The 72,089-nt window shown below is 41.3% G+C and overlaps 1 protein-coding gene across 1 annotated transcript; it reads left to right on the forward strand.

Annotated features, from left to right (window-relative positions):
* Positions 1-5,167: 5,167 nt before the first annotated feature.
* Positions 5,168-50,445, forward strand: zbbx (zinc finger, B-box domain containing). Its single transcript, XM_047339654.1, has 18 exons — positions 5,168-5,358; positions 7,404-7,537; positions 7,995-8,108; positions 15,433-15,532; positions 16,247-16,298; positions 16,833-16,942; positions 20,176-20,271; positions 27,095-27,295; positions 31,027-31,243; positions 32,809-32,968; positions 36,857-36,939; positions 39,929-40,050; positions 40,250-40,305; positions 41,227-41,435; positions 44,923-45,813; positions 47,369-47,598; positions 49,405-49,573; positions 50,429-50,445. The coding sequence occupies exons 2-18, from the start codon at positions 7,473-7,475 to the stop codon at positions 50,443-50,445; spliced, it is 2,892 nt and encodes a 963-aa protein (XP_047195610.1). The 5' UTR covers positions 5,168-5,358; positions 7,404-7,472.
* The last annotated feature ends 21,644 nt before the right edge of the window (positions 50,446-72,089 follow it).

Here is a 72,089-nt window from a genome sequence, read left to right on the forward strand (position 1 = left end):
CATTATGTAGTCAACAGCCAATGTCATATATTTTATAAATTTCCTATTTCTCAAAGTCAGCATCCATCTTTTTCTTGATATTCCCCTCTCATCTCATTTTTTCTTTATTTCTCCTCTTTATTCACTTCAATTTGTTTCATCTGTTCTTCTTCACTGATGTATAAAACACACACAATAACGTCCACATGCACACAACAGACACATACAGTATATGGCCATATACACAGCGGATAATCCCACACCCTGTGTCAGCAGGAAGTCAGAGGAGAGTCATTAAGAGTGAAAATATACTGGACTGTCTTCACGATGTCAAGGACCTGGACAAGTATTTCTTGTCCATGTTCTCGTCAGACTATTCTCTGCTCTTGTCTGTCCACCTCCTCATCCTCTGGCTCACATCTCGCAGACTGGCATGTCCACCGAGTACCTCTCATCACAGTCACGGCCTGAGAGGGTTTTAGTGATCAGAACCTCAAAGAAAATAAATCTCATTATTTTCAGAGGAGGCTGGACGCTCCACACAGTTGCAGCCTTTCAACATCAATTGGCAGAAATTAGGAGTATCTTGTTTTTTCATGAAGGGGCACTGTGATGGCACCAACAATATTTGAATCATCAGAAAACAGATGCTTTTGGCCTAATCATGTCGAACATTGGTGTATATTTTCAAACTGAAACATTGCATTTGTGACTGTAATTCAGTTTGAACTGTATATTGAATACATTTCATTTAATTATAAAAAAATAAATTAGAACCTGAAATTGGCAACAAAGGACCTCAGGGTAACTCATTTATCATTTCATAGCTTCATTTCACAGCTAAACACAACCCATTTTTGAATAGAGCTTCACTTCCTTCCAAAATGAGGTGACGGAGTACCAACAAAAATGTTTACCTACACAGTCCTGGATCACTTATTTTAGCTGGTTAGTCTCTTCTCGGGGCTGCATGTGATTAATATATTTATCTCTCTTTCCTGCTGCACATGTGAAGGTGGGACAACTCTCATATTTACAATTTTTTCGTGGTACATTGACTTTGGTGAATAGCTAAGCTATTTCGAGTGCTTTCTCTCCTATACCTTGTTGGGTTTGGACCTTCGGACTTCTCAGTTTAGTCTGAACCAAAATAACAGATGTGAAAGGTGCAGACCAACAGACCAAAATTTAGTCTGACCAAAAGAGGTGGCCTTGGTCTTCTATAGGGTGAGATAGATCATACTGAACCACTGCTTGGTTTCGTTTGCAGTGTGAAAACATTTATTTGGATGTGTAAAACTTTTGGACCAGTTGCAAGAAGTAGAGACAGCATTGAAAAATAGAAGAAGAAAAAGAAGGATTGCTTGCGGTCTTTGCTTAAGATGCAGAGGACGTTCATTTTTATCATATTGCAGTGGCAAAGATGGTAACAAAGTGAACCGGCCCATTCATTTTCCCCTCTAAAAAGAAACAGTACTTTTTTCTATGCCCTTATACAAAAAAGTTAGCAAATACAATAAAGGAATCGATACCATGCCAACATCGAACGCACGCCCATCCACAAACAAATCAATGACAAGTAGGTAAATGTAGCCTTTGTATGTGACGAGGACAGGACGCGCTTATGTCACACAAAGGTCTTTATTGCACTCCCTAAATTACAATGTGAAACTAAACTAACCGGATCACATGTTAACAAAGACACCACCTTGGTCTGGACTTTCAGGTGAAGACATCCTTAGTTTCCATGACAACTTCACCTTATTTCCATTAAAAGCATATGAAACAAAAATAACTGAAAACACCTCTAGTGTTGATAATGCAGCCCCACCCATTTTATTATCACTACTTAATCCATAAATTTCTCCGTAAAAAGTTATCTTATAAGTTTATAATGTAGATCTTTGATGCTGTAAGTACCACCAATTAAATTATATTCACTACTTCAGGTATTTTTTTATATATAATATATATATAAGTGTATATGTACAACCATGGAAAAGAAAATATTCTGTTATTTTCCATTGGGGTGCACACACAGGAGCTCAGTGGTTAACTCTGCTCCTTTACAGTTAAAGAAAGGTCGTGGATCATGGGCCAGCTGTTTGCCCATTAATGATCTTCCCTCGCTTGCTCTGGTTCACCCCTAACAGTCAAAAGCCATGCAGATCAGGAGAGCTAGGAGATTAAAAATTGTACATGTAAATGCAATCGCCCGGTGTTAATCCTATAATGGACAGGTGAGCTGCCTTTCCGCCATTTGTGCATGCAGGGTTAGTCTCCAGCCCCCTGTGACTCTGAATAGGAATAAGTAGGATGTTGGAGAGGGGTGGATGAAAGCTCCCAACCAGCCCTTTCAAAGTTATTTAACAGTCGCTCCATTATGCCGTTAACATACTCCTAGGATTATCTACAACACAACACAAAACTCCCCTATGAATATCAGTAGTTGCAAAAAAAAGGTTTAGATTCTGGCTGACTGACTTCTTTCTCTTTCCTTTTTTACTTGTCCGCCTGTTGCCACCACTCTGTCATCACTAAAAGGTTTTCCACCCATCGCCAAGCAGTCAATATATATATCCAGTGTGAAGCCACCGAGGAAGGTTTACCCGGCAGATGACATTCAGTGCAGCACCACAATCATTGCCTCCTAATTAATCAAATAGCCCTGACATTTCACAGCGCAACGCTTGTCCTTTTCCTGCAACTCCTCTGCTGTTGTACCCCTCCTTTCATGCATTCTGTCAATCCTCTTGTTCCCCCCATCCTTTGCTTTGCTTATCTACGAGTCTCCTGGCCTCCTGCTAAGTACCCCCTCCCTGCACCTCCAGCTTTTCATTCCTGCATCCCTCGCTCCCTCTCTTACTCCTTCTCTGTCTTCTTCTGACTCGTGCGCTCATCGGTATGCCGCTGCACGCCCTGCTGTCTATGCAGGCAGAGTTGAGAGGGAGAGAGAGGGAGGGAGGGAGTCACAGTTTAGCAGCGGAGACAGGATCCAGCTGGAGGGTCACGACCCAAAATGACCATCCGCGCTCGCACACACGCACGTACGCTCAATAAGTCATACACCCTCACTTCCCTGATGGCAGGAGCAATAGGTCATATGCCAACAACGCAGGAAGAGAGACACAGAGAGAGGCAGACAAAAGGAGAGAGAGAGCACAAGAGCGCTAGATTTAGGAATGAGGTGGAGGTGTGTTCAGTGCTTGCTGAGCCATAATTGCCCTGTGGTTTGGTAGGAAGCATAGAGACCACAAAAAAAGGAGGAGCTTCAGGGGCATGGCCTGCAGAAGAAGAGTGCTTTTGTACTAAAGGCATAAAGTTTCTTATGGATTCGACGGACATGGACACACACACAGACACACACACTGGCTTGTATAGTCTTTTCAGGCTCATATGTATTCAGAGCACCACAGAGAAATTTCACAATCCCTCCACTCATTGTTAATCTATAGTCCTTATCCTTTTATCCAAATTTGATAAGGTGCTAGACAGAAACCACGAATCCCAGAAGACGGAAGAATCTCCAAACTCCAGTTGAGGCTACTACAAACTTTTGAAATACCTCCCCGCTAACATTTCAGCCACAGGCCCTTCTTCCTATAGCTGACATTGGGCGAGAGGCAGAGTTAACCCTGGACAGGTGGCCAATCCAGCACAGGGCAAATTTTCATAATTATCACCAAAATTATGATGGGCTTTTAATATTGCACACTTGAAAAGACAAGAATCAGTATTTTGATAACAATGTTTTTGGTTTTCCACAAATTTTATTTCATGTCTGGGCTTAAAGTGCATTAAGCTATAGAAGGATTTGTATTAAAACTGCACAATAAAAAGATAAATAAAATGTCATGTAAGATACAACTGAACCTCTGAATAATGTACTTGACAGTCAGAGCTCTAACAGAAATGCATTGCTGGCTTGATCAGGGAAAGCATTTCGCATGAATTCCTTCCGTTGGTTTTATTTAGATGATGCGTTACACTGTTTTATACTTCAAATGTTTTTTTAAATCATCAACTGTATAGCAAAATGGTCAAATTCCGTGCAAATTATTATAATTTTTTTAGATTTGATCACTGTTTTATGTTACAGCTGTCTTTTATGTAAGTGAATACTGATTGTTAGGTGTTGCGTATGAACTCATATGCATTACTAATAACAAAACAGAGGGCAAAGGGGGAAGGGGGTGGCAGAGCTGAGCTGAATGGGGGCGAAGGAGCTGCATGGCAGGTGGAGCAAAGGATTGAGGGAGCCTGGAGGCTGGCGGAGGTGGACAGGGATGATGAGCTAAGTGAAGGTGGCAGGGGGACAGGTAAGCAGGAGGTGATCCTGACCTGAAGCACAAGGAGTCAAATGTCACCTCAAGCAAAAAACACAAGGATATTTGAAGGTTTGAGAGCTTGGTACCAAACTGTGAATGAGGTTTATGTGCTGCTGGACTGAGCTGATCATTGGTGCATGTGCAGATAATCATACAACAAGGAGCAGAGACAGTGAGAAGCACCAGACTCCCTCAGCACAGACACACACCGTGCACACAAACACAGAGACCGACGGGATACACTAGGGAGGAGGAATAACACTGGCAGACTGGAGCGTAGACCATGACACAAATACATCGGGGCTCAGTTTCCCTGTAAACAAACAAACACAAACACTCCTGCGGACACACACACACACACATAAACACACTACGTCCCTCTCATCAAGTACATCCCCACAAAAATGAATCTTATGGGACTAATGGGAAATTATTTTGCTTCTGATCTCCAATGTTTGTCAACATGAAAGATCTAAACAACATCCTCCCGGATAACTAAAGACAACTCGACAGTCTGTTGGAGGAAGAGAAAAAAAACATAAGCAGGGTTCAAAGCTCTAATCAAAGCTATAAAATTTATCTTGATGCTGTGAGGATTTTAATTAGAAGGAAATTCCCGCTGCCCGTGATTACTGAGGCAACAGGGGACTCCGTGTCTTTGAATCAGATGTTTATTCCTGCGAACAAACAAAAGGCAGATTATTACGACTCTTTTTTCTTTTTAAGTTGAAGATTAGTCAACAAATCCTGGAGCAGGGAAATGTTCCCGAAAAGCAAACCCAACACGTTTCCGGGTAAACTCGGCGGCTGCGGGGCTATCGCGAGAGCTGCGGGGGGAGGTTGGTTGGTTGTCACGGTAACGGCAGGTTGACACAGACGCTGCGGGCTCAGGGAGTGGAGCGTGCTGTCGGCTGGACATTATTATATACTCAACTATAAAGCGTTAAGTATTGACGTGTTTAGTCGAACGTGAAGACAGAAAAGTGGGTTGAAAAAGTGAGAGTTTGTCCGAACAAGCTGCGAAACCGAGGAGAGCCGCGGACAGTTCAAGGTGAGCGACACATTCTCAGCAGTGGGACGTTAGCAAGCTTTTAGCAAGTTAGCTTCACTAGCATCTTGTAGGAACTCTCCATGGGTGTTAGCGTCACTACACAGGTGCTGGAACCATAGAGGCGAGTTACCAGTAACTTTATCTGCTTCTTTACATCGACTTCTCCTGTTGGCATTAACCTCAGTGTTAGCTAACGTTAGCTAGCTGTGTAGCTCTTTTCTTGTTTAAATATACAAACAATATGGCACTTACATCCGAATACAGTATAACAGATAAAGGAGAGGTGCAGCTGTGTGGATGAATAAAGTTAAGAGACATTTTTTTTGCAACCCATATGAAAGAAATGAATCACAAGTAAAACAAATTATAAAGTTGCATTTAAAAGGGCTTGGGCTGGTTTCTAAATCATATTTCTCTGTAAAGCAAAGTGGTTCTTTTTCACGAGTTTCAGGGCGTTGATAAATAATAGAAGTTCATTATGAAACATAGAGAAGTTTAGATTTCGCTATCGTGTACTTGGATTTGTGAACCTAAAGTTTCCCAGTGAGGAGAATGACATTTCCCAGGAAGCTTTCTTTCAAATTGCCCATGACAAGTCCATAAATGATAATGTTCCTTTTCGGGGGGAAGGTTTCAAGTTTGACAATTTTGTAGGAAAGCCATTCATGCATATTTAGAGCCATAGAGCTTAAGAAATACATACTTTGGGAAAAAAGTGATCAGCAGTTTCAGTTTCATCACAAAAAACACAATTATATGTTTAAATTACAAATATCTATCATAACATGTCGGGGGATGGATGCACGCCATTTCTTTTTTCCGTTGGACCTCTTTTGCTTTGGGAAGTAAGGGGACATTTTAATTATCTGGTTCTCTTTTGTTGGATGGAGTTGTAAAATGTAATTGATGTAATGACGGTAGTTATGATAATGTTGCGTACAAAATTATAATTAAACATATTTCTACGTTGCTCAACTTCCAACATCTGTATGTAGTATGAAGTCTGAGCATAATATATATATATAAAAACCTGCCCTTAATGGTTATGAGGAGGTTTGTTCCCACATCTGGAGTCACTGTGTTGAAGCTATAACGTTTAAGATAAAGATTGAGGTGGTCAATAAAACAATAACAATGACTGTTGCAATATAATTTCCATCCATAGCAATATAACAAAAATCCAGTGAGATGGAATAACCAATTAAATAATATTTTTTAGAGTGTTTGTCATTCTCTGCCCACAAAGAAGAATTTAAAGACACAACTCTTTACACTTGAAATAAATAATAATGTTAAATTTATCATGATAATTATGGATATTGACCAATAGGAAATGATTTGTCATGACATCATTTTTGTCTATATCGCTCAGCCATAAATCAAAAACACTAAAACATTCAGTATATTCAGTATACCAGAGTGTGTCTGTCATCTGAATGTCTGCAATAAATGATTGAGGTCATGGCAGGAAAAGCAAAGATATACTTAATAACAATCAAAATGATCAAGGCTGCATCCTATCCACTGGTCTTGTGCGCAATGGCTCACGGATAGAGCTTCAATGGACACTTAAAGGTTACTTACATCAGTGGTTTTTCAGTTGTGACACAGTTAAAAAAATCTTCTGTGTAAAAAGGTCAGGTGGCTATCAGGAAACTTCTCATTTCATCAATGCTCTGATGCAGGTGCTGGTTCCTTGTTACCCACTTTGAGTGAAACCTTTTGTAGCCACTCACCCCGACCTAATGTCACTTTGCTATCGGCTGAGTTGCTAGGAGGTGTGGCTACCTCGCTGTATAAAATCCGTAATTGGCTTTTGCTGATTTAAAGAGGTTCCATCCTTTTTTCAAGCACATAAGTCTGCCAGACCCAATTTAAACACACCGGACGGCTTGTTTTAACTGCCTCTCGCACATTTGAGCAAATCTCTCGCTGTTATTTTACTCATTTCATTGCAGCAGTATTAATTTATAGCGTTGTGTGATTTAGCCAGGGCCCAGCGTGATAGCCTGTTTTATGTCATTACTGTTGGGTTTTTATTGCAGAAGAGACTCTTTGTAAAAGTCGCAGAGAAATACGCCGGAGGAATACCAGAGCCCACAGACAGAGGAGACATGAATTTAAATGACTTCGTGGTGCTTCATAACAGCAAGGCCAAATCCGTCAAACTCAATGCCAGGTAAGATGAGATAAGATCAATGATTTGATTTAAGGCAGTTGGTAGAAGCCCATTAGGGTTTCTTCGTTGCCACACTTTTACCATCTATACCTGAATGGCCATTTCACAAAGTGGAGTTCTGGGCAAGATAAACCTTGTGACCGGGATTCTGATAGTTTTCAGTGCTCTGTATTTGTTACCTTAATAACTGCCCAGTGCAAAATTGAGTCCAACCTCCCACTGTAGTTTCTCATTTGCCAACAGGTAATTGACTGAATTGATGGCTTGCTTGGTGGTATCCTGATCCAGTGACTAATTGATTAAAGTATGGATCAGTCATGGCAACAGGGATCTATCAGTGCAGCAGATGAATTGAACATATTGATAAAAGCCTGGACGTCCAATCTGGAAGAGCAGGTCATTTGTATGATTGATTGTTGTTGATTGATTGCATATATGTGTGTGTTTGTTGCCATAGGAACCTGCAAGAGCTACAGATGGAGACTGTGACTCTGTCCCTGGAGAGCCAAGACATGGAAGAGAAACTGCAACAGCTGAAACAGAGCATGAGGAAAGAGAAGGAGGAGAGAGGGTGCGTATCAGTATCACAGTCAGTGCACTGGAAAAGGAAGAGAAAGGAGAGGGAGAGGTGGAGAGGACGAGCCGGGGCAGACTTAAGTGGGTGGGTGAGAATGGAAGTAAGACAGCTGAAGACGGATATGAGGTGAGTGAAAAAGGGAGGGAGGAGAGAGAAAGAGAGGATAGTAAATTAGTATGTGCAGGATGAGCTGCAGCAGATGTAACAGAAATCACAGGGGGGGGGGGTCGATTCACTTTCCTAAATGAAGTTTCAACTTACTTCACCAGTTATTTTACTGCTCCATGTGTTGTCTGCTTTCCATCACGTGTTTGTTCCTAGTTTGTGGTGATGAAGGTTTCTTGTGTGGGATTTAATGTGAATCCAACTATGGGCATGAAAGGACGAAGCTGCCCATGTGTCTGACTGTCCAGGTCATTAACTGAGAGCACAATACATCAACAGCTACATAATTCATCCACATGAAATTGAGTAATATATTCAGGATTTGATTCAGTATGTGATGATATTAAAATTGCACCATTATCTTACCATTATCATACCGACTGTCAGTGTCTGCTTAAAAATCACATTAAATAGAAGTTGTAACAGAAATGTGAAACAAAGTTGGAAATAGATAAATTATAAGTTGGTTTTGTTAAGCTGACACTGTGATGAAAGATTTCCAACAGATAATAATAATTCACTGGCATATTTTTTACAAAACCTAAGGCTTAGCTTCAGAAATCACCTTCGTCCATTTGATGTCTAAGTTGTGTTGGTTGCAGAGTTTCCATGAGGAAAAATACATCAGAGAATCTCCGAATGCCACAGCTAATCACATAGTGAGGAGAGCTAGTGAGTAATGGAGAGACAGGGAGAGAGGTAGAGCAGGTGTGAAACAGACTGCATCAGCTGCAGCAGAGCAAAGAAAGTCGAGAGTTATAGAGATGGAGGAGGTGACTAGATGACAGATAGGGGGACGGTCGATGACTTCTCTTCCCATAAAGGTCATGGAAAGGTTGCGACTGAAGGGAAAAAAGGAGAAGTCAGAAAATCTGAAAAGCCACTCATAGATAAAGTAGGCTCTCACCCATCTAGTGGATTATTCTAAAGGTCAGTGGAGCCCTACAGACACTTGGTCCTGACAACTTGTATCAGATGTTCCTCATATTTTCCATTCGCTGGCATTAATGGACAGCAATGTTAACCGCAAGTGAAAGACAATAATGAGAGTGAATGTTGAGCATGGACGGATTTACTTAAAATGTAAGTAATAAAATACCAGAAGTATTTCATTCCTTTTAAATATTTCTCTTTCTTTTTTAATATGAGTAAGCAGGTTTGCAGTCCACAGAAACATGTATAATATTGGGCAGTATTCAGTTCAAGTGAAACTCATAAAAGAAATAATAACTTAAAACAGAGATAAAAAATAATGCACCATTTGGTAGAAGAATTAGATTAGCAGAATTAGCAGATTTAAAACTGAAATGGGGCCGAACAAAACTAATGATAGCAAGTTTGAACGGTGGAACTGGGTGGTTCATGCTGGGCGGGCATAGTAGAGGGCTGTTCCTTTTCTTTTTTCCCCCTACAGATATCCTAATGGTTTGTTTTTGGGAACAGGCTGTGTGCAATTCGAGTGTTTTAATACTTTCATGGTATTTATAGAGCACCCAGACCTGCTTTATAATCAAATATGACATTGGTAAGTCACTTTCTATGCGATGGGACCTTTAACATGGACCAGCTCATACTCAAACAAAAGGATGTAGTTAAAACCTGTTGTGGAATGGCTGAACTGCTGAAAACAAAACCCCATCAGATCAGAAAAGTCAGGATCCAGCAACAAAAGTGCCAAGTTGACAACACTGCCTCTAATCGCTCCTCTTAAGACTTCATAAAAATGAAGGCCAGTGGGGGAAACGCCAACAGTCAGCTGGGTGACCAGTGGTGTAACTTCATCGCTCAGTCAGTCAGGGACATTCACATTTATAGGGATGGCCCTGCAGTACACAGGCACATACACACAGCCACACACAAACACATGCTGCTACAAATTTATATCAGGCCATTACTGTTTTGTGTGTGTGAGACTATTCAAATTAAAAAATCTTACATGCACATCCTTAAATAAATTTTAATTGGATTTGACAGCTCACACATTCGCACACAAACAATAGCATTTATTTCCCCTCACCATTTTATTACAGCGTATGTACCTGGTCCAGTACTGTGACTATTATCCAGCAAATTCAGATTGAGGGGCATTCTTGCCTGTGTGAGCAGGAAATTAATTTGTGGGATGAAAACAAACTCCAGTTATTAATGTGATTGTTTTATTCTCCATTCCAAGTTCACCCCATTTCATCTAATTCCATTAATGACTCAGAGATGTGTTACCCAATGTGAAGTTATGGAGAAAAATGTAATAGGGGTGTATATCACAATATATGAGCACATAACTCAGAGACAGCTTTAGTGAGAAGCAGAGTCCGTATATTAGACACAGACACTTTCAGATAGTAACAGCCAGAAAACGATACACACAAACACACATTTACAGGCAGCGGCGCTCATTACAGCATCAGTGATTTAAAGCTGAGGTATGATGAGACGCTCTTTACACATTTTTAATGCTTGCTTCAGATTTATACAATATCCCAAAATATATTAGTATCGTAATGAATTAGGAAATGTGTTGTGTGTGTGTGTGTATATGTCCTACTCTATGAATACTCCTTTGTTTATCAGTAATTAAGAAGCCATACATCAGCATGGGGATAGGGCCATCTTGTCCAGGCAGCACAAACGATAAGCACATAAACACAGTGTTTCCTGTCACACTGAAATACGGCAACATTTAGCGCTCTGCCGACCCCAAAATACGACAACGCGTGTGTGTGTCTGCCTTTCGTGTGATTTTGATACTAGTCTCCAATAAATAATGGCCCTTGTGTTGCAGGCTACAGAGGGTACGACTACAAACTTTTTTCAGCTGTATCTATTTAGTGTTCCTTAATTTGTAAAGACACATTCATCTCGACAGGACAGGAGTCTTGCCTCATTCCCATGTCTTGACCGACCTGACAAAGATTTTACATTTGTGTGCGTCAGCTTGAAAGAAGTGGAGTGCAGTGGGGATTTGTGTATATGCGAGAGGGAGTGAAGGTGAAGGAGAAAGACTCGGCTGCCTCAGTTACTAAGTGTAAATAGAATACATACTCTGGATATGACGCGGCTGGGAGGTAACTGAAAAAGATTCATATTCCATTCAAATTATGAATGATACTTTAAAAAGGCTGCCTTATATTAATACTGCTCCAGTGATTTGTTTCGGCAGTGGTGTCACTAATCAGTCTGAACCGTAGACTGGATTGAATGGTCACGTGTCTCCATCGCCACCTGGGGGCCGGCTGCAGTATAGACCATAAACCCTGCCTCCTCCATGTTGGTGGATGAAACATGGGCATCTAAAAATTCAAAGTACACATCAATGTTTCTCAAAGATGGTTCCTTTCTTTATATGTTTGTTTTCTGGTAAATTGGATTTTAATTACTTATGTGATGCTATAAAAATGAGGTGAATCACCATGATTGATAGCTGAGACTGAATTGCAATTGGTCGAGCATGTGTATTGGGCAGGACCTCACTCCACTCCCCAATTGCTACTGCGCAAACTGTGGCTCTAAATGCGCAAGATGGCAATGCTCATATCCGGGACATGGTAGCTTAAGTTCTGGATAGCGATTTCTGTATACGGCCTGACTTGGAATGTGCAGAGCTGTTGTCAAGGAGAGTATAACTGTAATAGAACAGTTTAACACCTGTCTCTTCCTTCTAAAGGACTTAACTTATTAGCAGTGTTAAGAAAAGTACTATATAAAAAAGTTCATTATTCTAGAGGGGAATAAGGGGCTCTGTCATTTACAGCAAGTCTTTTAAATCAGGTGACATGAGTCAGATGATAAGTTGTGCTGCTGTCTTTCATGTGGACCCTCCTGCCATACTGTTTAATCAGTTTTTCCAAACACGGCTTGTTTTGTTGCTTGCTAGATTAAAATGGAAGGTAGAAGAAAAGTTTGTCGCACACATGATGAAGCTAAAAACCCCTGAACTAGAATTGAAGACGGGCAGTCAAGGATTAAATGACATTATCGAGTGCTAAAATAAAACAGATCCACATGTCCTGTCAGGCTTTTACAATTGACGCTCACGTTAATGTGGCTTCCCTTCCTCCTGTCTTTTATCGTAAGGCTTTGTAGCGATGCAGCAGTCCTTTAGATGTGAAATCCAGCTTAACACTTTGAATCAATTAATTTGTAAGCCTCTAATGAAAAAGAGGAAACAGTTCTTATCACTTCTCCTGTGACTGACATGGGAAAAAGCGGACGCGGAAGGAGGTCTGGCAGTTAATCAGGTGTTCTGGTGAATAATGTGAAGGTTACCTGGAATGTCCTCTGTTCCCCCTCAGAACATGTGGGTGTATGTTTGAAGTGCCTTTACTGTAGATCTTCAGGCTGTGATTTATTCTCAGACTGTGGAGTGTACCGTGTGTCTGTGTAATGCGCACCATGTGTTATGTTTTTCCTCTCTCGATTTATCTCTTAGATCTCGGTGCTGCCGGACTAGGTGAATTGTTCGTCTTTGTCTTAGTGTCGGGATACACTCGCACACACGCACACCCTCATGTAGGCATCCTAAAGGATAGGCGAACAAATTCACTTTGCTGAGAGGAGGTGCGGTATAATCAGTTTGTTGAAGAGCACACAGGCGATAATAAAGCCAGACCGGCAGCTTGGGGCGAGAGCAGTTCATCATTCTCTGTTTTGGCCTGCCGATTTAATGTAGCTTTGTCTTTAGTCCTGCATGGCTTACAGACACTAGCTCTTACCTTAAGTACAGTTGAGGTTTCCATTTTCTTGCTTCCTCTGCTGTCTCACTGCTGTGCTTTTTCTTTAGTCACATTTTTTAGTCTACGTGTGTGCTGGATTCATTAATTTCTTTGCTTTTAGCACCAGTTTCAGTCTGTAGCATTCATGTCTACCATGCATATGCATTGACCTGCGACCAGCATTGTTCATGCTGGACTAAAAAGTGATTATAGGATTCAATTAACTTTCTGTAAGTTTATTTCCTGACAAGTCTCCACATCCTCCACCATCCAGAGATGAAGCCAATAGTACTGATGATGCCATTTGTGCCAATGATGTCATTTGGAGCCAGATTTTGTACAGTAGCCATTTGGGGATTGAGTTATTGACGGGATTGAGGACCTGCCAATACGTGCCCACGACCAATCAAAGTCCCAGCTGTCAAACATGACTTTTCACCTTGTTTTTATAATCATCAGAAAATTTATTAAAACTAAACTTGAACATCAGTCTGATAAAAAACGTCTAAAATAACAGAAACCATCTTTGAGAAAAATGTATTACGCTTGCACTTTTGACTTACCCTCTCTGTTTATGACCTTTCCTCTCATCTCACACTGGGAGAGAGGGAATCCAGAGAAGACACAATTATTTTGGCACGAGACTTTAAAGTGTGTGTGCATTTGTGTGTGTGGGGGGGACAGATGTTCTTATTTCATCCTTTGGGTGAGAAGCCTGGGTGTGTTTATGTGTGTTGTCTTGTGTTTGCCAGGATTGAATGTGTCCAAGTATGACAGGTGGTGTTTGTTAAAACATTTGCTGTTTCCTCGCTTTCATTGCATTATATCTGTTTATCATTTAGAAATATAGAGTAGCTCTGAGCTGACGTAAAGAACTCTTCACTCTGTCTCCTCTTCCTTGACTTTAATATTTTTGACGAGGTTGCATTTGGTGTTGTGATGTTTGCTTCCAATATGCAAGTTGTGATCAAGATAGTGATAGTGTGTGAATAGGTGTGAGTGTGTGGGCGTGTGTTTTTTTTTTCATGAACAGGTTTAATCAGGTCACAGCATGACATTTTTTCCACACTGCTGGATCAGACTATCTCACACACACACACACACACACACACACACACACACACACACACACACACACACACACACACACACACACACACACACACACTCACAAACATAGGCTGTTATTGGTATTTAAAAGCATTGGAAAATAAGTAGGTGTGATCGAACTTTGTGTGTGTGGGAATATGTCTGTTTATTATAAATAAATAAACGTTCTTATTTTGAAGTGAGTGTTTACTCATACGTGTACAGTAGCTCAGTAAATGTAACTGAGCATGAGTCTGCGTGGATTAGATTGTGAGAGACACACAAACAGACACACACACACACACACACACACTTTATCTCTCCAGGTTGCCTGTCCTGAGGGGACACCCTGTCATCCCGCAGACAGGGGTTTGCCTCAACTGTCTCCCTATAGCGACAGTCCAGTTGCCAAGGTGATGTTGCCGGCGTGATTAGCTGACGCCCACCCTCAGTGTCAGCGCAGCACAGCAACGGTGTCAGGGGTGTTGGCAACTCTTGTCAACACACACACACACACACACACACACACACACACACACACACACACACACACACACACACACACACAGTCAGAGACACACTCTCACTCACACAAATCGAGTCTGACAGACTGCCAGCTCAATCCAAAATAAACTTCTTTCAAAGACAGCCAGACATCACAATAGCATAAATAGCATAAATAATTCAACAACATGAGCATGAATAACTCATGTCAAAATGAGGATTCCTCTCCACTTCTTCACTCTCTGCTGCTGACAGGAGCGTCCTGCATGTGTGTCGAATTGGTTCTTGTATTTGCATCTGCACCTATGTCTGTGTCTGTTGATGTTTAAGTAAGTTTATTTCTGCTAACCTCTTGTGTGATGTCTACAATTTATGTTGCCAAAGTCAGATTGTTGTGGAGGTAAAGGTGTGTGTCACTGTGCATATACTTAACACCTTAAGGACCACTTTTTCCTGGATTTTGGTTGAGGTAGTTTGGATTTAGTCATGTTATGCCTGTTTCATGCTGATATTTATTCTTCTTTGACATTGGTTTCTTTTCTATTCGAAGCCTGGCATTGTTATACAAATTCATTCTGTAGCAAAAGTGCTTTCATTGCAGTTGTTGCCAAATCTTCCAATTCTTTCACAGTTTGAGAATGTTTTTGTTGTGGCTTGCACAGTCGCTGCGGTCATGTTAAACTATTTATCCATCTACTACTATGATTTATTAATTATATAAACTCAATTTTGTGTAAACAGATATAACAAGAATATTTCCTAGAAAAGGATTGATCAGTTTTTCTGTGCCTGTGTTGCATTTTGTTGCTAATTACCGAATGAAAGTCATATATTTTCTCTGTCTGCAGGCATTCAGGAGGGTTTAGATGGACGTCTGGACAATGTGGTTCTTCAAACAACAATGTAACAAACAGCGCAAAGAAGTTCAAGGAGAACAGACTCCAGAAGGTACACCAGATGTTTTTATGATGTGTTAATTTTGTATATATGTATATATATATATATATAGTCATATACTTCCTGTTAAACCTGATTTCTAAGGGTTACCTGCACCATTATGGATGTCTTCAAATGTCCATATATATCCCATATGTGAATTAAACATATGTGCATCCATGAAAACACCAAGGACACCAAGCATGGCTTGAGATAAGATTGCACTTTGCACCCAGGAGCTTAATTTTAGAAATTATTACCATAGATCTAGATCTAGTTTAGTACTGCCTTAGAGTGAAGAAGACCGAGAATGATTTCATTCTCATCATTTTAATTTCAGCAGAGGCCAGCGCCTGCTATTAAATATCCCCTTGTAGAGAATACGGATTCTCATTGAGAGGCAATAACTGTCATGTCCAGCATAGTAATTTGTAACAAAATGTAAAATCTAAAATGAGAAGGTTAAATTTCTGTGGTACATTCAAGGATACTTTAAATTGTAGTATTTATAGTCACCAGATTGACAACATGTAAGGGCTGCAATCAAGAATAGATTGACTCATTTTATGATACAGACTCAATATATGTAAAAGAACCTCTTATGTAGCAAGTTTTTATTCATCAATTTGTTTGTTTGCACATTAAAGAAATGCTGCAAATTTAGGAATAGGTCACATACTTGCATACAAATTCAGGTCACTCCCACCCTCCCTGTCTCCTCCCCAGCTGTCAGCAGGCAAGATGAAGATCCGAATGCTGAAGACTGAACCGCTGACAGGTGAGCAGTTTGCACAACCTGGCCCAGACGTGTTTCCAAAAACCATTGGTCCTTTGATAGACTACCTTGTTCTGAAATCCTCTCTACCCTCCATGATGATGTTAGCATTCAAGAGCCGCTACAGGGCACCACCCTGCTAACTGGAACAGGTTCAGTGTCTCGCCCACACTTGACTTCAATAAGTTGGATACTTGCCCATAGCATAGGCCAGTCTGTACAATTCTCTTGTTAAAGATTGATCTCTAACCAGTAGCAAAACTTGGCAGTAGTAGTAATGTTTTGAACACGCACAAGCACAAAATTACACCTTTTAATTAGCATTTTTGAAAAAATGCACAGATGTAACTTATTAAATCTATATAGCAACAGCAAATGTAACTTTATAAGGATTGGTCTGGTTCTTGTCAAATATTCTTGTATAAACTGTGTTTCTGTGCTCGTCTCTACATTATTGTCAAACAAATATCTTTAAATGTCAGTGATATTAAATGAAATCCCCCTGGTCTAGTCTAACAGAATATTTGGTCTTTTTAGTCCAGCCTCAGCCGCCCCCTCTGCCTCCTACCATTGGTCCTCGGACGATAAGGAAAAACAGGCTGACGGGAACAATCTGTGGACAGTGTGAAGTCAAGACAGCTGGACTGGTAAATGCACACAAACACACCCAAACAACACTGTGTGGCTGAAATTCTTGTATATTTAATGTATGTGCTTTCTATCGGACCAAAACTCATCAGCCTCCTGTGTTCATACCTTTTAAAAAATGTCCAATGAGACAAACTAATTTTTTTTTAGGCATCAGGTGTCTAATTGACCTCTTATTTTTCCATAATTTCATGAGCCGAGCTAAGATAAAATGTTTTAAGTGAATTTGTAAATTAAAACCAGGAATCAAAAAACTTGACCTACACTCATAATTAAAAAGCTGAATCTGTCACTTGCCTGTTTATTTCTCTCTTTATTCTACTTGTCCATCATTTTCCATCTGTTTGTGCTTTACTGTCCCCTCTTCTGCCCTCTTTCTCTTTCTCCTTGCAATATGTGTTTATCCTTCTTTCTTTCTCTCTTACACACTCGCAAATTGTTGTCATCCCACCAACCTCCCCTTTCCCCCCCCTCACTTATATCCCTACCTGATTCTGTCTTTCTTTTTTCACCCCCTCTATCATGTTTGTCTGTCTGTTTCCTTCCTCTCCCTGCCGCTGCCTCGCCGTGCCCCTGCTGTCCAATCTGGCGGGTCTATCTGTGTGTTTGTGTTTGCACTGATAACAGTTTAGCTGGATCCATTCATCGATACCCGAGACCTCTGAGGGCATCATTGTTTATTCTTTCTCTCTCTTCATCCGCGGCTGCTCGAGAGGAGGGACTGTGGCCTGCAACTGTATGTGTGAACAAGAGGAAGGGAGAAAGCGAGAAATGAAAAGCCTTGGTGTATGTGTGTATAGCAGTCTGTGGCAGACTGAGCCGAGTAATGCATGCTTGATGACCAGTCACTCCCACATCCCCGCCTTCTAAATCCTCAGCTACTCATGTGTAATTCCTATCGTATTTCTGACTGCCAGCAGAGTTTAGTATTGAATAAATGATGCTTCTGAGAGACAGTGAGACAGAGAAGGAGAGAAATAGTTGTAGAAAGAGAGACTGAAAGAGGGAATGAAGGAAAGGGGAGGGACTGAACTGATTCCACTGACAGCCTCCATTTTTCTGCCACTTTGTTTTGGAGTAAGGTATTTTTAAGTGCAACACACACATTGTGGTAAAATGTAATGTGGTGATTTGCTTGATAGTGCATCTGATGGTGCTGAATCGTCCAATGAAGGCTCCAGTGCCCCCAGTGCCCCTTAGTGAGGGGCTTAATGGCAATGTTTGTAGTAGTGTGGGCTAAATGTACACACAGATACACACAGTCCACTGGTGTACAAATGCACACATTTCAGACAGCCCCTGTGCCCAATAATGACGGCAATATAGGAGAGTGTTATGACTCTGTTTCTGCCGTTATGTCTGAAACTGCACTTAACCACATAAATGCACACTCACAAACACATAGTCGTATACACATCTGGGCTTGTTTTCAACTATGACTCTACAAAAATCACATGTGCGCACACACACACACACACACACACACACACACACACACACACACACACACACACACACACACACACACACACACACTGGTGCAGTGTTCTAGAGTTATCCAAGCAAAAAAAGATCCTCGGTTCCTTAATGCGAAGCACACGAGAGCGCAGTGATGTGGCGCTCACTGCCTGAGAGGGATTCCGACTCCCTGGGGGACGTTCTGTAATTTATCCTCAGGCTGATAGAGGAAATCAGGCCTTTGTTTATGGGACCATTAAAGGGCTATATAGCAGCTGCACACTTGCATTTTCACATACACACACACACACACACACACACACACACACACACACACACACACACACACACACACACACACACACACACACACACACACACACACACACACACTGATATGTGTGCAACAGCAGAAACAGATCACCACAATGTAACAAATATACATGTATATATCCATTAATACATATTAAAGAGAATCTGCTGGTAAAACTTTGCACTGTAAGACCTCTGTTAATATACAACACATCTATTAACATCTATTAAAATAAGCATCTAAGTCATTTAAACCAGAAGTATATTATACTGTTACCAAAAACAGTTAAAGCTCGGGCTTGTAATCCTGGGAAAGCGTGCAGGCTGTACTTTCAAAAAATGCAACCTTTACATCCCACCCCCTCCCATTGTCCCTCTTGTGAAAGGTACGCCTCCAAAACACGTGACACACTGTAACCAACAGCAGCTAGAAACCTTGACTCACTTCTGGCTATTATCTCTGCATGCGCAATGCACGTCTCCTCGGCTGAGGGCTCCAGTCATGCACAATTAGAGCATCGGTGATGGCGCGCAGTCGGACAGGTTTTTTGTTATGTTTATCACAATTCTGCGAGGGCCACAGACACTGGCTTCTTTCTTTTTCTCCAACAACATAATTTATTATTGGCTATCAGGGGTTTGAGGCGGACTTCAACAAATACAATGAAAAGTTTTGCAGAAGCAAATAAACAACCCTACCTACCAACCCGACCTTAAAATCCCACTAAGTTTACATTCTGAATTGATGATGAAACCCTGGGCCATAAGGAAAAAAATACCTGCATGCCAAATAAAAAGGGCCAAAGAATGATCGTCTGTTTATTTACTGTTTGTTGTTTTTAAATTTTAAGGAGCCTTGGTCCTATGCTTGCTCCCACTTTCCCTTCCATGGATTTTCCCTTCTGATTCGCTGCCTCCACTCCTCGTGTTCTTGCCTGTGTTCTCCCTCCACCAGATCTAGGCCTATCTCCCAGAACTGCTGATGCAAGGACTTTCCCCCACTAATAAGACCAAATTCTCACAGATAGAAGTGATAATGACCTCCCTTAAGATGCTCACTCTCACTCACCCTCAAAACGCACACACACACACACACACACACACACACACACACACACACACACACACACACACACACACACACACACACACACACACACACACACACACACACACACACTCAAACACCTTGCAGCATCCTGCTAAAGATTCGATTTCAATATTCATCCCTAATGTCAAAGTTTGTTTGGAAAGGTAGGGAAAGGGAGAAGAGCTTAGGTTCAGGTTTAAATCTTTATGAGTCTTCTGGTCGTTACTGCAGATTGTGTGTGCATTGCGATCATGCACATACCGCACATGTACATTGAATTATCATTCTTTTTTAATTGTATGCTTGCCTCAGACATACGAACACACAAATCTTCACATCCGTTTATCTGCCTGGTGTGTCTCTGTTTTGCAGAGTTGCGTTGAATGCACGGAGCACTACTGTATCGGCTGCTTTGCCAGATTTCACCAGAAGGGGGCACTGAAGCTCCACAGAATGATCCCCATTCAGGTGAGGAAGCTACCATGTGCGTCAAGTTTATTTTCACCCTGATCTTTGTCTGTTTCTCTCCGTCTCTTTCCCTTTCATAGATACTTTCAATAATATCTCTGATGATCACATCCTGCTTTACTCATTCTTTATTTTACCTTTCTTGCATCCTTGGCTGTGGCATCTACTTCTTCTCAACCTCTAGTATTTTTTTCCGCCTCTCTCTGCTTCTGCACCCTATCTCACTTGGTATGCGTGCATGCACACATCCACACACTCACACACACACACACACACGCACAGTCTTGTCATCATTGCTTCAGGGGACATTGCATTGACTTAACATTAAATCCCCGGAGACCTACTCTAACCTTAACCACTGGCTTTATCCGCATCCCAACCTCAACTTAAACCCTAACCTCAAAACATATCTTCACCCTCAAATTCAATTATTAATGTTGTGGGGATTTGTTTTTGTGAACAGATTTAGGTCCCCACAACATGAGTAATACCTGGACAGCACATACACTATGAGAGTCAATGACACACTCACATTGAGACGGAGAACAGGCCTTGGGCAGCAGTCAACCCAAGACCAGCCACAGCAGTCTTCAGTCAGAGATAACACAGAGAGACAAGACAGCAGGTCAATGGCAGAGAGTTTAATTTAGCCAGCACACTTGTGTTGGATCCATAAAATGGAAAAACAAGATTCTGCTATCAATCAACTGAGAAAATGACTCTTAATTTGACTCTTGGTGACACATCTTCGGACATAAATCTACATAAATCATTCAGTTGTCAAACCCAGAGTTAACTTATGAACTTAACGAACATGTATACAGGTATCTATATGCAAAAAATGCACAGTGGACAAGGGAAAAACATATTTTTTATTATCTGGCCATATTCAGCTCTGGTGCTTTAGTAACTTGTGTAATGTGGGAGTCCCTTGTGTTGTTTTTCTCCACTGCGCGTGTGTGTGTGTGTGTGTGTGTGTGTGTGTGTGTGTGTGTGTGTGTGTGTGTGTGTGTGTGTGTGTGTGTGTGTGTGTGTGTGTGTGTGTGTGTGTGTGTGTGTGTGTGTGTGTGTGTATATGTATATGGTATCTGATTCATGTAGTTACTCCATGTACTTATGAATTATGTGTATCTTCTGTTTTCTGCTGGTTGCACTGTTTTTCCCCTCGCAGGATGTGTGTGATTTTGCCAGCTAATTTTCATGTTATTGTTTTCTTGGGCACAATAATTTCCATCTAGAAGCACACGCTATGATGTGCGCTTTATGGCTGTGTGAATTTCCATTTTGATGGTTTACCTGTCAAAATGTTCTTTGCATATTTCTGTGCACATTTGTGTGTGACAGTATGTGTGCCTATATGTTGTTTTGTGTGGCTCCATATGCTATTTTCTGTGCTTTTGCATTAAAGTAAGGCTTGGGCTGCATTTTTCTGTCTGAACCCATCCGACCTTGAGAGAAAACTAACTCAGCCTGACCAGAACACGACAGAGATTCTGTTTTTAGTTTCCAAACCTGACCAGAGCCTGATGCAGTTAATATGAGCTGCTCAGAGTTTGTGTAACCCTGCCACTGACATGCATGGTTACTGCTTCTTTTCACCAATAACACAAATGAGCATTCTAAAAAGCACAGCCAAAGCAATTGACTTAATCTTTTTCTCAAAACCTGGCCCAGCCCACACTCAGCCCATTATAAACTAACCCCTATGAAGTCTATGTGCTAATTTACTACGTAGTCAACACACTAGTATATACTGGGTAGCCAGCATGGTGGAACAAAGCTACACACACTGACAGCGACAAACAGTACACACATTGTACCAGCTCAGTGAAGACAAAACAACACTCTCTCTTCTGTCCTCGCTGCAGCACTCAGTGATGCATGGGTGGAAGTTCTCTCAAACACCAACTTGCATTCTGTTATTCTATCACACACACAAAACTGTGTATTTTGGCAGGACATAAGAACTGGGGATTATACACATGCAGCTGACGCAGCCATCTCTCTCTCTATGCTAATCCTGTTTCATTTGCCTTAGAAAGAATAAGTGGAGGGAGAATCATAGAAAGAGAGACAGAAAGACAAAAACAGAATATTAATTTCATCAGCATGCTGTGTTGGGGCTTTCATCAGTGCCTCATCGGCCCGTGTGTCCGGCCTCACACACACACACACGCGCACAGATAGATTTAGCCTAACCTGTGTGTGGTACATTACATTATTACATTACATATCATTTAGCTGATGCTTTTATCCAAAGCGACTTACAATAAGTGCATTCAGCCATGAGGGTACAAACCCAGAACAGCAAGAATCATGTAAGTACATTAGCTTCAAAAAAGCCAAACTACAAAGTGCTACATGTAAGTGGAATATAGAAGTGCAGTTTTTTTTTAAACATCAGAGTTGACGATGGCTATTAGACATCATTAGACATCATCTTCTTAACCAAGGTGTAGTCGGAAGAGATGTGTCTTTAGTCTGCGGGGGAAGATGTGTAGACTCTCTGCTGTCCTGATGTCAATGGGGAGCTTGTTCCACCATTTGGGAGCCAGGACAGCAAACAGAAGAAGGTCGGGAGCAATAGACTGGAGGATGTGAGAAGGGATGGGGTCAAGGGGGCAGGTGGTTGGGAGGATTGTATTTCTGTCTGGTACCAGATGAGTGTGGTCTGCTGTATCTAAGTAATGCAGTTATAATTAACATTATCACATATATTGAACAAATTTAAATGTTACAAAATCTCACTATCTTCTCTTTCTCTCTCTGTGTCCCCCCCCCCTCTCACACACACACACCAATCACTGCAGCCAAGACAAGCTATTGGGTGGCACTATCTAATCTTAATTTTTATACAGAATCTTTGTGATCTCATCCTATCTTAGTAATTGAAACCACAAGGAGCTGTAGCATTGTTAAATGACAGACAGGGGGTTGTGAGTCAGAGCATTTGCGATAGTGCTGAGACAAGCGTGATCACACGAGAAGCAAAAAAGTCAGCCCTGAATCCCTTGCATGCTGCGGAGTGAAATTGTATTTCTCCCTGTCCTCCTGAAATCAAGTCAAAAGTGCTGGTTCAACTGCTGAATATCATCAAGGAACTAGCATATGAGGGGTTGCCCCACTTAGATGTGGTGGAAACTAATATGCGGTGGCTTGAATCCGAGATTTACAAAATACAGGCAATTGATCCATGCACATATAAGAGCTGATGTGCATGCAGGCAGTGGGGATGCTACAATGAGTATGTTAGCCTTGGATAAGTGATGTTGCTGCCCATTTCTTCATAAAAATGAATCTAAAAAATCACAGGAGTTTGTGCCCACAAAATCAGATCAAACGATGCTAGTCTTATTATTTTTATGAGGTAACTCATTTGTATTCTGTCAAATTAATGTAGTTGTAATGCAGTCATTCCCGTTGAAAAGTAGAAAACAAAGTTAGTTTAGCAAACAGCAACCCAGTCAGTGTTCTTCCAGTAGGTCTGCATGTTGCTGCTACTACTCATGGACCTGAAGTGGTCAAATAAGTCACTGTTGGTGGAGCAGTGACCCCTCTGGTTTTTTTTAAGCTGAAGAAAAAGATCAAATTTGTTGTGTGCAATTTGAACACCTCAGACTTTCAACCAAACTTCGTTTTACATCAAAGATTCTATTAAAGCACACAACATACAAACATGTCAATTTGTCTGACCCTTCAGTGTCTGGATCAGTCTCTTGAGAGGCATTCACATAGTTGAAATTGGTTGTTGACATGATAAGCCGCTAAAAAAATCTTGAGAAAAGCTTGAGAGAAAAAAGTTGAAAGCCCTGTCTGCTATTAAACCTCAACTCTCTTGGCCATTGTGAGAAGTTGGTATGGCTGTGCACATGACACTGTTGGCTGGTGACAAAGAAGAGAAAGAGAGACAGAGTAAGAAGGATGGCTTCAACAGTTGTACTGTTTTAAAACTTCTTGCGATGTAATACTCATGTCATCATAGGGTGTTAAGATCAGGAACGGTTCGTTGCTTGTTTCCTGTAGCATCTTGTCAGACAGTGTGAATCTCTGTGAAGGTGTGACAGGGTTCATTTCAGGGGCTAACAACAGAGAAATGCTTATAATTCCCTTATATCTGCTGTTACAACACTAAGTCAATCTAGTCCACAAACCAGCAGTTAAAGGAAGGGTTAGTAATTTGTTCCCGACAGCCATTGATAAATAAAGTCACCTGGGAAAAACAATCCGGTATCTGTCGTCCTCGCAGGACTATAATAAATATGACCAAGAAATGATTGGTTGGCCTACCTGTCTGTCACGAACCAACTCTGCATGTGCTCTTTGTGCATGACCAGAGTCTTAAAGGGATAGTTCACCGAAAAATGAAAATTTACTAATTTTCTACTCACCACTATGCCGATGGAGGGGTGGGTGAAGTGTTTGAGTCCACACAACACTTCTGGAGTCTCAGTGGTTAACTTTGTTGCAGCAGAATCCATTAAGAAGAAGAAGTGTCGATAGCCAGAAGTTATTGGGTGAGTTACAGAAAAGTAATCTTCTAGCAGTTGTCAAGTAGTGCAATACCTGATTTAAAGGGGTACCTTTGACTAGAACGTGGTTTGGAAGAGAATGGGATGTATCGGTTGCATTTTTCTTAGTGTAGCCTGCCCTAGGGATGGTAAACCCTAGGTTTAAGCTACCTTACACACAACATATACAAACACAAGCTGATATAAAATATCGTTTTTTACTTAAAGCAGTACTTTAGGAAAGTATAAGCCTTTTATCTTTTCCACGACACACCTTTCTATTGGTTCCTAAACACCGTAAGCAAGTTCCCCACTGTTACTTATGTTAACCCCAGACAAAAAGGCCGATAGGCTTTGTTTGCCATATGCGTTTGTCAGTTGTCCACCAGCTTTTCTGCATGGCAGCCTGTCAATACAGTCCTCAGACTCCAATATTGCATATAATGACCACAATTGTTCTCTGTTCTCCTTTGGATGTCTATGAGAGATAGTAATTAACCAGCAGTGGAAACACAAATATAAAAAAGAAACAATCTTTTTCACTGAACTTAAGCAAAAACATCCTTCTAGTGTCATAATCAGTGAGTGGCAGCCAAGGTGACAAGAACAAAACAGCAATAAAGTGCGTCACAAAATGACAAAAATTATCATGTAGCCTTGTAACCTTGTTTGAACACTGCGTCTGTCCCTCTCAAGCTCTCACTGTCTCTTGTCATCCACATATTCATGGCTCCATTTTGTATTTGTGTGTCTGTTGCACACATTCAAGGACGGGATAACAGTCAACAGTCTGGTTAACCTCAGCAGCCTTCATGGTCAGTGGTGATTAATGGAACAGAATAATGAGTTCAGCCTATGGTACAGAGAAGCTCAATCAGCACTCATGCAGTGTGCTACCCATTTTCACTGGTTCATAATTATGGAGATACGACTAATTACAACCGGTTTACTGATCGTGAAGGATTTTTTTCTTCCTCAAATAAGAGAGAAGCAGGATTGGTGTATTTGTGATGTGCCATAGGATGAAGTTTGTTAATAGATCTGTATTACTGCTCGGCTGAATTAGTATGAGATTTAAAAGCAAACAAAGTGAGATGGGCTGTCAATATGGTCATGTGATATAGTGACTTCCTGTTTTTTTATTTCTGGACCCAAACCCAAACGCAGGTGGTTAGAAAAAGTGGATTTATTCAGGACGATGGGCAATGGTTGATGGAGCGGTGGTGGGGGGTGTGAGGCAGGCGGGCACAGAGGCCAGACAGGCAGATGAGTGAGGAAGCTGGCTCGAAAGGTAAAGTGGCATGGGGAGACGAGGGGACGCACAGGGAAAGATGGCGCAGGAGAACACTGTTAGAAACAAAGAGACTGGGGTTCTTGTCCTGTTGGTTTGAAGGACACACACACACACACACACACACACACACACACACACACACACACACACACACACACACACACACACACACACACACACACACACACACTGATGAGGCCAAGAAACATAGGAAAAAAGGAAAACAGACACTTTGGGAAAGACATGGTCACAGCCCTCACACTGGCTCCATGTGATTTCCTTTACATAAATCAAAGACACGCTTTTACTGTATAAAATTGAGTTTATCATTGTGACTTTCAAGGTTATGCCATTGATGTAGGGATAAGCACTTAAATTGATTAGGTTGTACCCTCTAAACGGGGTTCATGGCAGCTGAGTGGCCTTATTTCACTGCCGTCATGTCATCATTTCATTACCTCCATGTCATCAGTGTACATTAAGTGGGACTTGCTTGGTTAGAAACTTGTTATAGGTCCCAGAATTGATACCATAGCGACAGAAATCCCTGCAAGATACAGGTACAAGTTCAGCTGCTATGAAGATATACATAAATCAGGTTGGCTTCTATATTGCATCTTATTTTCCAGCTTTCAAACAAGTACTGAAATATATTTCTCCCATTGTGTACTCTATTAGTCTTTGTTTTAGTCCCTTACTGCATCTTTAATGTCCACCATTTTTACACTTTTCCACAAAATACATTCACATGTATCTTTTTCTGTAACAGCATTCACAGGTTTGACTGTCAAAATAAAAATTAAAAAAATGGAAGGTGGATTTTCCTGCCTAAACATTCAGCAGTTAATTGAGCTATTCACTAAGGGCCTGATTTATATGATGAAACATTCCAGAGGAATTTAGAGCAGCTGAGTAATTTCATTTTTTTCTTATTTTTATAACACAGAAAAAGTGGGGCTGCCATCTTATCCAGTAACAGCAATGTTGATCTAATCTCAGATACCATGGATTTCTTTTACAGACAGAACTACAGACCCGTGTGAGCACTCGAGATGTTGTCGATTACTATCCCAGCACCTTTACAAGTCCGGGTCCTTGTTCCAAACCCGGCATCAGTCACACACCCACGTCCAATGCAGGTACCAGGCAAGATGAACAGAGCCCAGAAAAGGGAAGAGAGGCTGTGACAAAACCAATGCAACTGCACCATGATACCAGCCAGGTATGTGGTCTACTGTTACTCTGCAACATTTATAAATGATCAAGGACCATAGGGTTAAATTATATAATTGTGTGGAGATTCTCTGACTCATCCCACACAAATCTGCATATTGGGTTTGTTAGGAAACAAGAAAGTGAGAAGAGTAAGAAATGTTGAAACAACAGTATAATAGGAGTTATGACTCTTTAATCTGGGCTTTTAGTAACATGGTTTTTGGTTAAGTGGCCTTTTTTTAACTTACTGTTCTTAGCTTCGAATAACACAAGTGATGTTAAGTGTGGAAAAAAACAAGCCTTGAATTAAAAAATGTGCTGGGTTAAATCAGTTCATCACAAGTCAAGAATATAGTAATACAGTCGGCTCATTCTTCACAGTTACCTCAATGTTATATAAACAATAACTTGAATCTTCTGAATCTGAGCAGAGCACTGTATTTTTAGACAAATATTATTTTATTCCCATGCGCTGAAATAAATTGCTTAAACTTTATGCACACATCTTTGTACACATTTTTAAGAAAAATCCATAAAAATCTGTATTCTAAAAAATAGGTGAATTTTTCCAGAATGCCTATTGATTCATTTAGAACTAGATGACCAGAATTCCTCTCCATTTATGAACTACTTGCTGTGACAATCACAGCAAGGTAAGTCAAACAAGCCTCTACGCCATGTGAGTTTTATCTCTGCGCCCTGTGAGTCAATTGAAAAGACCTCAAACAAACCCTAATTGATGTAATATCCACAGGCTGCATCTACAGTCAGGCGTGTGAACTGCATGTACCTGTGGACTAAAAACTGCCCGCCAACAGTTTGAGCCTGGCAGTCCGATTGACATTGCAGCTACCACAGAGCTCAGTTGACCTCATTCACACAGCACTCATTTCGAACAGCTGGGGTCAGAAGCTACTGAGAATGGGGAGACCTCTACCCTATTCTTAACTTCAACTGGTCAAGCACTGCTTGTCTTGCTGGTCCCAATGGCGCACTACTCTGCCATGTTGTATAAACGAGTGTTCAACTTACAAGTTCAGACTTCATAGAGCTAAGATGTTTAAATCCCACTCACCTCAGAAGCAACATCCACAACTGCCTGAGTGAGGAAAGTTACTGTGTTTTAAATCCTGGCAATAATGTGGCTGAATATGGAAAGTATGAACGCACAGTAAAACAATCCTAATTGTTTGACACTCAGCAGCCGTTAGCCAGTGGTAGGAAGCATTATTTACAGAATTTGGTGGCCACATGTCAGGGTCACAGTGACCTCATGCAAAAACTTTTTTCGCCTCATGGACGACGCAAGAGAATCCTTTCAAATTTGGTAAAAATGTTCACTATAGACTCACAGACTAACTAATTAGATTTGGGTGTTTAAAAGTCAAGGTCATAGGACTGAAACTGCACTGGTTGGTGGAGGCAGTTAGTCCAGTTGCTTGTTGTAATGCATGCAGTCAGGTGTACATCTCCTCACAGTGTTTACTAGAAGCTTGGGATAATAAAAAAAAATGTAACCTACTGACCTCTATAGTTGTTCAGTCTAACAAAATGTAAAATGGTAAATGTATTGCATTTTTGGATTTCCTATTCGTAATGACCACTTTACACTACAAGGTTACATGCAGTCACACACATATAGCACTTCTCTATCACTCATATATTTCCTTCACACACTGCTCACAGTACAAGCATCAGGGGCAATCTGTTGTTCAGTGACACTTAGACATGTTGACGAACCACTGACCTTCTAATTCGTGGACAACCTGCTCTATCTTCTGTGACACAGCCGCTAATATGAAGCGTGATGAATTATCTTTGAAATGCTGTACGTCTGATGAGCACTATCTAAAAAAAATATAATAAAATGCAATGTAATATAATTTTTGCTTTTATTTCAATCGCGATAGTAGTTGGGAGGTCTAACATGAAGATAAATGTCCCCATTAAATTTTAATGATGTAGCTACAAAAGTATAACCAAGGTCACAGCCAAACTTGCGTGCGTGTAAACTTTAAAGCCTTGTTTTTGCCTGTCCTTGCATGTGACATTGGCAGACAGTGGTGGGCCTGCAACATTTAAATTTTCATTCAATTAACTCACACATCAAGAAATGAATAGACAAACATAGACACAAGGCCGCTGCGTGTCTTGCTCGTGCCCGGGACAAGACGATCTCCAGAGCCCCGTCTCCTGCATCCCTGCCAAAGATGCACTGGCAGCGTCTGAAAAAACTCTCAGATTTTGTTTTAACCTTACTTTAAATGTGAGAGACCAAACCATTTTTTGCATGATAGGGAGGTGAAATAGGAAAGTGAAATTGTTTTCAGCCACTATGTCCAGGAAAACTAAGAAGATAATACAAATTACAAGCTTTCATGTGACTCACAAATAAAATATGTAGTTTTCGCAACTTTGTATTTTTCATAAATTATTTCAGCAGTTTATTTTATTGTTTTATTATTTTTCCATTCAAATTCTCTGTAGTTCATATGTTAAAAGGCTTTAGTTCAGCTACACACAACCCGACTTTGGTAAATATGATTCTGTGTTAAGAAACTGCATAGGCAGCACTAATAGCACTAAGCTTCTCTGAAAGGGTCATAGAAATACTATATGCTAAAACGTTTTAGCATGAAAGCTAACAGGCTATAGCGACCCTGACCCTAACCACACCCCACTCACTCTGTTGGACCCATCATCTCTCTCACTGTTGCCCTGGCCCTGTTAACTTTATCAAACTATAAAGTAACCTTAATCTATGACACACCTCACTGCTCCCAGACTTCCAGTGTGTGTGTGTGTGCGTGCGTGCGTGCGTGCGCGTGCGTGCGTGCGTGCGTGCGTGCGTGCGTGCGTGCGTGCGTGTGTCACTATACTCCACTGGCTCATCAGTAATTTCAGAAAATGCACTGAAACAGCATAATGGAATATTGCTTAAAATATAAGTAAGGAGCCTATATTTAATAAAACCCTCCCGATGTGTTTAAATCAGTGTAAAACTATACAGTTTAATGTGATTAAAGCAGTAAAGCAGTCCGCGTGAAATATCTGTTGTCCACAGCTGTTTTATACTGTATGAGAAGCTTCTTCTTCAGGTCATTAATAATAATTAATCTGCAGCCTCAGGACCACACTTCAGCTCTTTAATCCTGGGAGTCATGAGACGTTTTTCCAACTTTGCTTGCATCTCTTCAGCTGTGCTTTATGCCTTACAATGCTAAGACTGTTGCATTACATTTTGCGATACGATGCGACAATTTCACCCTAGGACAGCCTTCAGAACTGAATGCCATTACACACTTGTCGACTTGGAGAATTATCTTTTGAGTTGAATTCCGTTCAATACAAGCCGCCAGTATTCCAATTTCAACATTCACACTGCTTTTCATACGTCTACTTTTTTCCTCAGCATTGGTTTTGTCGAGTTGTCCCACTTTTCTTGGCCATTATTGTGTTGTGGTTGTTGGATTCAGCAACAGATGAATTGAGCGATGTAATTTGCAAGCATACAACTCCATTTGTAACCTACAACGAGGTCGTAACCAAAACCAAAAGGTCACACTCACACACAATTAATGCTTTTGCTTAAGACATCTGAGGTCTCCTGAGATTTCCTTCACAGTGACCAGTGAATTCATGGTAGTAATGAAATAAATAAGTTTCTTAACTCAAAACTAAATCCATGAGATCTTTTTTTGGTATAACGTTATAGAATGTTCATAAATTTCGTTGCAGGTGTTGGTTGTGAATTACACAGAAGAGAAAAACTTTGAATCGGGGATGAGAAGAGAAGATGAGAGGGGATTTCCCAGTTCTCTTCTTAGAGGAGAATACAATGAGGTGGAGTCTGCAAGATCCTTCCAGGAGGCTGTGAGACAGTGGAGGGGACAGACGAGTGATGGAGCAGGGGAGCCCATAAGTGAGGAAGCGATGTGGATACCTGATCGCCCAGGTAAACTGCACAGACGGCTTCAGGCACACATGTGAATACACATACATACAAGTGGATGTATGTCATAACCAGCATCGATAGTTCCACTAAGTTTGAATGAGAATAGTGAGGAAAAAAGTGTCATCTTAGATTTTCATATTAGTTTTTCTTGTTAGTTTCTGCTTCCACCCTCTCATCTGTCGTCCACTTTCTCTGTACAGACCCATCACCATTTTCGATTTTTTGTTGAGACATTGCACAGTTCAGTTGTTGCGATACCATTTTTCCCTTGCCCATACTGATACCTGGACTTTGTGCATTTTAAAAAGTAAAAACTTTTGAAACATAAATGAAACTTTTTTTTATTATCAAATGATTTCTTGGGCAGTTTAAGAAGGGATTTTCATGAAAAGAAAATTCCAGTTTTACCTGAGTAAAACAAATATGATTGGTACATCGAAAATATCCCATTTATTGAAATATTAAAAACTAGTTCTACAAAGCAAAATTTATAGTCAAGTGAATCTATAGAAGTAAGAAAATTAAGCCACAGCAAAATGCATTAATAGGTGTACACGTTAGTACTTGACAAAATGTTTTTACATTTTTGCCACCTATGCCCATCCTTTTCCTCTTAGCTCTTCCTCTCTCTCCTTCCGTTCCATTTTTGCCTACTCCTCAGCTTTTACTACCCCCCCACCTCCCCATTTTCCCTGTCTCTGCACTGATCTGTTCAGGCCTCATAGAAAGTGCTGACCACGGCAGTAGGGGGGTAATCCATGGGTGTTGCATATTGAGATAATGAGGAGTGTTAGGGGGTGGCCCTACTCCACACCACAGTATTAATCGCCTCAGCTGATTGCATGGGCATGTGTACAAGCTCCACTGCGTCAGGCAATTTTTATGCCTTTTCACACATACTGGGTTTCCAAATGCATGTGTGTGCAACAGTGTTTGTATGTCCAGGTTTATGTGGGTGTGTATTATTAGCACTATTATTCTACATTCTGTGTGTATATGTATGTGTGTGTGTGTGTTTAGGTGTTTGTGTGTGTGTGTGTGTGTTTAGGTGTTTGTGCTTTTTATTAGGCCTCCTATTTTCTCTGCTTTACTGCTTGGACAGACTCTGCTCCTCTCTCTCTTCGCTCTGCTCTGCAAATTGCTGCTAGCCCCTCCAGCCCTAATTATTTCTGTCAGGCCAAAGGCACCCTAGCCCAATTTAAAGCTGCCACTGTGGACTGCCAAAGTGTCTCCAGTACAATCATAACATTTCTCTTTCCTACCTTTTGCTTCCTCCTCTCTCATGCACTTACTACGTTCCGTCTAGTATTGTGTACATCTCTTTCTTATTCCCAGGGGGCACTCTCCTGTCTGTTTGTGTTTTGGCACTCTTGACGTAGTGACAAGGTGTTTTCTCACTTTTTGAGGGGAGGTGTTTTGAGAAAGGTGTTGAGAAGCTGGCAGACAATATTTTCTTGCTCCCCTGTCTGCCTTTGTCTAATGTCCTCTTTTCTTTTGGCTATATTTTCCTCCTCTTACCTTAACTTTATTTTTATGTGATCTCCCTCCTCCCTCTATTTCTCCAGTATCAGTGTCAGCCACAGCAACCCAGGCTGACCTCTCTCCAGACAGAGAAGCTGAAGGACAAGGAAGAGGAGGGGGACAAGGCAGGGTACCTCTCAGGGTGGAGTTTAGTGACAACAGCCTTACCTACATGGACAGGTTGCTTCTCAAGAAGCAACGCAGGTACACAGACACACCCTCGTCTCTCATATCTATTTAAAAATGGATGACTTGATAGTTTCCAAAGAGTGAAGCTAGAACATCTTAAATACTCTAAATACTAAATGTTAGTCTACTGTGCAGAGTCAGGCTCCAATTCACCAGCACAAATTTGGCAGTACCTGGATCTTTTGGCTTCATTTTTGCATCGTGGAAGGAATTGGAGATGTGTTTTCCATCTTTATATATGAGACAGGACAGGAGGACCATTTGCTATTGGAACAGGAGCGCTGTTGCTAAGATCAGCTGATTTCACTTCAACACAACAGTACCACAAAGTTCACAGAGGCATTGGTGTTGTTTTAACTGTCCAACAAAACAAATCTATTATGTATTCAGATTCATCTTGTCAGACAAAGTAGGAACAATTATAATATTTGGACTGTTAGACCAAATATTTCAAAGAAATTATATCAAATATCAAAAGGTAAGATTGCTCTCCCGGGAAGATGGTGCACATTGAGCAGCCATGAGCCAGGCTGCGAGCAGACACATCACATCTCTGAAAATGCTGGAGCAAATCTTCAAATACGTATTTTTTGAACACACTCACTCACAGTGCACTGAACACAGGACGACCCCTTGCGTCTAACTGGTAGAAGTGGATTTGGACACACCCGAAATGCAATTGCCACATCTACAGACCATGTTCTTAGAAAGTTCAAATAAAGAAGTTGAAGTGCAGCTTTATGTGGATTTGAAAATCTGTTTCCAAAATAAAAACTTGCCTTTCACTTCAGGCCCTTCACTGATTGTTATGTTGAAAATATTTAAGTGCAACACCTTGAAGCTTGTAGTGATAACACTCTTTTAGGCATAGTGAAACCATTGTTATTTCATTAAAACTGTTAAAAATAGTAATGTATACTATAATTAATGTTGTACTAACACTAATTCACACATAGAGAAGTCACTTAGTGGCACATTGTTAAGGTTACTACACTATTTGTATTACTGGGAACATTCATTTTGTCTGTCTAACACACGTAATCTTGCTACTTCAATTGCTGGAAACATGAATAAGCTGATATGTGGAAACACAGTTTTCACATCGCACACATCTTCCATTGCTGCTGCGCTTGCCTCTCCATGTTCAGCCTACATAACCCACCAGTGTACAAAGCAGTTTCTCAGCACTTATTGTGCAGTGGACTGCCTGAGGGCCTGGCTTCGGCAGGTCCCATTATTACAGCCCTTTATTTAAGCAGCTCCTTTTGGGCTGAGTAGCCCACTGGAGAGCAGGCTGGAGGAGAGGAGAGCAGAGTGCAGTTTTGGGCCCGCTGACTGCCTGAGCTGGAATGCTTTAAGTCCCCTGTTGTAGCTGCCTTTAACTGTGGAATAGACCAGAGACCCAATCTAGAGTGCAATAAGCCTGCAGCAGTGATGGTGGCAGAGCTTAATGGAGAGACAGAGAGACTAGCTGGCTGGCGGAGAGAAAGAGTGAGAGGTTGAATTTTAACAAGCGTCTATAATAATGGGAAAGGGAGTGAAGGAGGGAGGGAGCACGGAGGAGGAATGCGTTTTTAAGAATTTGCTAAAAGTGCTAAGCTATATCAGAGTTGTAAACTCTGTCACCTCGTTAGATTTGTGGAAGGCCCGGAGGTTACAGGAAGCGATCCTGTGACCACAGGGGGCATTATGGTTTCTTGAGCAGGCTGGGCAGAGTGGGTGGGGGTAAGTGAATGCTCGGTTCTCCATCAACTGCCAGAGTCAAAGTATCTGTGATGGAGGCACTGAACCCTGTAATAAAAGTCAGTGCAGGAATATAACTGGGGTCTGCACTGGCCCCTTCCAGTGTCTGCAAGGCCTGATCTGACTGCCCTGTCAAGTTTAAAACCCAAATCTGGTTTCATGTGACATTATATTTGAGTTATCTCTGAAGGAAAAAGCACGTCCATGTATAGGGCTTCTAAAAGGCATATGTGCTTACTTAAGATACACAGAAATGCTTTTTCAAAGTTAAGTAAAGCATGTTACGAAGAAATTCAATAAGGCATAAGCCATAGTGGTCGCCTGTACAAGACACATATAGGTTGTAATGACCGTATAGAGCTTTTATTGGCTTATTGAGCGCAGCTCCAATGGGGTGATAATATTGGCTCGATGGCTGTGAAACAAAAGGGCAAATATGGGCAGAGCCATTAGATTATTAGTTTGAAAAAAGAACGTCTTTAATTTCCAGGCAGCCAGAGGAAAGGCTGTGAATGAGCATACATACAGCCGTTGCCAGGGGACCTCTGAACAACTAATATCAACAAAAATGATCAAGACAGCAGCCCCAGCGCACAAACACATAAAGTACATAAAAGCAACATAATAAAAGAAGAAAAGTACACAGGCCAAGCCAGTGTTATAACTTTAAGGTTGTGCAAAACAGCAACATGTTTCCTTGAGGCCAGTTCATAAAAGACCTTTAAAATTGTTCAAAGGAGAAAGTGCTTCTAAGGTAATGCTATTTTGCAGCCCATTTTATACTTGGGGTGCATGAAAGGAAGTAGTTTTACTGAGCTCTGAGTGCACTCTGGGGATATTTAAAAGGAATCAAGTTGAAGATCTAGCGCTGTAGTTGCTGTTATGATAAGATAAAAGGCAGGCGATATAAGTAGGTATTTTAAATAACAAAGTTTCCCTCTTTTGTATCTGTCAATATTTCTTACAAAGAGATACTGTAGATCCTCACTCTTATTCTTGAGATGCAAATATTGATATTTTGTCGATTGTATTAGGAAGTAAAATCTTTTCTAATGTTAAAACACAACGTTTGCCTAACTGCCTGTCTCAGAGAGCCTGTCTTATTGATGCACCTATTGTAGCAGTGCATCATCTCCCAATCACTCAGTTCTACAGTTTGATAATGTGTCTCTTAAGCGCATCAAGGTAGTTATTCTGTATTTCACCTTTACAGTTTTATGGTGAGTAATTAGATAATTTGTGAATAACTTGTGAATAATTTGCCACAGTATTTTAACACTACAGAAATGCTCTTCCTTACCAAGTTGTATCAGCTCACAATCCTTCCTACAACCTTTCAACAGAATTTATTTTTGCCTCTGTAGATGCTTTAAACATATGACGAAGGTCTCTGTATCCTGTCCTTCATATTGTGCCTTTTTCACAAATTTTTAAAATCCAATATCATGAATAATGTATTTTCTGATGTAAAATGTAAGACCAGAGGAGACAAAAAGGCCAACATGTTTCTTTTTACTTTGCCCTGGTAAAACCTAAATGCAAACAACCTAAGGCTATTGAGGCTTCTTGCATGTGAAATACTGTGTGTGAGGAGTAAAAAAGATGGATGGAGCTGAGGGATGAGAAGGGGGATGTGAGGGGCAGGAAGAATGTATACCCCTCTGAGTTCATTAGGTAGAGAAATAATCTACAGTACATTGCCAGGTTGGAGGAAATGGACTAAGTAGGGGGGAAGGATATAAACTAAAAGTATCTACCCGTAGTCGCCCCTTAAGTCTCACACTGACTTTGGCAAGATTAGACTGGGAAGGAGGGATAAGTGGTGGGTGGTGGGGAGGCTTAAGTGGGCCAACAGAATTATGTGACTATAAAGAACAAAATCAGAAAGTACTCGTGTATCCATCCATCCATCCATCCATCCATCAGTCCGTTTTTGTGTCTGTCCACCCATCCAGCCATCTGCCCATTGATCCATCCATCCATCTATCCGTCCATCCATTCGTAAAGGAGTATGACTAAAAAGAAAAAATTAGGCAGATTTTCCTCATTCCGTATTAGTCTTTTGTCTGTGCTCCAGCTCAGGGCCTGTGGGTTTATCTTTAATTTTTAATTTTCTACCGTATTTGTTCATTGATTTATTTATTATTCTTTTGTATCCAGGACACCAATCGAAATGTATGATCCTTTGTCAGCACTTGATCTAAAACCTCAAGCAAACACTGAGGAGGAGAGTAGCCTCACAGGTAAGACACGTGCATGAACACAACTACGTATACGCAAACACTGTATGCCCATGAACATCTTTCAATGCTGAGATAGGATTTTGGCACACATGTCTGACAGCTGTTTGTTCTTGGTGTATGCCTCTCTGATACACAGAGACGAGAAACAAGTAAGGACAGAATAGTTTGACCTGCATGGGTATACTCACACACACACACACACACACACACACACACACACACACACACACACACACACACACACACACACACACACACACACACACACACACACACACACACACACACACACAATAGCAAAAGTAAAAAAAACTCTCCCTCTCAGCGGGTTTGACGTATCAGTACCTGCCCATCCATCCGTGCCGGTGTGATGTGTAATCACTGGCTGTGATTGTGTGGGCAGAGGGCTGTTAGAGGCGGCTCATGCCTGAGAGCTTTCACTCTGCTTGGGTAAGAGATGGTGCAGGGGAGAGGGCGGATAGGGTTTGGACTGCAGTCTGGCGCTCAGGGCATGGAGCTCATCAGTCGGGGGAAAGCCCTGGCTGTTGGACTGACAGCCGGGGTAGCCAGGAGGGAAGTTCAGCCGGGTCGTCTGTCCTCTTCCAAACCTCTGGACTCAACTGCCCCTCATCACATCAATCAAGATCTGCATGTCCTTGCCTGCTCGCCCTCTTCCCCACTGCTGTCCATCTAAATAGTTGTGTCTTTCAAAATATTGGAGTTAGAAATGTTTCTCCTTGATCCCCAAAGAAAAGTTTAATTTGTGGTGAGGCAACCATACAAATGCGACACCGAGTTTTGACCAATATTTCTGACAGAAGTATCCTTGTGGTTGAAATGTCTGAGGTGTATATTATAAATTAACAATACCCCTTGCAGCTCTCCACTGAGCCTGCTCTTATAAATAAGAGATACTTAACAGCCTGAAAACTAACACTATGCCTCCAGAAACAGCTGTTGGCTCCTAGATATTACAACTTTTATAGAGAGGCAACTCTGCTCTTTTATCAACTCTTGCTCTTTCTATCCCAGAATATTTGATGATGAGTACCAGCCAACCATAGGTTTCTCTTTATTTAAATTATTTTTCAAAAGTCACTCTCTCTTCAGTTGAAATCCCAACACTATGCCAGAGATTATACCATGTCCACAGTGAACTACATGTGAGTTTACTGGATGACGGGTCCAAATTGAGTAACATCTTCTGTCTTTATTGGGCTTAAGTTTAAAAGTTCAGTCATAGTCATTTACTTCGTAGAATTTAGCGATGTTTCGACCACAGGAACTTTCCCCTGTAACTAGGAACCTTTTCAGGAACTCTTCGCGTTTATATCGCAGGACCAGGGTCTAAATAAAGTTCCAGGCAAATCTTTTTTTTCCTCCCCCAAATTTCTAAACATTCATAGTTAAAGTTAAATTAAATATACCCATTTTTCTTTATTAAGAACACAAGTATTCACATCATGACTTTCATTTCTCTCCTCACAATGTAGTGATTGATATTCTATTGTTTTAGTTATACAAAGATGTGAGGGAGAAAGCATTGTCTTTGGGAAATGCAGAGCTGTCCATCAGCTGATAAACCATTCCTGCCACCTGCTCCGAACTTTTCTAAAGCATGCCAATTACAACAGGTTGCAGAGATTCTCCTCATCTCCTGCCTTTGAATATGAAAGAGTGCGCTATGTGTGTGTCCATGAATGATGAATGACGAGAAGTAGTTTTCTGGCATCATGTCGGGAGCACTCTCTTGCTTTAAATTCTAATGTTCCTGATCTGTCAGACCCATGCCGTGATGTGATCGGAGGATTGTTAGTAAGAGCGAAACGGAGAGAAAGAGAGATGGGAAGGAGCCATAGACAGGGAAGTTGCAATAGTAAAACAATGATAGAAAAACATGCTGAAGTTTTTTTTTACCAAGCAAGGCGATCAAAAAAAGATTTCTAAATTCAGTTGTTACTGTTATTCTCAGAAAGATATTCGAAGGAATGTAGATATCATATTCATGCCCAATGGCTCGAGGCATTAGTATGACATAGACATACAGGTGCCATAGATGACCACATGTCTCCTGCAGCAGGGTAGTGTCCTCAGCACTGAGAGTGCCATTCATCCCCGGCTGTGTCAACAGCATCTGTCAACTGTAACAAGATGAAAAATTACTAAAGACACCACAGTGCAGCTCAGTGTGTGTATGTGGCCTCTGATCCCCAGAGGATGAGGGGATAAGAGAAGAAATTACCCCGCTGGTATCAAGATATCCAGGCATACCAATACCTGCTCTGTCACAGGAAAGAAGCTGTAAAAAGACACTGGAAACATTACCAGAAAGAAGCACTGAATACATGCTGTAGTTTTATACAGCGTGATTCCACTTATTTTAGGAAATATATGAATGCATAATGAAAAAATGATGTATGTATAAAAACCCAGGAAAAGAAAACTTATATTTTACAATGCCTCGCTCAAAGCTGAGGTAATTTAAACTTGAGACTTGGAAGTAGATGTATCAGATGAATAAAATACAGAAAACATATTTTATTTAATTTCCGTTAAATGTATCTTTAATCAGACCCATGCCCATCATATTTCATTGGAGTTTGTTCTGGGGTCACCTTCAGTGCTTTCAAAATATAGATAGAAAAGTTCAGCAGACAAGTTGACTGACTGCAGAAAGTTGAGACTTGACCTAAAGGTCAAACAGAACTCTGGGGGGTTGTTGGCATGGCCTGTGATTGATTCATGTGTTTGCATGTTTCATGATAAATCCTCCTGTCAATGTAAAGGCTGTATGATAAATGCTGTAAACATCTGGGATTATTTTCAAATTGACTGGACTTCATTATTTAACAACACTTTCAGATACTTGCCTATACTTTTAGTTTTTTTTCTTACATAACAAATGCCCTCTCCCCCTCACATCACAACACACAACATGTCTCTGCCCCTCTTTGCCCATCTTGATTTGTGTGCGTGTTTGTGTTTACAGCTCAGGAGGAGGATTTCCGTTGCTACTGTGCATCATTGTTTGCAGTCCCTGTCAGTGGGGGCGAGACTCGGGCTCAGATCACTGCACCTGAACCGTGCCTCGTCATAGAATTCCTGGATGAGGTGAGAACGACTGAAGCATTTTGGTTTTAACAGCAAAGTTTTACCTACATGAAGATGCAGAGTGAATCTAGACAAGCAAACCAGGGAGTAGTCACACATCAACTTAATCCCACAAAAGACCTCATAGAAAACAGCATATTCTTTGTTTCCATCTTTCTCTTACTGTCTCATTCACATGATCTTTTTTTATTTCATACAGACAGACAGAGACATGAATGGAGTCTCTGCTGAACAGAGGACGAGCAACAAATCAAAGTAAGAATCAATGTAACAAAAACTAATCTACTCTGACCTAATCACACACCTACTGTACCACACTGACATTGGCCGGTGTGATGAGAGCAAGCACATGTTTACACACAGAAAACTGTTGATTTACAAAACAAGCGTGACAGCATCTGTATTTATTATCGATCAAATCTTCTACATGAATCTCTCAGCGTGTAGTCAAGAGAATATACTACAGTAACAGTCTCTGCCCGTGTGAAATATGTGTCTGAACTGTCTGGTGAACAGTGTGAGTTCAAGGTTTGCTCGTCCTGTACCAAAATTATAGCATAAATAATTCAAGAGGCTCTTTAATGTATTGCTCACCCAAAGCATGTGATGCAATGATATATCAGTGTTGTACAGCACTGGTGCAGGGCCCATCAAGCTGGAGTCTCGGCCAATGAAACAAACTGATTCTCCGCAATGATAGATGAGATTTAACACCCTGATTTTACAATTGATGTCTGTTGAGAGATAAATTTAAAGGTGAAATCGTGTTGGCCGTTAATTTTCAGCACCCCGTATTGAAGTTTCATACAAGTGAATTATGAGGTGACAAACTAAGAATTCAAAGCATCGTGGTAAAGGAGTAATTTGTGAACTTTTTTAACCATTGAATGAACTTTGGTGTTTCTTTTTGAGGAAAGAAAACCTTTCTTATATTACGTCATGCATCTCGTTGTGAATATCTTGACTTTTTAGAAAGAGTAGTGTTGGTGGAGCTTGGAGTCAAAGGTCAAAGGAAAGTAGAAAATCTACTAGCATGCATGAACAATCAGTCAGTATTCATTTAATGGGGAATCATTTGATGTAAATACAATTATTCACAAGGTTGTGAATACTTGCCGGGGAAAGTTAAATATAGCCATTGCTGGATCAACATGGACGCCTATCTTCCCCACACAGGGATAACTTGTTTGATCAAGTCCCCAACAAAGGAAGAACACTGGTTCCCCAAACAGCTGTGACTAGCGGTGGGTCCTCAAGAGTCAGCCGCTCCTCTCTCAGTCCATCACGACCATCCAGTCAGTCCAAAGCACCAACACAACCTCAAGCAGCTCAGAGGCTCCATCCATCGGAGCCTCTGACTTCCGAAGCAGATCACTCAAACAAACGTAAGTTGAGCATTTTTTAAAGATGAATCAAAGGGTTTTCTGCTGAGTTTGTTTCTTTCACATAGCAGATGCAATGAATGAACTTTATAAAGCTGCACTATGTTCACTGAAAGCTTTGTTGTTGATGTTTATGTGCATGAATTCGTACATATCCCAAAAGAACTCTATTCTCATGCACAAATACGTTTGGCTATTATTTCAGTGAGCTTCGATAAAACAGCCGAGTGATTGATAGTATTTTAGTTAGTTTTTCAATGATTACTCAAATGATAGATATGACAAATTGAAAATGACTAAAGGTTTGAGAAAACTATTGTTCCAAAGTAATTTATTATAGATTTTCCCCTCTTAAATCATTCAGAACAACTGACTTACAAAATCAATGGATACGGCATATTTTTTATTATAAAACATTTTCTAATCTATTGAAATTCAAAGCACAACAGTAGTAGACAGAGAAAATGTACTGTTCCTTTCTCAGATCAATGTCAAGTTAAGATTTAGTTCTGCAGTGTGTCCATGTTACATGGCAGTGGAGTGTAAAAGTCAGATTGTTAGACTGTTGCTGTAAAGCCGATCAGTGGAGAAGTCCCCTCACTGGCCCGGGTAAATGCAGACCCCGGGTCAGGAGTAAATTTGTTGCTGCAAATGTTTCTGTGTGATATTAGATGCTCCAGCAGTTTAGTGATGTATGCTGTGAGCTGATTCATTAAAATGCATCTTCACCCTCTCCTGCGGTGCTCCAGTGGTCATCCTGCTCCCTGACTGTGCAGCTGCTCCCTGCAGAGCCTCATCCCAACAAGACGTTCTTTCAGTCACTCCGCAACAAACACTCAGCGTTTGCGACTGTCTGTGTTAACACATTTCAGTCCGAGCTTGTTGATCATTCAGCTGGTAACCAATGAACTGTAATAACACATGGCTGCAAAGGTGGCCCGTGATTTTATAGTGTGGAAATACTTGTTTTAATGAGGCAGTAAAAACAGTTTCCACAGACTCATCAATCCAAATGTTAGATTTGTATTATTTTCTCAGGGGAAACTACAGTGCTCAGCAGACGCAGCCTTTGATTTTGTGCAGGTTTGAGCCCAATTAAAAACAAAAATGGAAAGATGCCTCCAGTCTGATCCTGGTCTGAGTCTAGTTCAAAAGCAGCTGTTAAGTAGCTGCTTTTATCCATATTGTATCCAAATTTAAAGTCAAATTAGAAATACTTTACCTTAAGTTTACTCTAATGTGTATGATTCTGTTTGAGTGGTACTAGCAAGATGATTCTTCAAAGTGTGATAAGAAGCCAAAGCTCCATTACCTAAAAGCATCTCAAGGCAGAAACTATCTTTGTCAGGAGAAAGATTATTATCTTAGTGCATAGAGCTTGTTGCTCCATGTACTAAGATCATGTTTTCCTGAAGATCTTTTTGAGAAATGAAAGGTCGAGTAGTGATTTATGTTGTAAATAGTTTTGTGTCATGTTCTGAAGAGCAACCATGAGCTCTGGGAACTTGAGATGGACATTTTTCACATTTTGTTGGCAGAATGAAAATCACTCAGGAACGGACACATTTTTAAATCCAAAAGACATTTCCTTGCGGAATTGTTGCAAAATTGTCGCTACCTGGTTGTACATCAATGAGCCTAAACATTATGACCACGAGTCTAATGTATCTTCTAACGTATACCTCTATACATGAGTCGTCATAATCATTTGACTCATTAGTGAACATCTTCTTCTAATGAACCTCTCACAGCCTGTACACTTTGTATGTACACTCTTTTGTATACAGTTCAAAATTGTATACAACTATAAATTGTAACCATATAAATGACTGTAGACATTTGTGTGTATGTTTAGTAAGTTAGCATTTTCCTCTTCTCATAAAGGATGAGCAGCAGTGAGGAACAGTCTGGGCGACTACCAGGGGAGTCAGAAAATGCAGGCTGATCAAATATTTGATAAAATTGAAGTGTTGCTCATCCAAGTTAAACTGGAAAAATGACAGATCCTGAATGGTGTAAGAAAATATAAACTATATTCAACTAAAATATATAAAAGTTTGTTTTACTTTGTTTTCTGGCCTCTTCCCTTTATTAGATAGGAGTGGTGCAGATAGACAGACAACGTATGGAGAGTAACATCCAGTGAATGGTCCCAACAGCTGCTTTTGAACCAGACGCAGACCAGGATCAGACTGGAGGCATCTTTTAATTTTGTTTTTAATTGGGCTAAAACCTGCACAAAATCAAAGGCTGTGTCTGCTGAACACTGTAGTTTCCCCTGAGAAAATATTACAAATCTAAAATTTGGATTGAAGAGTCTTTGGAATCAGTTTTTACTGCCTCATTAAAATACTTTTTTCCACACTATAAAATGATGGTTCACCTATGCAGCCATGTGTAACTGGTTACCAGCTGAATGATGGACAATACTGTGCTGAAACGTGTTCAGACAGTTGCAAACGCTGAGTGTTTGTTGCAGAGTGACTGAAGGAACGTCCTGTTGAGATGAGGCTCTGCAGTGAGCTGCTGCACAGTCAGGGAGCAGGATGACCACTGCAGCACTGCAGGGGAGGGTAGAGAAGCATTTTAATGAATCACCTCACATCATACATCACCAAGGTGCTGGAGCTTCTAACATTACACAGAAACATTAACAGCAACTCATTAACTCCTGAGTCCCACAAAGTGTGCATTTACCTGGGCCAGGGAGGAGACTCCTCAGCTGAACTACTTTACAGCAACAGTCTAATTCCTACAATTTGACTTTGTCTTTTCCACTTAAGTCTGTGCAGCAGCTGCATCTGCGGGTGTTGATGTAACATGGACTCACTGCAGAACAACAACTTTACCTTCAGAGATGAGCTTATTTAGCTTTTTTTCTTGGACTATAAAGTAAATCATCATGTATGGTTACATATGCATTATTATTCCAAAACATTAATGATACATCGATGTGATAAATGAGCAATACAAAAATTTGGGAAATAGAAAACAATTTTCCAATTTTATATTTTGCATGCAATTTATTTGTAAAATTGATTTTATAAATAAGTGATCCCGATGCATGTTAACACTATAATAGATGGCTTAAGAGACAGAGTATGTGGTCGCAGTGTCAATAGTTAATCAACTGGAAAAGAAGCTAAAAGTCAAAATAAAAGAATTGGCTCTGGCTGCATATCAAATGTCCATCTTACAGTGTGCAAAGCTGTATTTATTAAATAAGCTTGCATGGTGACACCTTTACCTCAGTGAATGTGACCTCAAAGTCATTATGGACATCCCATTGCGAAGGAATCTGTAAAGAGCCTTGGCCACACTGAAAAATACAATGAAATTAACACGTATGTTTTGCAGTGTAGAAGTAGTGAAGGACAAACTTAATAATCCTTTTTTGGAGAAAGACTCCTTTGTTTTTTTCTTTAAAACATATATGTGACCACATACCTGCAAAATCTAATAACTATGTCTTGCGTTATCTTTTGTGCAGCATTACCCTCTAAAAGTATGCCAACAGCATACTTCACTGCTGAGACCCCGAGGACTTCACAGACATCAATCCAGACCTCAAAGTCACAAAAGCCCAATTGTTCCACCACTGTCCCCAAATCAAAAGCTGAGCATGGGTCACCACCACGTTTGTCCTCATTACCACATCCCGAGGCTAAGATCCCTAAATCGTCCCGCTCCCCTCTCTCATCTCCACCTGATGTCTTTCCTCTGGCTACCACCAGGTCACCATTCCCAAACCAGCCTCTCTCCCCTTCTCCGTCCGACACCTTCATGCTTGGGTCTACCTTCACAGTCTCACCATCAAGCTCTATTGAGTCAACTTTGTCTCCCAAAGTTTGCCACTCAACCCCATTACAACAAAGCTCAGACTCGTCTCTGCTGCCAGAACGAAAACAACCTTCCACTTTATTCCCAGAATCAGTCTCTTCTCCAAAGCTTTTTCAATCACCACCAAACAATCTGGAGTCCCTAGAGAAATCCCAGCATTCCTTGAGTGACCCAGAGTCTCTCCTATCAGATAATCAATTCCAGCTTCCTCAGTCTTCCAGGCCATCCCCACAACCAAAATCCCTGGAACCAAGTCAGTCACAAGCCCTCCCAGCACCACTAAGCGCAACTTTAAAAGCCCCGTTAAGTTTATCTTTATTTAATGAGACCCCACCAGATGCAAATTCTAGACGTACGTCAACTCCAACATATGGGGATGCTCCAGTTTTAATGTCTCCTTGCTCCTTCTCTGGGAACCATGACTCAACTCTGTCTCAACGAGATACACAGTGTATACCTACGCTTTCATCACAATCCTTAAATGTCATCCAGAATCATCCTTTCGCTTTGAAACTAGAGGAGGAAGAGGAGCTATCAGTGGGTAAGTGAATTGTGATAATGAGCTGTCTGAATGCGTGTGTGTGTGTGTGTGTGTACTGCTGGTGCTGAACTGGTGATAAGAGCACCAGTTATTCCTGCATGCAGTCTGGTTTTAGCTCTGTTTGTGGTTGTATTGCCACATTTATGTTTGTTGTTTGGTTTGGATTCAAAATGTTTAACTAATTTGTAATCACTGCCCCAGTGATTACAACTGGAGTATCGGGTGCTCCGCCTATTCTCCTTTCAACAAGAGTATATGGCCAAGCTTCTCTCTGTTTACATACATATTAACACATGCAATCAGAAAGCATCCTCCCTACATTCATATCAATGCCAATGATACACTTCCCTGGACCCTCTTGAGATTCTGTTCGCTCCGTGAGGTTCCTCATTATTCTAAACACATTTGCCAATTCACACCTCATATAATTAGCAACTCTAACTCTGATCATGTAATTTGAAAAGAACATTTCCACCTTAACTTAGAAATGCACTTAATAGAGCGCATACCTCCGGCAAGGCCCAACAGTCCGCTTACATTCAACCAAACTGCACCAAAGTGAGGACACTCCTAGATATCAGTCCAAAAATAATGCCAGACTTTTAATCGAGCACCATGAATTATTCCCTGGGAAATCACTAAGAATGTCAAATGTCATCTCGCAATGTAAAAAAAGTGGCAACAAATTCCTGGATCCTGCTCCCTGATCTAGATTTGCACCAAAATCTAACGGGTTCTTTCCTGACCCATATATCACATCCTGACACCAAGTTTCATCGTAATCCCTCCAGTAGCTTTTTGTAATCCTGCTAACAAACAAATGCTGGTGAAAACATATTGAAATAATGAAAAAATTGGGATCTGGTAGAGTTTCACCAGCTAGCAAGGTGGAAAACGTTTCCATGTAGCCAATTTTATAGCAGTAATGGTAATAAGAATATCAATCAGGAAATGTATATTTACTCTACAGTATGTCCATCCTCCAAAACATACTTACTTTCCGACGCATTACTTCTACCAATATATACCAGCAGTATGATCTTATGGTTATCTCACACGAAAGTACTATGCAGTGAGATTTTCAGAGCCAAACAATAATTTACACAGGCCAATATTTGGATTAGAAGCGTCGTCAACCCCCCCACTGGCTCGCTGTTAATCCAGCAGGGGATTCAAATCTTTTAAAATTAGTTTAAAATGGACTTTTGGTCTACTTTCCTTCTGTAAGCGCTGCCCCCCTTCCTCTTTTCCTCCATTGATCCATCATCTCTTTGTTTTATTTCATCCTTAGTTTCTATCCTTCTCTTGCTTCCCTTTCCTGCAGCTCTTTCACCAATTTGACTCTAAAAGCCGACTTTATCAGCTTTTTAGAGTTTGATGTGTGTATGGAAATGTCAAGGACACTCAGATCCCATTTTAGTTTTTTATGTTTCCTTGGATGTAGAATAAATAAATCGAATTTGTTGGAAAAAAAAAAATACTTTCCCAGCTTGAATTATGATTCAAAAAACGTCTTTTATCCTCTCAAAAGTTTGTGTCTGTACTTTTCATGAAGACAGTGGAGATGAAATGTCCAGCGACAGTCTGGGTCCGGCTCCACACAACGAAGGCTCCTCAGATGAAGAAACCCAGATGCACGGACGTTTAACAAGAGGGAGATCCAGAGAAGAAGAGCGGGGGAATTCTGTCACATCTCATCTCGGAGATTCCTTTGTTCCTACAGATGCAGACATAGAAAAGGATCTGCAGACTGATGAGCCAGAACATCTGTCAGAGCCCTACATGGTAACATATTTTCATATTCCCACATACTTTTAGCTTCTTTGAGGTGGAAACCTTGGGCCAAAGAAATGTAATAGCAGTATTTTTCTCTGGGGCACATGTTTAAGCTAAAGTCACAGGACTCAGCTGTAAATATGTTTTTCAGTGCTTTTCAAGCCGACAATCAGGAAGCAAAATAAAGTGTTTTACTGTGTACTGAACATTGGCCTAATAAATTGACTTTATAATTAGAATTTGGCTCATTTACCACCAATAAAACGTAATTTCTTTGGACGCAAATATTGAATTTCTTGCCTGAAATATAATTATTGATATTACAGTAGTGAAAAATATTTGCTTGCCAGTAAATCATTAAAAATAATTTCTAAATATACTGCGATAGTTATATGCGATTATGCTAAAATTTGTATTTGAAATATCTCTAGGGAGAATAATAAAAGATATAAATGGGCAACTTTTAGGTAGAAGTTTTACACTCACATCATTAAAGTGGGAATAATTACTGCGTAGAATGAGCAGATTTAGCGACATACAGTTTGTCATTGTTGCTGACCTGATATATTAGATAAGATTTGTGTCGCACTAATTGCTTTACATTATTCATCTATTGCTCCGAGACACCTAGGGGCTGTGGTGTGCTGCCAGGGGAAGAGAAAAGAAACGGTGGATTAAAAAAAACACCCCTGGAATGGTCCCAAATGATCTGTCAGCCATTTAATTGTATGAATCCTTTATATACTGTGACAGAGGGATGAAAAAAATAGGAGGAGGTGGAGGGCGGTTGGCGATGGGGGTAGAGCTTCATTAAAATGCTGGAGCAAAATGAGGTTCATGATTGTGAAGATGGTGGTTATCTGTGGCCTATGGACCTAAATCAAACTGCTACTAATATGATTAGATAATGATAAGGTCATTTTTTTCCATCTTCAGCCCTCCGTCTATCTGTCTTTCGACCCGATATCTTCTCTAGTCCTTCTTATGCGATCTCTGCCTCTATTTTTCATAATTCTTTTTGTCTATTTTCTGTTCCCCATTCTTTTTCTTTCTCCCTCTTCACCATACGGTTCGGTCAGCAAGGTCTCTCGCTATGTCATTGTTATGCCACTCTTCTTTCATTCGCCCTGTCTTCCTCCCCTTGTCATTCTCAGCTCTCGCTCCCTCCTCACTCTTAGCAACACGATTCCCTCATGCCTTCCCTCCTATTATTTCCTGGCCCATCTGCAGCTCTCTCTCTCTCTCTCTCTCTCTCGCAGCGCTGTGGCTGGCATGCAAATGCATCAGATTCTAATCTTAACTAAACAGAGTTTCCTCATTTTACAGCCGTCTCACAGGAGGACACTTGCGTGGGAAGAGCGGCTGGCCCACCAGGGCGTTGTGAGATGCTCTCGGCAGCTCCAGGGGTTAATTAAAAATCAATTCATCAAGTGGAAACAAAGGAAACAGGGAGGGAAGGGAATAATCTCCAATGAAAGAGAGTGGCTTATTAAAATGCATTTACACAGTCAAAAAATGAAAAACCCACAAGTTTTAACCCACTTACCTGTCGAAATTAAAGTTGAAGTGATATTGAATTCCACTTTGTCCCTTAAACTTGAACCCAAGCCATGAGAGCACAATATTAATTACTTATTCCCCCTTCTTCACTCTATTTTAAAGTCTCTTCCTCTCTCTTTACCCCCAACACTCCATCATGTCCCCTCCTCAACCCTATATAATATATTTCTCATCTTTCTGCGGCACTCCTTCCACTTATTCCCTTTGATACCACTCACTCCCTTCTTCCTCCCGTCTGTTTCCTTTTCCTCTTAGGTGATGCACAACTGGAGTGCTGGGTCTGGATCAGAGAAGTCTTGTGATCTTGAGAGGTTTTCTCCTCTCAGTGTGGATTTGAGTTCTAGTCTCTCCAACACACCAGAACGCACAAGCTGTGACGCACTGCGAACATGCCAAACTCCATCACATGACTCAGACCCAAAAGGTACTGTTACATACCCACTTTTTTCTTCTTCTCATGTTTTCCAACACACTGCATCGGGAAATTCCGTAGCTGCTTCTCCATGCTTCAAGAGATTAGATTGTAAAGATTACCTCTGTGTCCAACTTTTGCCGGGAGATACTTTCCAATTTGCAAGTGTTATTCATATCACAAAGGCCCCATAATAGGATTTAGAACAAATACGTAAAAAGATAGAGCTTACAAGAGGGATGAAAATGAGTTTTAAACCCAGAGGAGTGTTGGCTGCACGTTGGAAAACGAGAGATGGGGGACAACACGGATAATTTACTACTGGTGGGTCCGAGGGGAGCGTTGCAAAGATTCCTTTTCATTCTGAGTGTGTGTGTGTGTGTGTGTGTGTGTGTGACCATAAATGTGTGACTCTTTGTCTGCACATACGTCTAAGCCTGCGTGCTTCTTTATTTAACTTTATGTAGTGCCTCAAATTTCTTAAACGGTAGGTGTTGTTTCTTTCTTAAAGGTGAAGGTAGTGAAGCTTGCATCCTTCACATGTTGTCAGTGTAATGTCATTTATTTTGCAACAACTCTGAAAACCTATTGTACAGAAAATGCTGGAAAACTTTACAATATCCAGAGCCCAGTGCACTGCACATCTATTTGGAGGTTTTTGTATTTGGTCTTATCTCACTATATATATATATTATTAATTCCTATAATTGCCCCTTGCCTTCAGGCAGCTGCATAGACAATTTGTTTCACACTTAAAGATTTTTTTCTCATTCTTTTCAATGCCAAGTTTCAGCTTGAACTACATTAGACAAAAACTGTTGTAACAAGATGGTTTTAAAATCATCTGACATTATCTGTGTCTGTTAGACCGAATAGCCTGTTGAGGACAGTGCCCTGAGGTATATGATAAATATCCTATTTCTGACTGCAGCCCGGGCATTGGGAATTATTTTTTAACGCTAATGATTTGTAAATTGACCTTGTCTGTGAGGTGTGCACACCGATGGAAGTCGAGCCCGCGCCTCCAAATTGCATCAGAGTTAAAGTAATAATATCTGGATCCAATCAGATCCAATCAGATGCTGTAATTTGTCCAGCCACACAGTGCTCATTACACCTTGTACTCTCGTCCAAGGCTTTGTGATTAAATGCATTAAAAACAAAGGTTGCTTTTTGGATTCAGGAAAAATTTCTTATTCATACTTTTATTATTTCTTCTGCCCAAAATGATTCCATCATCATTTTCTCTTCATCGGGTCTAAAGAGCCGAGCTCTCTTCTCTGTGCCATTGTCAAGACTGTGTTAAATGAAAGAGGTCGAGCATGAGACTCACACAAAAGCACCACCACTGTCCAATGCTCCATGCAGCCAGCCGCTCGTCAAAACCTCGCACTGTCTCTGCCACCATCGTTAAAGCTCCAAAGTTAATGAGAGAGAAAGGTTAGAGAGGAGGAATATCACCTTGACAACACTCCACATTCGTTTATTTCCCTCCATCCCTCCATCTGTCTCTTCTATTTTTCTCTTTTTTTTCTTTCCAGGCAGGGCTGAGGTCCAAAAGGTTTTAATATGTCTCCTGCTCTCCCTCTCCACCTCTTTTTCCTCCCTGTCACCTGGTCAGTTGGAAAATGAGGTTGTTAGTGTGCAGTTTCTGTCTTGTGCGCATCCAGAGAGAGAGAGAGAGAGAGAGAGAGAGAGAGAGAGAGACTGACAAACCTCCACAGAGAGAGAGAAGAGATACTGGCAGCCACACGAGCTGTATGATGTGGTGCAAAGCAGACACATTAATGAAAAGACAGGTAGACAGCCACCCTGAAAAAAGAAAAAAGCCAAGATGAGAAAAAGACAGACGAGCTGACTGACAGAATTCCAGTGGTATCTATCTCTTGTATTTTTAAATGATTTTGTTTTCCAAAAAACTACTTCAAACCTCTCAGTTTTCTGTTCATGAGTTGAGAATCTGGAGAACTGACTCCTCTCCTCCTCTCCTCCTTTCCTCATTTCATTCAAACTAGTTAGTGGACTCTCCATCCAGTCGAAATTATTAATTGATTGGCTAACCACTGGAGAGGCAGAAGAAAACAGCAGTGATTGCATTGCAGCTGTCAGCATTAGCTGAACACACTTGTTAGCAATATTGCTTTGTTACAGATGCTGCTCCTGTTTTATTGAACCAAATATAAATGATTACATTTACTTTAAGGATGAAATCATTCATTTAATACAATAAACCAGTTTTATTTTTTTAGTTGATAAACAGCCATGAAAATATAATAAAAACAATATTCTTTAATTGACAGAAGCTTAATCAAAAAGTTTTTCCATCCGTATCTTCCGATTCACTTTCTGGTTATAGGATGGTTTGTGTGGGTTTTCCTTGTGCCGCTCTGCTTCTATTCTCCTGTTAGGGCCTGGGCACACATAAGTGAATCTAGCAGTAGCAAATTATAGCCTCCTGATTCACTTCCAATCAGCGCAAGCGAGGGGGGAAAGCAAAAACCTGTGCTTCCTGTGGGGAAACACATTTGCAGTGTGGCTTCGTGTGGAGGTTCCATTTTGATGAACTTTTCCCAAATGATATTTGCTTCAGATTTCCGTATGTGTGACCGTGCCCCCAGTGGGAGCTGCTGGTTGGGCGTGACCTCCTGCGTTCCTGCTCTGCCCGTCCACTCTCCCACGCACCTCTTCCTCGTTCAAGCAATCATCCACTCAATTACCTGCAGTATTTAAAGGACTGGTCTAAACACCAGTTCCTTGCCAGAACTTGAATTTCGTTGATTAAGCCAAACTATTCTCAGGGTCTCCCTCATACAAACACTCGATATTTTGCACTCTAAAAACTCTGCCCCTTCCCCAGACACTGGATTCGTCCTCACACGGGGCTTTTTGTTTGCTTAATTTCTTTGAGTCTCATGTTTTCTAAATACCAACAGATGCAGATAGGTTGTAAATAGCATACATTGCTGTTTCCATTTGCTAGCTACAGGTTCAACTGATAGCAGCGTCACCTTGCATGGTCTTTATCTTTGGATCATATTTTTATCTGGAATGCAGTTTCTCCAAATGTTTCCTTGGGCATGTGAAGGGCAATGAAAGAATATGAAAGTGGAGTAAGTGATGGGAAGCTTTTAAAGGCTTTTGGGCAGCTGCAGCTCAGAGGTAGAGCGGGTCATTCACTAACCAGAGGGTCAGTTCCAGAAGACCCATTCCGTGTGCCACAGCGCCCTAACTCTCCCCTGACGGCTGAATGTGACTGATGTATAATGGAGAAAGTGCTGCACATAGATGCTCTGTATGAATGTGTGTGTGAATGGGTGATTGTTACTGTAAAGCCCTTTGAGTGGTCATCAAGATTCAAAAAGACTTATATTAATGCATTAACCTTTTAAAACAGGGACAGAAACTGGTAGAGACATTGAGATATTGAAATGTATATAATATTTTAAATTTTAAACACTTACTAGTCAAAAGTTGTATGCTCAAAAAAGGAAAAAAAAGGTTGAGGTCACACTAAAGCTGAAAAATCATTTACAACAGATTAACAGTTAACTTAGTTAACCAAGTAAACACAGCTTTCCTGCAGTAAATGAAGTCTTGAAAGTTAATGCAAACAATTCCTAAAGGTGCCTGAACTTTCTTGTATACTAACAAACCCTCTGTCTGCACTAAGATGGAGCTGAAACTTAATGCAAATGTTGATGCATTTTCAGGACAACATTCTACTGCAGGAGCTAGTACGGTATATACGAATATCCGAATAGTGAGCAGAAGACAAGTAACAAAGGGAGTCAGACTTGTAGATGAGGGGTTCATCCTACAGCAAAATAATAACTCAAAACATTAGAAGAAAAGAACTCGACGGTGGCTTTATATGATAGAAGAGCAGCAGAGTCTATAGATTAAAACCTCACTGAGCTGGATTGCGATGATATGAACAGAGGAGTGAACACAAAGCAAAGTACAAGAGCAACATATTTATGAGAACTTCTGCAGCAGTGTTGGGACATACTTTCAATACAGTGTTCTATTCCTATTCTAGACAGAACAAAAGAAAAGTTCTACACACTGTTTGGCTCCCAATAATTTATTTTAAATAATAAACATGTCGATCTGCAAGATCTTTCTCAGGCAAATGTAAAAGTAGAGAACAGTCCTTTTGAGAGAGAACGTCAAAAGTGCGTGTGGCTGCTTAATGGTTCAAAATTGATTAAATTCAGGATTTAAGATTCCATCATTTCAATTTTAATGTTTTTCATTTCTTTCTTTCTTTTACACTTGAACATTACGCAGTGTAAATTTCATTTGATGCATCATACATCTTCTGACAGAATGTACATTACAGTAACAACTGGACTCATCTGACCAGTAGTGTAATGATGGCTGTTCTTTGTTTAATTAGATTCTCTTTCTATATCTCTCCTTCTTTTCGGATCAGAGTCCTGTGGACCGAGCAGTCGCCTCAGTACCAACACTGAGAGACAGCTTGTTTTCAGAATGATGGAGGACAGCAACACGCAGCCAACTGGAATTCAAATCTGCTCAAGCACAACTTCCAGGAGAGGAGAAATATCAGCATATGAACTAGGAACATCTGGTAAGTGTATGTGTGTGTTCTCTCACATGCACGCTTGTGTGTGTGTGTGTGTGTGTGTGTGCGTGTGTGTGTGTGTTTGTTTGTGTACACGATCAGGGACAGTGAGCTCATACATACAGAACTCCATTTCCTACACAATTAATACACCTCGTTTCTGCTCATAGCTACTCACTGTCTTGGCACAGAACATGCAGGTTTCTTAAAGAGATTACACTGTATCACTCTCAAACACTAACATACACACACACACACACACACACATTTTACTCGCACATATGTGGGATTGGGAGTCAGTCCAGGAATAATGTATATGTCCCCTCATTACTTCCTTCACTCCCAGAAAACCCTGCAGTAATCATTTAATGCTGATACACACATGCATACATTTTCATTCACACACACACACACACAGACAGACAGACACCGAAGACAAAAGACGATGATCTATTTTATTCAGAGATGTATCTTAGCAACCCACCGCTAATCAATTCCTTTCCTCTTTCCCTCATCCCTTATGTCACTGTAAACATCCATGTTTAAGTGGGACCATTTCATTCCTCTACTTTTCTTTTTACACTTTTTTAGCTCTGCTGTTTTCTTCATGAATCTTTCCTACTCTTTTGAGGCACATCCTCGAAATCCTTCATTTTCCTCTCCCTATTAGGTTAATTTGTAGTTGAACTCCCAGAGCAAATAGATTGAGGCATTGATGTCGATTCTCTGCTGACTTGACTTGAGGTTTTGTTAAGTTACTTAACACTAATGTCGGAATCTGTGAAAGCGCCAGGAGAGCTCAGAACCTTTTTAAGATATTTAACGAGGATCTATTATGCTCATTCACAGCTCATAGGTTTGATTCTGGGACTCCACTATTAGCTAACAGAACATGATTGATTTGAAGTGATTGAAATATTCTCAAATGCATCAGTTCATTTTCAACAACCTGAATCCAATTAGGAATGTGTATAGTTGAACTAGACAAACGTTTAATATAAAACAGCAGGATCATTACCTTATTGTTTAATGGTGGATGTCATTTTCAATCATTCAATGTAGTATATACATTTTTTTCTATATATGCCGCCATTAATTGTTGTACATGAGGGAAATGTCCTTAAATACCAACTGAAGTAGAAAAAGTCAGGAAATACAAACACTAATGTTATGCTATTCTGCTGTTGCCAAGCAATTGTAAAGTAAACCTGCACTATAGGTTGCTTGTATTCTTGTGTTGAACTTTGCTGCTCAAGTAAACTGTTTGGAGAGATCTAGTTTTGTTCGGAGCAGATCCCTGTTCAGAGAAATCTGTGACTGAAGTAGAAAAAAAGTACAGACGCCTGAGCTCTTGTCTCACAGCAATTACTTTTACATACATTTATACTGTATATAATCTGTATGACTGAAAATAAGGAAAAGCTTTATAAGTGTCACAAGGAGACCTCAACATGTTTTCAGTATTTTTAATTCCACAAGGGAACCTGTGCACAGACGTTGTGTGTGTCGTTGTGCAGCTCCAGTGTTCTGTGTGACAGCGCGCTGAAGAACGACTCTCACCAAAACATATGTGTTCTGACTCCCTTGTGCTATTAATGAACATCTTGAAATAGCTTTTTGCTCCTGAGCATCTTTGTCAGGGTGGAACTCCTTTTCAGGTTTACAGCACTTGGTTTTTTAAACTTCATTCTAGCTATCATACACCAAATCATGGGTGCTGCTCAAACTCACATTATCGAGTATTTTATCGCTTGAGAAGGATCCATATGTCCTGAAGCTATAAATATATTGCACATACACAACATGCAAATGGGGAAAGATTGAAATCTGACCTTCCTTGAAGAGGCATTTGAGATAAATCTAATTTTAATCTTCCCCTTTTATAATGAATCCATTTAAAATTTCAGGTCTTTCAGGACATGAAATCTAGATATATGTCCTATTTGCCATGAAATGGAGGCAGATTAAATATACGGGTTTGTGTATTTGTGAGTTTATGTGTTAGCAGCACTGATACTGCATTTATCATTCCCCATGCTGCTTGGTTTGACAGTGCTAAGCGGAGTTTCTCTACCAGGCACGGGGAGAGTGAGGAGGGAGGGAGGGAGGGAGGGAGAGGTAAAGAGACAATGGTAGATTGAAAGAATGAAAGACTTCATGCTGGAGCTGAAACTGGTTCGACAGCACGCAACAGAGGAATCAGTGTGCTGTACACGCACACGTACACACCCACACCATCATAGATTCTCAACGGGGGCCGCGATGTAATTTACAGTGAGCAGGTGGGGATGGATGTTCAATCTGATTCAATTTGATGTAGCTCACAGTACAGTGGGATGAGACACCACCCGTTCCACTAACTGGGGTGAGCGTTTCTGTCTCTCACCTTCGTTCTCTGAACCCTCTCCTGTCTGCCTCTCCTCTTATCTGTTTCTCACAGCTCTCTGTGGCTGTTTTCACTTCACCGCATGTCGTCATATCCATTTTTACATCCTTCCGTCTATCCCTCTGGGCACTGATACATTTATCCACCCATATCATTACATATGTCTGGCTTCTTTTTCATTTTTATTCAGCGTCAAACTGGTCGAACAAGTCCACTCCAACTCTGTCTCACCACACAACGTCGACCCCAAGTCCTCTCCGGCCACCTGTGTTCCCCTCCTTCTCTCAGTCTCCGTCTCCTCCCCGCCCTGCCTGCCGGTTTCGTCCCATGTCGGCCTCAGACTGGGGCCCAGTAGTTCGCCCATTGTCCCAGGCAGCCCAGGAGATCATGGACATCTGTAGACTGGACCAGACAGGTTGTGAGGACCCTGACCTGGACACAGACACAACTGCACACACGCTCCACGGCCTCGAGCAAGACCTCAAAGGTACAGATGCAAACAAACAGCATAGATGGAAGTCATGCATTCAATCACACCACCATGGTGCGATTTAATGAATCAACACCTTACTTTGCATCTTATAATGACTATCAAACAAGGAAGTATTGAGGTGATAATGGTTTTAAAATAAGGTCATAAGCATTATCCTCCTTTCATGTCTATTTCAGAAACAGGGACAGAGGCTTCATTATTTGCTGCAGTAAACAGTGGAAGACAATCTCAGCAAGGGAATCACAGACTGACACGGTTGGTAAAACACACACACACACACACACACACACACACACACACACACACCAAACCCACTCCCATCTTTACATTGTGGTTGCTCAACACACATCAAATACATTACCTCATGCTAAAGGGTAAACTCAAGTCTGAATGGTATTGTTACTGTACCTTGAAATGTCAAAGCAACCTTGTGTACATTTTACAAAGCAACAGCGCCCTCTGCAGCCACATGTAGTTATTAATTTTGTTTGGTTCCGCGTCTGAGCGATTGTTTTTCGTGTAGAGAAAAAAAAAGCCTGTCAATGTGTTGACTGGAGCTCTGACTGTGTAATCCCACTCACTGAACACAGGATATTACCCATGATCCCCAGCTTCCTGAACAACAAGTGCCACCAGTGTAATGTGTAATTACACCAAAATCTGTTACGAATTCTGTATATTTAAAGATTCCTTGCTGAATATTGGAGATACAAGCAGATTTGAATGACTTCTGAGTCTTTTTAACTGATCTACAGTATCGCTTGTGATCTTGCTGGCTCAGTTCCTGGTAATTTAAGCTGTATTCACGAAAGATAATTGGCTCCTGACATTTTCCGGAGTTTGCCTTTTGCATATGAATAACGCAGCAGGAGTCTGTCCAGGTCAGACACATTCACAACGACAGGAACATTTCGTGTATTGCACCTCTTCTTCATCATGAGATATTTGAGCTATCTCTAAGTTTCGTATCCATCATATGTTGGAAACGTCAACAACACTCCCCCATTTTCCAGATGTTTTCCTCCTGTATTCTCACATTGGCTCACTTAAACGTTTTCCGGACCTTCTTACTTGGAGGGTGGAAAATGGAAAATGTCCAAAGCAACTTTGCATTCTCACATACAGCCCCTTCGGGAAATTTCACGAAAAATGTTTGGACTTCAATGCATGTCTGAAAGAAGCTTAAGTTTTGATAATCTGTCAGTTATGCACTGGAGATCGTACCCGCTCACCAAAGTTACATAGATCAAGAACAGACGTTCAGGGTGAGGAGTGAGAAGAGAGCTGCTCCATTCTCTTTATTCCAAGTCAGTGAGCCCTCAAACCAAATTTTGAAGAGGCTATTTTAAGGCAAAAAGTGTTATAGTGTTGCCTAAATATGTCACAGTCTTAAGCTTTAAAATAAGAGCTACAACTCTGGTTACTGTTTCAATTTCCATTCCCGTTTGATATCCTCAAAGACAAATTCACTCTTTCCCTGTGAGGATCTGACTGTGGCCTGTGGACTTCCTGTTTTCAAACTCTCGTCCGTTTCCTTTCTCCATGAGAGGCATGTAATCCATTGCCCTGTACACATCCCTTCTCTCCTCTACCGTACCAATGGTCACGATGGGGGGTAATCCCTCTTTTTTGTGCTCCGTCGATCCCGCTCTCTGTCGGATATGTGGAGTGTGTAATGAATCGTTAGCCAGCAGAACGACTTTAACTTTGACGACATGTTGGGTATCGGGGGCCCTAATGTGCTGCTTAATGTGTGTGTGTGAGATGGAGAGAGACGGCCTGTCAGTGGGTTTCTCTCACATATCGGAAACTGAGTGTGTTGGGCTGCGCTTTGTTGATGTTTTGTGTGTGCGTGTAATGGGCATAATCTGTGCTAGAGGCCTTGTGCTGAGCAGAGCACTGTGAATATCACATTGAGATGTGTAATAACCGGATTACCACATACTACACAGAGGGCTCCCTAAATAGCTCCTTCCATCTTTCAAACGCACACACACATGCACTTACCCAGACCAGTTTGGCGTGCAGGTATCATGTTTTGTTTTTGGATGTCATTACTTCAATAGTTTCATCTTGATCTTTGTCATCACCTTCAAGTTTATGGAGATTGTTACCAGGTTCAGTACGAAGATGAAAGGCTTCTCCAATATTAATATCATGGCTGTAGTTATTTACTCATCAATACAGGGAAATAAAGATTTGGTTCTGAAATGGATCCACTGATTCATGTACCTTTACCTTTTTCACTTTCCTTTTATAAATGTAAACACTGCTTTAACAAAAAAACTGTTACTTTAATATAGTGCCACTTTACTGATAGGACACCTCAGTTTTATCGTCCTCACAGTCACCAGGTTGCTTTCAGACTTTATTGTGTGGTGGCTGCACTTACATCACAGAGTAGATATATAATATTGAAGTTCTATTGTGCTGTGGTCTCTGGTGCCCAAAGTTATACAGAATAACAGTCTACCAAAATAGTGGTTTTATAACTCTGGAACCTATGAAATATATTCATATTTATTTTAGTGAATATTATAGCAGTAGGACATGTACGCTCTAAAGCACACCCCCATGTCACACAAGATAATTCTGTGACAGCGTTTCAATGCAGCATGTGTCTGATCTGTGTGTCTATTAGAACCTGTACTGTACGTTATCATTTCATATCCAGATGACTATTCACCATCTACGGCCTATCAGTCTCAGTCAGATGCTTCAAGCTGCCTGGATGAGCTTTAGTGCTGCATCAGTCATCTCTTTCATCTAAACCTCAGTCGGTGCATACTTACACAGCAGTATCAAATTCATATTTGGGGCGTTGCCCTGATTTTATCATGCACAGTTTACACAGCAAAGGGTTTCCAATAATCTAAAACCGAGCCTTAAGTTGTAAAAAGTTTAAGTTCGGTAGTTGAGTTTGACTGTAATTAACTGAGAGACTTGGGGTATATTTACACCTTTGTTTATGTTTACTGGCTTGATATCATAATCAACTCCGCCAAGGAAGTTATGTTTCAGTGTTGTTTGCCTGTGTTTTAGCAGGATTAATGCAAAAACTTCACAACCAATTTTCTGGAAACTTGGTGCAAGGATGAAAAAAACATTACATTTAGGCATGGATCTGGGGGAGAAAAATCTAGATGATAATCTCACAGATTTTCCAGGAAATAATTCAATGATCTTGATGAACCTTGAGTCTAAGGGAACTGTTGGGCCTTGGCAGAGCTATGCCCTCCACTGAGTGCCATCCTTGTATTTAGAACGTAATTTCAATCAATGTAAAATTTGATGTTTAGAATTGTACTCTATATGACGCTTTTAAATATAATCAGAAACATGGAGGTAAAAATCTAATTTAATTGATCTAATAACTTGGTTTCGGTAGTTCTTTATTTTTTTGATTCAGATTGAGTAATATGCTGTCAAACCACAACACTGAATCCACCGTCAGCTGAAAGGTTGACCTGACATTGGACATTGTGTCTGATTTTTATTCATGTTTCTGTCTTTGGTGTCTGAATCTGACACCGGTTATAAAATGCTTGAGTACATTTGTCTTTTAATCACAGGTTGGTATTAAAGTGCTTTGTATGTTTGATGTTCTGACTTTGATTGGGGGCTTTGGTTTTGCAGGGACAGAGTCAGCGACGAACAAAGGGAGGCAGAGGAGGCTGCAAAGAGAGACCAGCAGAGCGTCCTATTACTACCCTGAGATATTTGCACACACACACACACACACGTACACACACTCAAACATACAAAAACACACATATATATACAAATATAACCTGTGTTGTAAGAGAGGAAAGCAAGCAAAATGAATGTAATTTAAATTGTGTAATTGTTGTGGTGTCAAGGTTTGGTGTATATGTCTTTAACTGTGTGGAATTTTTTTTCAAGTGCAAATAAATGAAAATGTTATCCTTTGAAAAACATTGTCGTGATCTGATTAAACAAGGTTTGTTTTGTGTTGGGATTCCACTCTGTATGTATGCTTTCATATTTTTCCATGCACTATATTTACAGTGCGTATAAAAAGCGGCTTTTAGATACTACATGCCTGTGCATGGATTAGCTGAAGGTACAAAACAAACAATAAAGACAGGCAGAGGATGAGTACAGGAGGGGAGGTGGCAGAGTGCTGACAAATATCTCTGATCCTCAGCAGGGGTCTGCTTTGATGGCTTTGATTTGGTGTTTCCAGTGTGTGTGATGCTGTGTAAGATGTGTGAGCATCACAAGACAGACGTAGTCGGCTCTTGTGCCAATTTTAACTGCAGGGGTTAAGAAGAATTTGTCTCTGTTGTCACCAGTTTGGTCCTTAAGGGCGGGGGGGGGTTAGAGTGGCACTGGATCAGGTCAGACTGCCAACACACACACACACACACCTATGCGGGAGGCTCCTGCAGGTGATAAATTATGTTTGTAAGGGAGGGTTAAAAGGAACTGTGCCAGTGGCCACTGCTGCTATCTCTCCGTATGTGTGTGCAGGAGTTGGGGAAGATAAACACCAGGCGCTGGAACTGGTTCATCATCTCTGTCGTGATTGTGTACACGCACAGTAGGTCTGCGTCTGAGTGTGTATATTTTGTATGTTATTTTCTCAGCTCTCCTGTTATGCGTTACTCCCCACAGCCTGTCCTTACCTATCATATCTGCCACTGTCCTCAGCTGAGTTCACAGCCCGTCACTCGCTGTTTTATCTGCAGCCATGTGCATCGTGTGGGGATCAAACAAGGACAAACAAGTACACATGAGAGAAGAGTCACAACCGTGTTCCACTCAAACACACACAAACTCTCAGAAGATACATAAACGTCAAAGAGGCCATGATTAAATCGAAGATTAAGCTTAATTTGCGCACTGCATGCGGTTGTGTGTGTGAATATGCCTTGATGTGACCGTGCTGTTTACTTCACTCACTGTGGAGGGATATAAGGGTATTTTATTTGTCCCGACGTTAATCGCTAGGAGCGGACAGCAAAAGCCCCGTAATCCAACAGCAATCACAGCAAGGCTGATTGATAGCACAGAGAGGGGGAGAGAGAGAGAGAGAGAGAGAGAGAGAGAGGGAGAGAGGGAGAGACGGGCCGAGAGACCAAGCGGTAGACGAGGAGAAAGAGAGGTGAAAAGGTAGATCTTTGTTATTGTGTCCTTCACTGAGTTTATCACTTACTGTTTAAGGGGAGGAAAATAACAGAGACATAAATCTGATGGATATCGAACCGCTAGGCCGGGGTTTAAACAACTCTGAGATCTGTGCACTTCTTTCCCCCTCGGTCTCCCCCTCTCACGTGCACGTGGACAAGGACGGGGGAAGGAAACGCAAAAAGGGAGCTGACCTTTGTTAGATTTTGCGGTTGTGTGTGATGTTGTTGATGGGGTCAGAAAAGCAATGAAACTGGAGGAGTTGACATTTAACTGAACAATTAACTGACCCTTTTCCAGAACCGGAGTTCAAATATGCTGCGTTTTGAAACTTCTTACCTATCTGCGCAAATTTCGTAGTTTTTTGAATCTGAAAAGTTAACTTGGGAAGAAATATTGTATAAGTTTAATTTTCCAACACATCACAGTGGATATTACTGGAAAATCTAATACAAGCATATGGTTTCCCTTCTTCCTTTTCCCTATCTCCCCACGAGTCCGCTGGGATTTTTCCCATATTACTTTGTTTTTTCTTGGGATTTGGCATTTTCTGTGACTGTGAGTTGCACGGAGGAAACATTTTGTTCTGCCTCTGGGCCGCATGTCCACTTGTTTTCTGTTGAAAACCCATTCAATTTTCCTCACACAGAACGCTCCGAGAGGACTCACTTGTTCGCAGACTCTCATAAGTCACCCACAGTGAGCCGCAAGGGACTGAGGCTGCATCCACGAAATAGGTAAAGTAGAAGAACGGGCGCTCCTAATGTAGAAAGGGATTATATTCATATATATTATTAAATTATTGGGCTTTTTGTGAACTCTCAAGGGAATCCTCTGTGGGTATTTCACTGCAAATGTGTCGTCTTATGTCTTTTATTTTTACCCTTAAACTGACATTTTTTTATTATTACAATACATTATGGAGGAAATATAACTGCTGTCTGTATCATACTCACTGGTGACACCGTGGCGGGTTATTGGTTAAATAAGTCATCTGTCTGGAAACTCAAGTCAGTGTTGACTTTTTATTCAATAATCATAGTTTCTAAATCATCTTTAGTGTGGAATCACTGCAGAGTTTGGTAAATCAGAGTAATCGCTGCCATAAATGACACTACCACAGGTGAGTATTTGGTTTAGCATATTGATTTGGCAAAAACCAGATGTGAGGATCATCATCATCATCATCATCTGACATCAGACACAGAGAAGCAGATTCAGCCATTGGATTAGAAAGGTTAGTCTGATATATGTGTTCAATAAATTATTATGGCCTGAGAGGGATGTTATAAAAAACGAAATGGCCTGTTCATAGGACAATAGATTAGATTCCCCGCCCCTGCTTTTAAATATTGTAAGTATTGAAGCTGAAATCCAGTGTACAGCTTGTGCTCAAGCCCACGTGTCAGAGGGAGACTGTGTGTTGTATTGAAGACTATCAAAGACTAAAACAGCATCTAAATGTACTGAAATATCCTATTCAGGTACGTTTACATACTTTTAAAAATTCCTACTTTTTAATGTTTAATGTTTGCCTACTTGGCATGCCCAAATGAAAACGATTACAGAAGACGAGAAGGTCAAAATGCTTGTACATTACACAACCAAATTTCTTGAGTTCACGTGTGGCTCAGAAAAGTACTTTTGTGTCCTCGCCTCATTAAAATTATATTTAACAATAAGCAGGACACAGTTTCATACGAGAAACATGATAATCACCACATCTCCTCTACGTTTTGTCAGAAATATTTTTCTCCAGACGTAACCTTATCGGAGTCAGAGACCTTTTAGTTTGTGGTGTCACTGATGTCCTCAATCCTATCCATAAAAACTCCAAATGCTCAAATTCTGCAAAACCGAAAACATACTGAAGCATTTTGATACTTGTAAGATGTTTATATTATATCATTTAAAACTTAATGTGATTCATTACAGTGTTGCTCCTCTTATTCTCACTCAACTCCACCTGTAAATGGGAAGGGAATGCCATACCTTAACACAGCCAATCAGCATTGGTTGCCCCCTGCTCTCATTGGACAGTTCAAACGTCTGTCTCCAGGTGACCGTAATTAACAAAGGTATTAACCAATAAGAGCTCATTCTACACCTGCTTGACTAACGGCTCAGGTGCGCTTGCTGTCTCCACCTGAGCCTCCTGAGGTGGGAACTTTGCAGGAAGGCTTCCAGTTAGGAAGCTGAAAGTCAGAGTAAACAAGCGTACCCAAAACCAGGCCGTCAGGAGGGGAGGAAAATAGCAGACACGTGGAGGACGGAGTTGCCTGACGGTGCGTAATGGACGTCACGGGACCATATCTATAACGTGGGAAACAACAAACATACCTATTGCCCCTTGTGGACTAAAGGGACATGAACAATGAAGGACTGGACAGACTGTTACTTCACCACCGCTGTAAAGGTAGGAGTTCTCCACTCTTTTGCAACTTGCTGCTTTCATGATGCTGGTACATTAGAATGAATTATTACCTTTGCACTGATGGTTTTCAGTAAAAGGAAGTAAATGGTTGAATTGTGGAGAATATGTCTGATCTACTGATGTGTAGCATGACAATATTGACGTTAAAGTCCTCACACATTTGTGCAGATTAACCGCAGTGGTCTGAAGTGCAGAGATCAGGGTTTCTTTTACTTTGTACAAACTATTTGCATCGTTTTTAACGCGTGTTCCACAAGCGGATGTTTGCAAAAGCATGTGTGGCTCATGTAAGAAGGGTTGTTGGAGGCTGCTGTCTGGAGAGAACAGTGATCTGACGGCTTCATGTGCATTTTTATTTGATCAGCTGTGTTCAAACAACATCTACATAGACAGGAACATGATTCTGATTAATTGATGCAAAAAGAAGTGGGCTGCACTCATCAAGAAAAAAACCTATATTTACAGAGCAGTGTAGAGATGAAAAAGCAATTTATTTTAATCGGACAAGTGAATTATGAAATGCTCAGATCTGACTTTGAGCCTTTTAAGATGAAGAAACATGAGGAAATCATGATAAGAAAATATGCCAAAGATATTGTCTCATGTTGTATTATCACGACATCAATGCATCTCTCACTTCTAGTTTATTCTATGTTCATGTATAGGTGCAGCTCGTCTCTGCTGCCCCTGAACCTACTGCTACATTCCAGACAACTTGGATGCCGGAAGTTTCCGACCTCCTACGTGAATTATTTAGCTGCATTCGACCATGAGGGTACAAACACAGAACAGCAAGAATCATGTATGTACATTAGCTTAGAAAAATAAATTCATTCTCAACCCTGACTTCACGGAGAAGCAGTTGTCTGACGTCGCACAACAATGGCAGCGCTCACGGAGCCGTAGATATTGTGGCACTAAGGTCACACATGCACATGCAGTCTACCCTCCGTTGGACTGCATGTGCGCGTGTTCTCCACCCTCATCACGAGCCAAATAAACATCAGCTTCTCACGGTCAGCCATGTTTGTCTACGTTTGACATTGTGCCATCACCGTGCATTGGAACGCTTGGAAATTACGAATATCCGACATCCGACTTGTCTGGAACGCAGCATAACAACTCGCCATTAGTGAAGCATGACACCATCAGTCCCCCTAGCCAGGTAAAACATGGGTTTCACCTGCACACACCAGCTACATCTCCACCATATGAATGACCGGCTCCTTTTCCTTCTATGGTTGTCGGGCTGCAGGTATATGCTGTGGATGTATATCATCTAATCATGTCCCATGTTGTCTGTTGGAGCCGTGCTGCCTCGTTACAGGAGAGGGCTGTCAGTGTGAAACATAAAAAGCCTCTTAGCTGCTTAGTTTGTGCGGCGGCTGCAGCTCTGAGTCTACCCTATTATACACCCAGGCTGTGAATAGAGCGAGCAGCAAAGCGGAACACAGGTGTGGGATGACTTTGCAGGCAAATACAGCGAGAGGTAATAATGTGAAGTCTTGTTTGTGCATTATGTAAAAATGTGGCTATAAAAAATACACCAAAGACACAAGCTCAAATATTTTCAAGGACAGACTGGTAGATGCGTAGTTAGCATTAAGCTACATAGTTTTAGTGCCCTAGAAACTAAAGGATTCCATAATTCTCTGACATCAACAAACACAAATCCCTGTTTCGTGGACATATTGTATTGTTATGTCTCCATGAGCACATCCCTGCAACCTACCCAGCTTTAAAGCAACACACCCTAAAATAGCAGCTTCAAAATTAGTTTGATGGTACCCTGACTTGGGAGAGAGAGCCTGGCGCCACTCCTCCCCTGAACGACCTATTCTTAGCCCTTTTCAGACATGAACTGGATAATTAGATCTACAAATTCTCTGGAGTTTGTCTTTCAGATTTGAAGAACGCAGTAGGAGATTGTCCGAGTCAGACGCGTTCACAACAACAGGAAAATGTGTAGAGCGTTCAAGTGAGGGGGGTCTTGGTAGATCATGAAAGAGAAAGGACATATAAATTCCACTGCGGAAATTATGTTTTAAATGTTTTAAATATACCTAATTCTAAACAGAGTTCGGTGTATTTGTTACAGCAGTAGCTCGTCTGTTTCAGGAAGCCAAGGATCATGAGGAATATCCACAGTTATTTCTCCACATAAAAACCTCTGAATCGCTCGGACACACCATGTGTGGCTGCAGGGGGCGCTGTTGCTCACTAATAGTTACATAATGTCGCCTTACATACGAACCCTGTACATATGTTTGGACTGTACAAAACCTATTCTGTTATATTACTTATTTATTCCATTTATATTTGTATATCTCCTTACATTAATAAGTATTGCATGCTACTCATTATTACTTTACTGTCTATTTTGGACTGCCCTCCTGCTGCTGTAACATTGCAAATGTCCCCACTGTGGGACTAATTATCTTATATTAACTTAAAGGGGACATAGCATGCCCATTTTACCACAAGTTGATATGGTTCCTTGGGGTCTTAATGAAATGTCTGTAACATACTTTGGTCAAAATACCACAAGGATCATATAAAACAGCACCCTTTTACCCTGTATAAAACAGCCCTCCACAGAGTGACCTGTTTTGAGTGCCTGTTCCTTTAAATGCTAATGAGCCAGCTCCCCCTCCCCCTCTCCCCCATGATTTTAAACGATATAAATTACATATTTTATATGATATAAATTATCAAATATGCATCCCATACTTTGTATTCCCCTTGTTGTCCTGGAGTTTAAATTTTCCCAATCACATAATTCAATGTCCCCTCTGCCCATCCACTACAAGCACACAAGCAGACAGACAGAGAGAGAAAGAGAGGTGGGGGCTATGAAGACCATCATTTACCCCGAACCCCGACATTCAACGGGTACAACAACAAGCGGAGAAAGCAGAATCGCGGGCTGACCTTATATATACAGTCTATGGGGCTGACCAGCGCGAAATGCTCGTCCGTGTGAACAGCCAGGCGGCTGCGTGCTGGAGAACGGCGCTGCGCTGCCTGCGCGGCGCTTCCGCGTCAGTGTACCGGCGTAACTACTGTACCCCGGCGTAACTACTGTAACCCGGCGTAACTACTGTACCCGGCGTAACTACTGTAACCCGGCATACAGTAGAGCTGAACACTGCGGAAGTCTTCCACACAGCTGGCAGTGTGGAAGACTGCTGCGAGCAGCGCAGCGCCGTTCTCCAGCGCGCAGCCGCCTGGCTGTTCACGGGACGAGCATTTCTCCGCGCTGGTCAGCCCCATAGACTGTATATATAAGGTCAGCCCGCGATTCTGCTTTCTCCGCTTGTTGTTGTACCCGTTGAATGTCGGGGTTCGGGGTTACAGTAGCGCTGAACACTGCGGAAGTCTTCCACACAGCTGGCTGTTTGGCGCTGACACAAATTCCAGCTCACGCACGGGAGGCGGCGGTCGCGCCCGAGCAGCTGCTGCAGCCTCCCAGTCCCAACGATTCAGACAAATGCCACATGTGAGTGAATCGCGGGCTGACCAGCGGAGAAATGCTCGTCCCGTGTGAACAGCCCGGCTGCGTGCTTGGGAACGGCGCTGCGCTGCCTGCAGCCTCGCTGCCTCGGTGTAAACCCGGAAGTGACGAGTGTGGGGGACGGGGGTGGGCCAAGACCATGTAGGAGACTTCCAGTTCCTTGTTACGACACAATACCCAGGAAGCGCAATCGAGTCGCTCAAGCATGACGTTTCTGACTTAGAGGAACTATAACAAAAGCGCGAGTGTTTTTTCCCAGGATTTTGGGTTGGTAGACATGCCAGATACCCACATTAACCTGTAGAAGCACTAACAAAGTGGAATTTGCATGCTATGTCCCCTTTAAATTAACTTAGCTTAGCTCCATATGACGTTCAAGGTCATAACCACGTCTGTCCTTAGATGACCCCATACACTGGAGATGGAAGTACGGTGTGCCCTGAATGTTCAGGCAGAGAGAGTAATAATGGAGGGGAGGAGAGAGGAAGATGCAGTGAGAAAATATAAAGAGCGGAGAGGTTGAGGAGGTGGAGGATGGAAATTAAAGAAAGGTGAACGGTGGACATGAAAGAAATGGGGCGGCACCAGGAGGTAGACCTCTATCTACTTTGATAAAGAAAAGTATTTTTCTGCTCATATTTTCCCCCTGCTTCTCTTGTCATGTCTACATTTCTCTCCCTCCCTCGCTCTCTCTGTTCTCCACCTCGTCTTCTTATTCCATCACTCCTCCTTCAGCGGTTTCTTCCTCACTCCTTCTCTTTTTTTCTTTCACCTTCACACTCCTCTTCCTCTCCTTAATTCCCTCTCTCCTCTCCCTCATTTCTCCTTCACTTACATCTCCCTCCATTCACGTCCTTTCATGTTTCCTCCTCTCTGTTCCCTTTTCCTTTTAATCCCTCCATTTGTCCCCCCTCTCCCTCATGTTTGGTGGCAGGTCCCAGCGCCCCGGCTGAGCCACCGAGACCTGCTGGTAAATCAATACATCACTGTAATTGATTCTGTCGGGGGCTCAAAGTGTTTAATGAGAACCCACCACCACCACCACCCTCCTCCTCCTCCTCTTTGCACGTGGGATTTGGCGGTCCGTTTTAATGGTTAATGGAGCGGAGGCATCCATGTGCAGCAGAGTGCTGCAGGTGGTGGATGAGGGAAGGGCCAGGTGAGGCAGGTGAGGGTCTCTGGGGGGGAAAGGAAGGCAGGTTTGGGCCATTGCGTTTTATCGGAGCAGCTCCCGAGGTGATGGGTCGGTCCAGCCGGGTAATGAGGGTGAAGGCTGGACGTAAAATGTCTGGTCTTGGGAGAAAAGAACCATGTGCCAGACAGCAAGTAAGATTGTCCCTGTTACTGTGTGTGGGTGTGTGAAGGCTTATTATCCGCTTTTAGTCGCTCTCATTTTTGGGAACCTGTTGGTTGCAGCTTGATTAATTGTGTCCTGTTCCGACCCACTCCTGCTGTGGATAACAAGAGACACACACACACACACACACACACACACACACACACACACACACACACACACACACACCGTCCCACACAGGCGGCAAGAATAACATGAGGAGTGAACTGGCAGAGTCGCAGAGGAGCACAAATGGCTAGAGAGGAGAGTGGAGAGGAAGTGTTCGTGAGCCTTAGCTTGTTTTGTCGTGTGTGTGTGTGTGTGTGTGTGTGTGTGTGTGTGTGTGTGTGTGTGTGTGTGTGTGTGTGTGTGTGTGTGTGTGTGTGTGTGTGTGTGTGTGTGTGTGTGTGTGTGTGTGTGTGTGTGTGTGTGTGTGTGTGTCACGCGCACGCGGTTGGGATGGGGGAACGTTATGGACAGTGAATCATAAATATCAGCAGCCTGTAGGACACTAATGAATAACACGGGGAATATATCAGCTCATCGTTTGCTTCCCTCCTGTCTCATCCACTCTTCACACCTCTCTCTTTCTCCCTCTCTTCTTTCTCTCTCTTCCTTCTTTAATGAGAAACACCTGTTAGTGCTCCTAGTTAGCTATCCCTTGTTCAACCCCCATCAGCTTTCTGGTCCCTCTCACACCGTGTCTGTGTGGTTGTGTAGACCTCATGAAGAAAAATACACCACTTCTGAAGACAGTTTCTCTTTGCAAATCATATACAGAAGGTGAGGTTTTCGTTTGTCAAACTGTTAAAAATTTTGTGACTGCAGTTTTTGTCATGCTTTTACTCAAAAGCCTGCACCAAATCGCGGCGGATACGCTTGCACTCATATTTTGTTGCTTTGACAGACTTCTAGCTCTCCAGCTTCAGCTCTTCTCGCGCTCACGCTGCTTCTGCGTACACATGAAACGTCTGCTGTCAGATTTTTCCCCCAACCAATGGAGCGCCAGATGTAGTGTTGACAAAAGAAATTGTCCTGTCTTTGCTTTGGGTGTGTTAGCTTTACTCCTTTTGTGAAGCCCGACGTGTACTTGACATTATAGTTTGATCCATCTCCAATTCACTAACATGGAGGAGGCGATGTTTGTGACCTACACTGCAGCCAACCACCTGGTGGGACGGGACACTTTGACTTAATTTTGTCTTCACTTTTATGCAGCTGACGTCTTTATACACAGAATATGCTATGGAGGCTTTGGAGCCATTTTAAGACCCGTTTTACAAAAATAAGTAGCTAAAGTAATGTAAATGAGGAATTTAACTAATTACTTTAATAAGTGAGGAATCAGGAAAATAATGTAATGACCTTTTTCAGTGAGTAATGTCTCGGGTACTTTTTTCAAGTAACACTCCCAACACTGAATTAATGCATGAAAGAGTATTTCATTATGAAGCGGAGGGATGAGTGACTGATACGCTGAGTATTATGTTCCATTTACACAGATAGGGATCCTGCTCCTAAGCCAATGGGGTTCATTAACTTCCCTCATGGTGATGGTGATGGATGTTGGCCTATATAACACATGAACAAATGGAGCAGCATAATACCAAACTGGATTCTCTTCTGTTTCTTCATGTCTTCCAATAAGCTGCTGCTCTGTATTTCTACTTCCCTCTATTTTCACGTCTGTATTCATTTAGCGCCTTTTGTCAGTCTCACATTCTCCCCTTTTTACTGTCTCTCTCATTATCCGTGTCCTGTTCATGGCCTCTTTAAAATCTCTTTTTTTTTATTGAGGTTAACTTCTCATTGCTCCTTGTCTCTGACTTTCACTTTTCTGTCCCTGCCCTCTCACACACACACACACACACACACACACACACACACACACGGTCACACCTCGTCTCTTTCTTAAATACCTACATACGTGTTTGTTATTCCAGCAATGAGGTGATGAATGGCTTGTTTTTTTTGTCTGTGTGACTCTCTCTCCCCCTCGTCCTCGTCCTAATTAAAGATATTTCTGCTGATTTAGCTCAGCCCCACCCCTGTAGTGCTGTTTATACAGCTGAATCTTACAGTACAATTCTTGCTGAAGCCCGTTAAGCTGATGCTCTACTGTAGTTTGATGAATGTCTCTTAACTTGTGTTTTGATGGGGAATGGATGATTATTTCTGTGAAGTGTGGACGAGCCTGGAATATTAACAAAGCTCCATGTGAGTGTGTGCCTAAAAATGCAAGCGTTTGCTATACTTCACATGAGTGTTTGTGTGCGAGTTCTCTTTGTTGTCCTAATTATTTCCCCCAGAAATGCTTACAATCTCTTTAGATTGTTGAGGTGATGCTTTTCTTTACTACTTCACCTAGGTTTTGGGGAAGTTTAGGGAACTCATTAGAAATTGAGACAGTTGACCAATGTGCCACACATCAGAGCAAGCTGACATGAGTGTGTTTTTAAAGGGAGTAACTCCAAAGCTCCTAATTAAAGGGTCTTTGTTAAGGATCCCATACTGGAGAACGTGGGTCCCACAGAGTCCCACAGAAACCTATTTCTGGATGTCACAATTCTTCATTCAAAATTAAAAACATGACATACTTTATATGCAAAGTGTGGTCACTCCTACA

The sequence above is a fragment of the Hippoglossus stenolepis genome, chromosome 4 (assembly GCF_022539355.2).
Source record: "Hippoglossus stenolepis isolate QCI-W04-F060 chromosome 4, HSTE1.2, whole genome shotgun sequence".
Classification (NCBI taxonomy): Eukaryota; Metazoa; Chordata; class Actinopteri; order Pleuronectiformes; family Pleuronectidae; genus Hippoglossus; species Hippoglossus stenolepis.

Bases quoted from the DNA above. Each gene is read 5' to 3' on its own strand.
- zbbx (XM_047339654.1), top strand. From the start codon at position 7,473: ATGAATTTAAATGACTTCGTGGTGCTTCATAACAGCAAGGCCAAATCC. The intron at 15,533-16,246 runs GTACACCAGATG...TCTCCTCCCCAG, and splicing joins AGGAGAACAGACTCCAGAAG to CTGTCAGCAGGCAAGATGAA. The intron at 40,051-40,249 runs GTGAGAACGACT...TATTTCATACAG, and splicing joins TCATAGAATTCCTGGATGAG to ACAGACAGAGACATGAATGG.